Below are 60,948 nucleotides of genomic sequence, written 5' to 3' on the forward strand. Positions count from 1 at the left end.
TTCGCTCGCTCTGGAATTTTATCAATTAACGTTAATTGCCCACGTTCCATGCTGCACCTCAATTTCTTTTCACTCGCGTATTCTATCCTAATGAGCGGTAATACACTCGATATGACTGTTTTTACCTTTACACGTCAACATTGGTAGGGTACGACCCCACCTTCCACACCTCGCGCAAATCGGACTCTAAACACGTATTGTTGGGGCAAAAAGGACATCCTTTATAAAACATTTTAATTTTGTTTTATCATCCCGCAAATTTGACCCTAAATACGTAACTTTCCTAACGAAATAGATACCCCCTTTTCACTATTTTGTGTGTTTTTGACACCCTTATCTTGGAAAAGACATCCTTTATACGTTTTTTTTTTTGGGGGGGGTCCCGCATGGTAATGTAAGTGCCCCCCCCCCCCACTAATTGGATATCGTCGGTAAATCAGCGCTGCCGTCGGGAAATAAATGGGGGGGGGGGGGAGGCCTGGAGCGAGAAGGAAAAAAAGAAGGGAGACATATCCCTTATACTATACCAAAACTTTTATCTCTCGCTTTGCACTCACATTATGTTTATTGACATACACACCTTGTTCAATATTATGTAGAATTCATACAAAAACGTGTGAAAATGTTAAGTTTTCAAGACAGCTCGTATTTCTATACCGGCCTAGTGAACCATTTTCCTTCATGTTGGACAGTGCTGAAAAATGATGTTACCTTTCTGGTAAATCAATTTCAGCTCACCCTTCGCGCTTATTGTAATATTGATGAAGAAACTGACGGGTAAAATCTTTATATCAATTTCTGCCGTCACCTCTATAAAGTCAACTTCTCCCGCTTTTCGGCTCATTACTAAACAACCATCAGGATTTTGGGGGTAAACAGGTTCCTAATTTAAAAGGAGGAAGGTATAAAATTCGTGTCCTATTAAATAAAAAAGTACAATATTTTTTTTTTAAATCAAATTCTATTAAACTTCATGTCATTTCCCTGCACATTCATCTCCTGTCATGTTTTGCGCCCTCGGTTTGAAATTTTGAATGACTCGGACACTTATAAGTTTCTTTATAATTCAAAATGAAGCGCTTCAGGATAAGCAAAGGAAATTAGCATCCCTTTTTTATATATAATTTCAATAAATCACAGAAGTTTAAACTTTTTGCGTACTATTTTCTTCGTAATGAAGTTCAATAATCTTAGAAAATCAATTGAATTAGGTAAGAGCCAATGGAGTATTTGAGATACCTGCATTTGATGAAACGTCAGCCCTTTGAAATTTCAGAGTTCAATCGCTCTGCGCGGGGAGGAATATCTTCCTTCCGGCATCTGGGCATATACACTTCTCTGTTTTGCGAGTATAAGATATGCACTGTCGCTATATATATTGTTTGTAATCAAATCTGATCTTTCCAAGGGAAGTATCCAATATATCTTTGAGAAATCCCTTTTCTCGGGACCCTTTTCATGGCAAAGAAAATTGATAAAACGCTTTAGCTTGAAGCGCGGGGTTATTATTATTCTAATTTCCTCCACTGTATTCCTTTTTTGTGCGTTCACAATCACTTTTGAAAACAAGGTTCAAAATGACATAGTCAACTGAATTGGAGCTGATATAGGTATAGAAACAAGAGAGGCGTCTCCTTTTTATTTTAATTTAACACCAAAAGCTCCCCTCCCTGCGCCCACCCCCTAGGGAGCGCGCTCTGTAAGTATATTGGCCATGGTATTTAGGGTTTTGAATAATATCTTATTTTCTTCCTCCTTAAATCCGATATAAGGTAATAAAATCACAATTCATACAAATAAATATTCTTTGCATGTATACAATAAGTAAACAAACAAATAAATATAACTTTCACCATAAATACACAATTATCTACAAAATGTAAAAATTTTGCCGAAATTGTTTCTCTTTTTTTACGATATTAGTTTCCAATCGGACCCCTCTTCGCATGTGAAATATTTTGGTCACTTGAAAAAGGTATTATATTACCGAACGTGTGTTTCCTATGGGAAAATTGAGAAAAAAACAAAATCAACGATGAAATATTTTGACAATATTTTTGTATTATTATTACACTTTGAAAGAGTGTTTTTTTAATGCCATTTTAATCAGGCGCGCCGGAACACTTTCATTTTTTTTTTTGGGGGGGGGCAAAATCCCGAAGGGGGCACAATATTTTTGACAGCGTGAGATACCGAAGCGATAAAGCGGGAGAGGGTGTGGGACCCCACGGTAAAGACTTTGTGTAAAAATGGAATATAAAAGTTGCGTTTCTAAGAGCATTCAAAAATAAATTTCTTGAGAATTAAACAGTCTTGGAGTTCTTTTTGCTCCTTCTGTTTCCTCCCTTCTGACCCAGACTGGTGTTTCTTCATGATCAGGGTCGCAGTTCCAGCAAATTACGAGCCTTATTGCAAACGAAATTGTTTCAAACCAATGTAATATAGCCCTTTTAAAGACTTTAAGATGACAAACATGGCCGGTACGCAGCCGGGGGCCGCCGATCGAGAGGGCAAAATTCACCAAAAGTGTGCACGAAATCCTTCAATTTTATTCTGGAAAATGCAAAAGCTCCCCCATCACCATAGGCGAAAATCCCAGGGGGACGCGTCCCCCCTACCACTTTGGAAAGGGGGACCCCCTACTATTTGTGCTCTTTTATCATGGAAAAATGCATAGTTCAAAAACGAAATTATACACATGTATCCTCGAATCAGAAATCAGAAATATATATAAACAGATATATATAAACCGGCCCAACTATTCTCGAACTCGCATGAATGATGGAAGGGAGGGGAATAATTGGATAAAAGAAAACTTTCAGGTCATAGTATAGAAATAAAAAAATCGCTCGCGCTTTGCATAAACACACAGCCATCTCTTTATTTCAAAACGTGCTTGATTTTGTTTTCACTTTTTAGATCGAAATATATAAAAACAATCATTTATCTAAGAAGATATCCATCTTTTTCATAATTTGTAGGTTTAGATATAAAAAAAATAGCTTGCCATTCGGTTTTAGTCTGAAATGTATTCATTAAAAGGTTAAACGTTATCACACTGTAAAAAGATGGAATTATCAAAGGTATGTTTCACAGAGGAACTGTTCGTCAAAAGACGCGAGGCTTACTATGATAATGCTATTGTCCCGTCAGGGGCAAATTTTTTTTCATTTTTGACAATGGAAATGACGATTTTCAGGCAGAAAAGTGCCTTCATCCTTTACTTTTGTCCTTAAATAATCAATTTTTCTACTTTCAGGGGGCACATGGGGGGGGGGCAAAATCTCGTTTTGCCCCCCCCCCAAAAAAAAATAAATTATTTTTTTTTTTGGGGGGGGGCAATTAAGTGCCCCCCCCGCTTCCGGCGCCCTTGATTTTAATCATCTATTCAAGTTCCCTTTGAATGATATTGCAAAGTTTTGAGCGTATGAAATTATTTCTGATGAGTATAATGCGCACGTTCGGTAATACAAGGCCGGTCGGTAATACAACCACTCACTATATACGTGCACGTAAATGACCCACCCCACCCCAATGTTTTATTTTATTTGTATGAAAAAAGAAAGAAAACAACTAGGTCTAGATTAGAGTCTTGAGGGGTATAGAAACAATATCTACCCCTATACAGTACATGTTTATTTATTTTCATGTATTTCCTCTTCAAGAAGAAAAAAAATAGTCACAGACAGTCTCTCCTGTACTACTACTCTGCGTGTTCTACTATGCACAAAACCATGTGTCTGTGTCCGCAGACTAACTCACTGGCGGATGCTGGCGATCGCCATTCAGCGATCGATTGTTCTGAATAGCTCTAAACTTGTTAATCCTCTGATCCTCGCTTCTATACACCATAGGCTAGCGCTACACACGTGATGGTCGTTATAAGTCGTTTGTTTACATGCACACACGTGCGTACGTACGCATCGGGTCATTGATCAACAACAAACTTTTGTACACAGTGTACGTACGTGCCTGAGCGATATCAAAACTTTCGAAACTAAAATAGGCCTAAACTAGAACTTAAAAGGCCTAGGCCCAAGATCTTTTCTACGGGTTACCATTTGTACTCTGATTTCAAATTCTCATGCAAATGGAATAGACCTTACTCTTTTAGTAATGTCGAAACGGAAGAGAACATATGATGGAGACGAAGCTAGGCAGCTTTTCCAAGCTCTTTATTTTAGTGAGGTCGACTCTGATCATGTCGAATCCGAACATCTTCAAGAAGTTCAACCTAAGGCAAAGGGTCTTTGCTTGCGGCTTAGCTCCAGTACTAGTTCCAGCGGTTCTGACTCTGACTCTGAAACCGGGCTGCACCCCCGGCTGCACATTGGCAAGGGTTTGTCTCCGAATTCAAGTGATGGCCATGAGTCGCAATATGACAGGATTGATGCTCAGAATAAGGTATGTATTAAATCCAGTTTGTCTTCAAAACAACATGACAAGTTGAAAGGAAAGTTCATCTTGCTGATGGGATCCGATGTACATGTAGACAGTAGAGTAGACACTTTTGTAGATCTAACTTGAGTTTAGAAAAGAAGATTTATTAATATTAATCATCTAGGCCTACATCATGATGTAGATCTAACTGTTGTTAGTAAATAGTAAAATACTAGGCCTACTACTTGTCTACTAGAACGTAGTCTAAGTCATGTAAGTCATGTCTTACTCTAGCTTAGATCTAGGCCTAGAAACTAATCACTCTCTACTCTACTAGTCTCAGGCTAAGCCTAAGCTAAAAAACGTTACTGTCGTTAGACCCGACTAACCTGAGTTAGACTCTCCTGCCTGGCCTAGATCAAGTTGGTTTAAAATTGAAAGTAGGGTCTAACATCAGATTTAATAGTTAATTTATAAGACTAACATTACAGAGTGCATTCTCGATGTTTGGATTGTCATGATTATAGTTTATACCGAAGTGGGGGTCAGATCGTGTGTTGTGGCTAGTATTACTATTAGTAAGTATTCATATTTTGTTGAAATTTTTGAGTAGTTTCTGTTGATGTTCGGTGATGTTTGAGGAAAAACGTTTTCCTTGATTTTCTGTTTCAAAACCACTTTTAATAGGCAGTTTTCATAAATTCCATGAAATTGTGGAAAAGCACTGTCCATTTATTGGCAACGAGAGATGGGTTATCAATATTGCTAAGTGATCAAAAAACAAGCGATTATCGACAAGACTAGCGATAAAGAAGTTATCAATAACAGACCTACAACATTTACTTTAAAAATTCTTAATCTTAGGTGATGATTTTTGAAATGTTAAATATTTTCTGCTAAATTTCAATGATATTTTTAATGAGAATGACTGTCAATTTCACAACATTGCCTTGAAAATTCATCAGTTATGTTTTTGAAAAAAAATCATGTAGACAAATTTCATGAACATTTTTGAAAAATTCAGAAAATTTTACATAAAAATTCCAACAAAAATTTTCCCGCTTCCAGTGTGTATCAATTTTACAACATTAACTTGAAAATTCAATTTTAATGATCTTTAATAAAATGTAAAAGCTTCAAATCAAATACCATCAAATTTTCCAAAAAATTTTGGCAAATGTCAAAGACATTGCACAATTATACAAGTATGTCACAGAAGGTACTTAGAAATTTGTTAGTCTATTGTGTATTTAGTAAAAATGAGCAAAAAGAAATCTGGGAACCCCGCAAAATACCCGAAAATTTTTTTGGAACCCATGAGCATTTCAATATCTTGGCATTTACATATTTATGTCTGATGTTTTACAATGTGAAAATGACCCCCAAAGAGTTCCGGCAAAATTACGTAAAAATATGTCCTACTTAAAAGTATGCAAAGCTTTAAATTTTCAGCAAGTATGTCCGATTAACTAATGAAAACCCAAAATTTCTAAAAAAAATTACGTCCAGAAAAAAATTGTAAAGACTTCAACAGGTTATAGCACACTGATGCTCTGGTCAAAAGTGAAAATTATTTGCAAGTTGTTTGTAGAGAGTTGCCTCAACTACATCATATAAAATTTCAGAGAATTCTAATAATAAGCAAGATATGGCCAAATGCATGAATAGTAATACTTTGACATATATTGTGAAAATATGTAAATTTGACTTCTAATGTCATTTTGACGTCATCAATGATATGTCCAAATAAAAAATCGACTAGACTCTATGCCCAAGTGTGAGGGAAGAAAGGGGGTCCGATGAGCTACAGTAAAGTTTATATAGCATTTTTTGTCCATTTATGACTTATTTTGAGATGACCTGAAACGTACCCAAACTCAACCATGGTCGACTCATTTTGGGGCATTCTAAAATGTTATTGCGCGAACTTGTGCCTCATTACCTTTGCATGTCCTGATGACCTCTCATCTAAACTTGATATGATGTAAATATAGATGAGTTTTTATGATTTGTTACAATGAAATGATCAATTATATAATTTTACAAAATAGCACTTGGATGTCGTCATCATCATTTAATGACCTTGAGCAGCTTCGCAGATCATGTCCATAATGATATCCATAGGCCTACATAACATGATAATCAAGGAAATTGCTATGCCTGATTTTGAGAGAAAGTGGGAACAAATTTGGCTATGAAAAGGAATAAAGAAAGAAAATTCTGATGAAATTAAAAGGCGATCTGTCATATTCATGACAGACCACCGAATGATAATGTGACTTATAAATCGCCAAATCCATTCTGCATGCATAGTGCTTAAGATGCTTGAAGAGTGAAGCTAAGAGTTAATTAAAAAAGCGTAAGAAACTGGTCTAAAAGCACTATATGAAAATTTCTCCTTCTCCGAGGGGCACCTTGCTCAATTATAACCCGTACTAGACAAGCGGGTCTCCATGCAAAGATCAGTACATACAAAACAAGTTGCCGTTTCCTGAGCAAGATGGCCTTCAGTACACAAGGCATGGGTAGGCTGCACATTCAGAGACCCTTAATTCACTCAAGGAAGGCTTCGCACAGCAGACTAGTGCAAATCATTCATTTGAGGAAAGTGGTCTGAATATGCAGCCTATATGTAAGGCTCCTGCCTATGACTTGTGTACAGAAGGTCCTTTTGTTCAACAGAAAGTTGTATTCGTGCTAGTCTTGAAGGCCCACTTGTGGATCAAAGTTCAATGAGGGTCTGTGCATGCAGACTGCATGTAAGGAGCAATGTTCTATTAACATGAATATGTAGTGGTAAAAGGAAGGCAGGTTCTTACATCTAAAACCCTTGCCATTTTGATAAGAAAAATGAAAAATAGTGTAATGCAAATTTTTTTCCTGTTGAATTGATAAAAAGCTCCATTTTATACATATAGGGTCTATGCTCCATCATGTTACTCGATACATACATGTACAGGTACATATTCATGTAAAGGCCACCGCACACCTTACGATTGGTCTGCAACCTGATTTCAGAATAAAATGTAGAATTTCATGCTAACATTGAGACCAGGAATATCTTACTGCGAAATGTTCTAAATCATCGTACGAATACCTATGTTGAAATCTGTGACTATGCTATCATCCTTAGAATAAAAGCGAATTTAATATCTAGTCGTAATGATGTCATAGCAGTCGTACGATTGGCTACGATTTGAAACTAATTTGGCCTTTACTCCGAAATAAAGGATTGCAATCTTTTGAAATGGTTATATCAGTATTCTTTCAATTAATTCAAACCTCAAATAAAATGATATGTCCCATTCACATTTTCAGCAAATGAGCAAAATGCGATTTGTTCCAAAATCAGATCGCAAGCAGTCAGGACGTGTGCAGTGGCCTTTAAATGTACATGTATACTGTATAATGTATTAGTTTGATTAATTATTTTATACCTTTGGCATTTGAAAAATGAAGTATAGTTTAAATACATGAGAAAAGTATATTTGAGGATATCAATTTATGATTTTGTATTTAAAACACAATTGATCTTTTTTTGTTAAAAACATTCAAATTCTTGAAAATTTACAAAATTCCTGGCAGCTGAAAATTCTTGAAACTTTCCATGATGGACATTTTTCAGAATTTCAGGAAGTTTTCCAACCCTTTGCACCCCTAGGTGTTTCTAATTTGCACTGAGTTCTGTTTATGGTTTATACGTGGAGCTAGCTCCATGGTTTATACTACAGAGCATGGCCTCTCTTTTTGGCCTTAGTCTACAAATGCTGCCTGTTCAGAGTCAACCGGGACTATCAATTAATGAAGTGCTTTTGGGATAACACCTTCCAAAGTTTTTGTCAAACCCTGACCTCCAACTTCAAATTTAATTTCAAATTAAAGCATTTTTTACTGTCATGTGATTGGAACTAAGTTTGTAAAGATAAGTTGTAAAGATATTTGTTCATTTAACTAGAAGCATGGGGTAGGCCAGGGAATGAGGGGTGCATAGTAGACATATTTCATTATTTTTAATATTACTTCTTTTGTTCTTTATAGGTGAAACATTTCAGTGAAACCAGCAATACACCAAAGGAGAACTCACATCCCCAAAGAGATGAGCACAAGTATGAAGCCAAACTGGAAGCAGGTATATTTTGTATTTCATTTCATAACCGTGTACTGTAGGCTACATGTGTGATAAACTTTGCCTACATTGGCTTGTTTAGGGCCCTGATATGCCCCCTTTATATGTGCAATATATATTTTTGACCCATGATTGATCATCCAGGTGTCAAATTACATGTACCCTTTAATGTCTCATTTAAATACATGTATTTCTTTCCATAAATCAACATAAAAATAGTGATATTAAAACTCCTGTATGTTTGGAAACCATGAGATTCGATCACCTGCCCTTCAAAATGCCAACTTCATGCTCTAGTTCAAGTAAGAAATAGTCTCCCTTCAAATATGGAATATTTCATGAGGTGCAAGCTATAAAGAGCTAGTAATTTCCATTACATTGGCAACAGTTTCCCTGCTTATTACCAGGGTCACTGCTTTATAGGGTCTACTTATATTTCATTACTTTCACGTTTTGTTTTTAGTCATTGTATTTTATTTTGTTTGGGGTTTCTTATATCGTTGCAAACATCTGTACCAACTTTTGTACATTAGTGTCTCATAATCCTTTTAAATATGTACTAATTTATATTTTAGATGGACACCAATTGGAAGATTGTTCATTCACAGAAGTAGATTTGTCTTTTAGTGAGTCAGAGTGCTACATTTCTGAAGTCTATGAGACCTCCGAAGCATCAGGTAATCCCATTGATATTGATATTTAGAAAAATCCCATACAACTAGGAGTGTGCTGTAAATGGATGATTTTTGGTTTTACTGTGGCAACAGTTTTTTTTTTATTCCTTTTACCTTATCTCAAAACGAAATGACCATATTTTTTGTCTCAGGTCTGAGAAAAAGTGTGCCGGGCCAAAATCCGAAATGGCCACCCAATTAACCCCCTCCCCCATCAAATTTTTGGCCACAATTTCTTTATTTGGCGGTCTTTTTCTCTGGTTTTGGCTGCTATTAATATGTTTTGGGGGCCGGCAATTTGTTTTTCCTAAAATTAATAATTTTAAACCATTATATGTAGAGTTAAACAGTGTTTTCACTTAAGGACGTTCCACAGTTTTGTTCTGCGAATCATGATCTGCACATATTTTACACTCAGCACACTGACGTCACAATGAATGAGTAGTTGATTAATCAGCTGTAAGTGTGAGCTGATTTTTCTCCTTATCTGCACTAACTGCAGATCCGATGTGTTATTTTATGTAGCTAATAAAAGTTGGAATTATTCCATGGACAATGTTTTTTTCTTTGATTCCTCTACAATTTCAAAATACTTTATTCTGAAGTGCTGCAAAGTAAGACGAACAATGACCCTGAGTTTGAATAAATGAATGGTAGAGTGGTTTGGAATTTTTCCTCTCATAGGTACAAAGCTTTTGACGCATTTTGGGGTGTTTAAAAAAAGTACATTTGCTCTATTAAAGTGCTGAAAACAAGCACATGAACCAATATATCTTTTGATATTTACACCTTTTAGGTATCCCATCCTCTACAACTATGCAAATTTTGGTGAAAATGACATGGGTTTTGAATAAAGTGCAGCATTTCTTGTACTTCTCAAGATTGTTATTGAAATTTCATATTTTTAGTTTGAGTTTTTGTTATCTTTTGCGCAATTTTTAAGAACTTAGAGTGCTGTTAGACTTAAAAATAGCAAACAATTTGTAGCCATATAAAAGATTATCCATCTTAAGGGTACAATATTAATCATATTGTGGAGGAGCCGTGGTGTAGTGGTTCTGACTCTCGCCTTGTAAACAGAGGGTCGTGTGTTTGAATCCCACCGCGGTCTGGCGTCCTTTGGCAAGGCGTTAATCCACCCTTTGCCACTCTCGACCCAGGTGCTAAATGGGTACCTGGTAGGATGTAAAAGTCATTGTAGCTTGTCCAGTACTGTGTGCGCCTCACAGGCGACTGACTGGAATACTCCCCAGGGAGTGGAGGATGTGCACACATTGTGTCCTGGAATGACTGATTGAATCCGATGACCAGGGTAATAATATATCTGTAAAGTGCTTAGACACCTCGTTCCGATGGATTAAGCGCAATATAAAAGCGGATTATTATTAATCATATTGTGAAATCTGATGAAATTTTCATGGATTTCGACTGAGTAATAGAGCTTCAAAGTCATTGTTGTGATCTTGTGAGGTCCAAAAAATTACAAATTCTTTTGAATGCACAATTCTTAAGAACATCCATTTGGGTAAACTTTGAAGCTCTATAGCAAAAAAAAGATCAAGCTCATGAACCAATTTTAATTTTTGGATATTTAGAATATTCAGGTGCTAAAGTATCTATGTGGAATACATGATGAAAATGACATGGATTTTCAATGTACAGTATGGGAGCAAGACTACAAACCCATTCACATTTTAAATAAGCACATGAACCACTATTATTTAAAATTTAGCTAGTGCACTATTCTATCAGTAACATCACAGGAGAGCAAACTTTCTTCATGGGCATTTTGTTTCTGTATCATAGCTTAAATTTGCTTGATCATGTACATGTAATACTATATGAACCAATCTGTGTAGATTTAATCTATGTATTTGAATTATTGACCTTTTACAATTTTTTTTAGCCAGGCTTTTAGATACATGTAGTGTTTCATGCAGAATGAAAAAAAAATTGTTGCTACTAGTACATGAATGTTAATATATTCCTGTTCACATGATTCTGTTAGACATAGATGGAACCCCTGATGACAGAGAAGATGTGGGAGTTACTGTTTCAGAGGTTGATTGGAATGGTGAAGGTAATAAATTCATTTTTATTGTCAAGCTACATGTAATGACATGCCATACACTAAATTCAGAATACTTTACGTTGTCACTGTGGCCTCCAATCTGCATGATTCCTAACAGACTACCTAGTAGATGCCTCATTTAATAGATAAGGGATGTGTTTTATTAATAGAATTCAAAGTGTTTTTTCATTACAAAATTTTAATTGAATTGAAATTGCCTTATCTTGAGTAGGTAGTGATTCTGAAACAGATGAACTGAGAGAAGAAGACGACGAAACACATATAGGAATTGTATCAGAGGTTGATGTACAGAATACTGCAGGTAATTTATAATAGTCACAACATTTATTATGTACCATCTATCTAGTAAACTATTCCAAGGCGCACAATTCAAAACAATTAGAATCAACAACTAGAATCCTGTACATGACTCAATACCACCACAAATTTTACGCTATGTAATTTCAATTTCATAAATCATTTAAAATGATAATTACATATATATACCTATGTTGGAATTGCTTGTGGTATTCCACTCATTTGAATTTGAAAATAAAATTTGAAAATAACTTCCTGGGTCAATCCATATCAATTCAACCAATGCTTGTCACCCGACACCTTATGATTTTCTTTAAACTCGCACCAAATGTGTCCCCAAATGTCTGACAGAAAATTCTGGAATAATTTGCTCCACGGTCAAATGGTTGCTAAGTTACGGCCTCCCTTAGCAACCAATGTGTGGCAAAACAACAGTTTAAATAAAATTAGCTATTTTGGATTGACTGCTGGCCAAGTTTGATGATGCAGTGTTCTAATTTTCTGTAAATTGGAAGAACTTTATAGTCGTAACACACAATATAATATGACCTGGATCTGACCGGCACCCGTGAGCTTTACTCACAGACTGAATGCCTGACCATATGGATATTTGCAGTAATCAATTTTGAAATATGTTGTAAAGCTCACATGTGTTGTGAATATGCTAATGTTAGGGCATGTTAATTTTATTGCCTGAAAGAAAAAAATACATGTAACGGTACATGTACAAGTATGTATGAAGAAAGATGACCTGAATACTTACATGTATTGTGATGAAATTGTGTTCTCCATTCAGATAGTGACATTGAGATGGATACAGTTAGTGAAGAATGTGACATTGGAGTAGGGTGCATGGATGATGATGATAAAGGTAATTATAAATTATTCCTAATTTGCAAGTCCTTGCTTACTCTTCACGGCCGTGATGTGGCGGAACTACGTATCTCCTTTTATGCGATTCCGAGATATTCGTGCTTAAAAATTCAAAATTGCTTCGTTAGCTTTCTTTGAAAAAATGAAGATTGATGTATCGGACTTATTAGTTTTCCTTTGTCCTGTGGATTATATAAAAGGAATTGGGACAAAAGAGAATTTGATTTCTACATTAAATCTTGTAATTTTCTTCAATTTCTAAAACTTACGTGCTTTTACCTGATTAAATCGATGACTACACCTAGATTTTGATCAGGCAAAACTATGTATGTCGTGCGCTTCGCAAAGTTATAGGGTAAAAGTGGGATGGGGCGCAATGGCACTCTTCAAAGTGTTTTGGGCAAGGAAACAAGTTTAAAAAGTATACAAATCAACTTCACTAGCTAAATTCCATGTGCTCCTCATGTTTCAGGTCAACTTTTATTCGCATAAGTATTTCTAAGTTCTGCGCAAATCATTTTTCACTAACATTTCAAAAGTAAATGATACTCAAGCGGAAATATTTTTAAATAGTTATATGATCATTTTCTTAAATTGATCTGTACCAATGTTAAAATGTCAAAAAATCTTGAGGATATTACAAATGTATAATTTTACAGGAATTTTTCTAAGTGTAAACTTTTTTTTTGGATACACACTATATAAGTCATACTTCTATCTTTTTGAAACACCCCCCCCCCCCCATCATCCACTGGATGAGTTGAGCTGAAGTTGTCAATGGGTACATACATGTACATTTTAAACCCCCACCAATGGTGTTGACTTCATACATTGATTGATGTAAATTTTAGGGCCCCAGGATCAAGGGTTAATAAAATTAACAGATAGGTGTGTAATATACAAGCATTTTTATCTGACAATGATCGCGGAGACATCAAAATTTATAATCTTCCTTATCATGTTGCATGTACTAGGTCTTTGAGCTTTAATAATCTGATTAAGAGTACTCAAATCTTGTCTATATAAATTATAATCTTAAAACATTGATACATGTACATATTAATGGATTGAAAATCCTTAACTTTGTACTTTTTTGCAGCTCTCCGAGGTAGAAAACGCACCCGTGTACATTTTGTTGATGGCAGTTCTGATTCATCTTGTGCAAGTATTCCTTCATTGAGTGTTAAGAAAAGAAGTGAGTTTCAATGCCTCCCCATATTGTAGGTGGTTGCCATAAGGCCACTGGTCTGGTTAGGATGAGAATATGTTTTGAATATATTTTTTTGTCTCACCTGCATAGCAGAGTGAGACTATAGGCACCGCTTTTCCAGCGGCATCAACACCAAATCTTAATCGAAGTTTTTGAAATGACAGCATTACTTAGAAAGTGTATAGACCTAGTTCATTAAACCTGGCCATAAGGTTAATCAGGTGTTACTGAACATCCTGTGCGTGTTTCAAGTCACATGACTAAGTCAAAGGTCATTTAGGGTCAATGAACTTTGGCCAAGTTGGGGGTATCTGTTGAATTACCATCATAACTTAAAATTTTATGGATTTTCTTCTTGAAACTTGGACATAAGAGTAATCAAGTATCACTGAACTTCCCGTGCAAGCTTCAGGTCACATGATCAAGGTCATTTTAGGTCAATGAATTTTGACCAAGATGGGGGATATTTGTTGAATTACCATCATAACTTTGAAAGTTTATTGGTCTACATGTAGATCATAAAACTTGGACATGAGAGTAATCGGGTATCACTGAACATCCTGTGAAAATTTCAGGTCACATGACTAAGGTCAAAAGTCAAGGAACTTTGGCCATGTTTGGGGTATATGTTGAACTACCATTACCATTATATGGATCTGATTCATGAAACTTGGACATAAGAGTAATCAAGTATCGATTTCTTTTGATATGCTTATGGCTGTAATATGGTATTTTCACATTGCAGAGAAAAACAAGTCCAGTCGAGAGTTAGCATCAATATTAAGAATGAAATGCTGCAAAAACTATTGTCTTCACAAAGTTTCCAGAAGAGAAGCAGCCGCCTGTAGGAATAAATTCCAAGAGAAGGCAAAATGGGAGCAGAGGAAATGGATTTTGGAATACCTCTTGGAACATCATGAGACATCTGGGAACCTGATCTTAATCAGATTCAGTATTGGAGTGACAGAAATTTGTCGGCGTGGATGGCGATTAGCCTTAGGAATCTCCAGGACAAGGCTTTGGCAGATAAATTCCCATTTCCAAGGTAATTAGTTTTGATATAGCAGTAATTGATTTCATAAAATGAATACTTAATGGTAAGTCAAATTTCACCAAATGCAACAATTTTTCCATTTGTAAAACCTAATACTTGTCTGAAGCAGATTGTATGTAGGAAAAACCTTGATCACATCAAGTGATGCAATCATCTAAGAAGAGAATTACCAAAGCATGTGACTAACAAGTAGGTATTTGTAACATCTGTCTAAGCCCTTCATTGTTGAAGTCAAGTTATGATATTAGTTATGATATTAGCAAATTTACCTTGTCACATTTAGCACAAGAGTATTTCGATGAAAAACACATCAATAGTGTGAAGCATCACAATACCCATAGCATGTACTTCTGCTTTGGGCAGGAATAAGCTCAATTTTTATCTCCTTTGTTACAGATGGACTAAAGGCATATCTTCCCCCAAACCAACACAGACGAGGCATGCAGTCAAGAGCAGTTGCTTCCTCTTTGATATGGTTAGACAGATTCTCCCGCAGATTCGGAGATAAACTGCCAGCTCAAGACAAGATTCACTTGCCGTCTTGCCTGACACGTGCCAGTGTGCATCAGATCATGAAAGAAGAGCTGGAGGACCTTGGAGAAGAAGTTTGCTGTAAAGAACATTTCTATCGAATATGGAAAAAAGAAATGTCACATTTGACTATCCCAAAGGTAATTTTCATTCAATAATTTTTCAAAGATTCAAGGTCTCAAGAGATAAATACCTCGTACTTGTGATAGTGATCAATTTTTAAGGTATCGACTTCAAAATTTGAAGATGTATGGTCACTGGTTTGACAATGATCTGATTAGTTCGGGAGAAAATAGATAAAAGTTTATAGGGTCATCATTTAAAGTTTCGCTTAATTTCACATAACAGTTGCATGGATATCCTGGTGGGTATGCAAATGAGGAGATTGATGATCTGATGTCATCCTCTCACTCTTTCTTTTGTATTTTATTTCATGAAATATTCTAATTTTCTACTCATTGGCAAGTGAAACAACTATTAATTCCACCCTGAACATTTGGAATTAGCACTACTTAATACTTTGATTCAGTCAACTTGGTCTTTTTTGTGAAATCTGTAAAAAATGAAATATTGTATAATTCAAACAATAAAACAAAAGAAATAGTGAGTGATGGACATCATCGACTGACTCATTCGCATGACACTGAGTTGTGCATGCAACTGTTTTGTGAAACATAAGCGAAACTTAAGAATGTCATAACTTTCTTATTTTGTGTCCGATTTTGATGAAAGTTTCAGCATTATACTTGTTTGATTTTTCTCTATTTATTCAAATCAACATTTTTCTGGGGTGGACTTGACCTTTAAAGTTGATCACCCCCCTCCCCCATTGAACATTCCAGCCAACCATAAAATTATACTCATGCTCATTCACCGGTAGCCCATTCACTTTGTTGTTGGAAATGCTTGTTTTCCAAATGATCCCACCAATGGATGGAAATCAGGCATGTTTCAGGCAACTCTTCTCGACAATGCGTCATTCATAATTTACGTACGAGGTCTCATATGAAAGATGGAGAAATTAATAGTAAAGTTATGAACTTTGTTTTCCAAATACAAAGCAGTAAGAGCCAGAAAACTTACTCAAATTCATAAATGCTCGTGCAAATGGAAGTTTGCTAGCACCAATGGCCTTCAAATGAAAGAGGGGAAGTGTATCTTTTCATTGATGTACATCCATGAAGCATATTTATAAATTTGAGGGTAAAATATACCCTGAGTTTTGGTTTTCTTTTTCTTACACATACTGTATAATTAAGAGAAACTAAACCAAGTTTAAAATGTTGAAAGATAATTTTGCAAGTGTAAGTCCCTAGTCCATAAAACTGTCATATAATGGTTATCAGGTATTAGCAAATGGAGAAATGTAATTTCAGGTCACTGGGCAAAGGTCAAAGGTAATTTTAGGTCAACAAACTTTGGATTTTATTATTTGAATATTATTAATGAATTTGTATTTTTTTCTTCCCTTTTTGAAAAATTATTCATTTTATATATGTATATATATTTTTTGCCACTGATGCTGAATAGCATAATTCAGGCTACATTGCCAGATGCGTTCCTCTTGTTAATCAAGACTGATTACTCATGATTTTTTTATTCTTTATAACAGGTGAACAGGTTTTCAAAATGTGATGTCTGTACTCAACTGAAGCAAAGCATCGAAAGAACCAATGACAAACAAGCAAGGAAAGCCCTCCAGCAACAAAGGGAGGATCATCTTACTCAACAAAAGTATGATATTTACTATTTCTTTCTGAATGATTGTTTTGCCTGCATAGCATAGCATGAAAAAAGGAGCTTCTTTACGGACAGTGACTATGGCGGCATTATGACATTGAAATCTTTGAAAGGCTTAGTTTGAATTTGGAGTTCACAGGTCATAGGTTAATGGTCACAGCTCATTAAATATGCGAGTTGGTTTCCTCATGGTAACTTGTGAAATATTCAACAGATTTTGTAAAAATGTTGGTGTGTAGGTAGATTACACTAAAGTACAAGCTAAGTTCGAATTCAGAGTCTGCAGGTCAAAGGTCACAGCTCATTAAATATGCAAGTTGGTTTCCGCATGATATCTTATGAAATATTCAACAGATTTAAAAAAAAGAATTGGGTACCGTAGGAAGATGACACCAAAATACAGGCTGAGCTCGAATTAGAAGTCTGCAGGTCAAAGGTCACAGCTCATTAGATATGCAAGTTGGTTTCCGCATGATAACTTGTGAAATATTCAACAGATTTTAAAAATTTTTGGTGTGTAGGTAGATTACAAAAGCCAATTGAAACAACTTTTAGATGAAAATTACAATTATGATATAAATGGGAAAGAAAATAAATTATTCTAAAATTGAGTATGCTGAAGCATTACATGTATAATTCATATAATTATTCTACTTTTGAAAGCTTTCATTTATTGTAAATAAAACTGCCCCTTGGAGCAAAAAAATGGGGAAAAATAATATGAGATCAGATATATTGTATAGAACCAAAGATCAATCTGCTTGACAATATCACAGTGAAATATGAAAGATTTTATTTACTAAGTTGTGTCATATTTTTCAATAGCTACTATTTGCAATGTTAAGTTCTTGCCTGAAAAATTGTGCTTCATTTAAGCATTTCTTCCTTATTATTTCTACAGAACTGAAAGAATGAAGTATTACAAGCATGCACAAAAAGCAAAACAACATCCAGAGAAGTACATCAGCATTATCATCGATGGAATGGATCAGCAATCCACCAGCATTCCGAAATTTTACCGAACGGCCAAATCAATTTCATCAGCATGGAGACTCCCATCGCATGTAACTGGGACAATAGTTCATGGGCGGGGACAACACATGTTTGTCGACAACAAAGAGTATCCCCATGACTCCAACCTTACTGCGAACATTCTTCTTCAAGTTTTAAATAAATATGCTAATTCTCTTCCTGACACACTATACCTCCAAATGGATAACTGCGGGAGGGAGAACAAAAATCAATGTCTCCTTGCTTTGTGTGCCCTTCTTGTGGAACTCAACGTGTTCAAAAAGGTAACTGTCAAAATGAGTAGAAGAATAAAATTAACAGTTTGTAGTCAAAAGTACATGTATAGACATGCATTGACCGTTGAAAAATGGTATGTGAAAAACTGAAAACTAATCGTACAGTATATTACATTTTGCACATAGAGGAAGATAGACAGGTGCTACTACTTTTTGGTGGCAATGTCAACATTAGACTTGTATATGGGTAGGAAGAGGTTCCTACACATTGATATAGAGTGGTACTGTATGTAGATAGCAGTAGTGCCAAATATAATAACTATTACCACATGAAATACTCCTTGTAGTTACATTGTTTACATTGCTTCTCTTGTTTATGTCTTTACAGATCAAATTGTGCTTCCTAATGAAAGGGCACACCCATGAGGACATTGATCAGCTGTTCAGTAGAATATCTACACATACATCAAAACATAACATTCCAACACTTTCATCTTTACTACATCACATCCCACTTTCATACAAGAAGCCAAACACAACAGCAGAAAGGATACACATCATATATAACATTAGGGACTGGCTTGAAACACACATAAATAAACCATCACATCATAGCCTGCCACATCAATTTAAAATAACAAAAATTCAAGGACATGCGGTCATAAACACAAAAAAATGGAGCAGTAGTCCAGTCTGGACCGCAACAACAGGTGCCAGTTACATACTGAAAGAGCATCCCCCTGGATTGCCAGAAATTGTTTCAAGGAGAATTGAAGAACTTCATCTTGATCGTCTACGTAGAGACATGGTGAAGTATCGTCCCTACCTTAATGACTCCGAGCATCAAGAGTGGGTGCAACTGCTTCATTCTTTTGGTGCAGAGGATGGTAAGCAATAATAATAATGCGAACAAATTTTTGGCATTACTCCTATGTGTTTAAGATCGCATGCTTTATATAATGAAAACCATGAGTCAGAAAAAATTGGAACCAGTGGGATTCGAACCTGTCATCTACTGCCCGACAAGCAGTTGACGAGAGATTGGTACAAGTATCTATTTTCTCCCCAAACTGGCCGATTTGATCTATAAACTTGTCTGAGATAATAAAATATTTCTGACAGAGAACAAAAATTACTCAGAAGGTGAAAGACAAAAATTCCTTTCTAACTTAACCAGGCTTATTGCACATGTGTTGTTTGGTGGATGGCTGTTGATAAAGGCAATCAATTTATTTAAAAGCGTTAAAGAAAATCACAATGTTTCAACTTACCTCGCGTCCAACGTTCCCCAATCTCCCCTATATACTTATGTGTAAGTTGGTATGAAAGATCTCATGCAAAGTCGTGTCTTCACATATTTGTGGTTAACAGCGTCACATGCGACATAGAAGCTTAGTAATGGACTTATTCTAAATTGTTCAGTGTTTTTTTTCTTTTTTTTTCTTTTAATCTGTACAGAAGGCTCACTCCAAACTTGGATACTGCTAGACATTTTGATGTCTAAGGATGCCATTGCTGCTGATGAACAGAATGCTATCAACTCAGACATCTATTTGTCCAATGATGAGCAGGACCCCATCCCTCCAGTAAGTTCAGTACAGCAATATATTACCAGTTATACTTAACTTGTATTTTACATGTCTTGACTTTTTATAGATTGGAAATCAAGGCTCTTGATCTATATCTGTCTTTGGTCCAAAGAAATTTGTTGTTGCTATTGTGACCTGTCCCCTTAATTAGAAGGAAAAAGTGCATAAAAAACTTGTGGGAAGCAAGAATGGTAAGACTGCATTTTGCACAAATAAAATATTCAAGTTTCATGTCTACTTAATATAGAAGTGTTCAAAATTCCACCACTAATGGTTACATGTGCATTATGACTTTATGTTTTAAAAGCTGGAAAACTAGTGCTGATGCTTTAATGCATGTATACCTGTTTGTCTTGTCTAAAAAGTTTTTTTTCTTCAAATGATAGGTCAATCTTGGACGAAAGACTTCACAGAAGAAACAACCTATGGTTCCTGATATTGGGCAGATGATGTGCGTCTTCCTTGAAGAATATCGCAATGAATGGCCGCAAGTTGGCAAAATAACAGCACTTCATGAAGATTCTGCAACTCTGCATTGGTTTACAGGCACAACAACATCGAATTGGATAGCATTAGATACACCTAGCAGGGGACTAAATGGAGGAAGTGAACCATATATTTCCACTGTTTTGAAATCTTCGTTTATTACAGGTTCATTCACCTTAACACCTCAAGGCAAATTACCACAGGATATCCAGCGCCAATTACGTGAGAAAAGAGAAGAATTGTACAGTTAGCTATATAAAATCTATTGTCATTTCTGGGTCATTCTCAAGAAAATGTCACAGATAACTACTCAATCACTAATACATTTGAGTGAAAAATGCCTTCGTTTTGATTAAACCCCACTAAATGAAATTTGAAGGGGGTACAGGAATCAGCATACTATCAGAATGGCTGTTGGTCTGTATAACTGCATCCTCAGTTTTTGGCCAATTATCATGGAATTTGGCTCACACGTTTCTTTTTTTTTGTAAAGATGCACAAAACATAAATAAAGAGGCTTTAATAGGAGGAAATTATAGTTTGTAAACAAAGTTTTGGCATTACTCCTATGTGCTTAAGATTGCATGCTCGATCTGTAATGAAAATCATAAGTCAGAAAACATTGGACCCAGTGGGATTCGAACCTGCCATCTACTGCCTGGAAAGCACAAAACACTCGCTTGTGACAGAAATGTGCTCCCATGCTAGCAGCATATTATTGAATGATTGTGTAAAAATCCTGCCAGTGAAACTAACTTGTCAGTTTTCGATTTATGCATATTAAATTAAACACATTGGCCTTGAGGTATACATGTACATTTGCAAGACATGTTTTCCCATGTGTTGGAAGCTGCATTGCATTGGTGATGTGTCATTACAGCTATAAATGTGTAGAAATCCTGTTGATTACCCAAGCTCATTAAATGTTTTGAGATAAAGATATGCCAAACACATTTTAGCATAGTTTGGATATTGTGTTGCTTTAGCGACAGCGTACTATGGCTAAACCCCTGGAAACTTTACTGCAGTTAACTAATTCCTCATTTTTGTCTCGCCTGCAAAGCAGATTGAGAACTTCAGGCATCATCAAATCTTAACCAAAGCTTAAGGTTTTGAATGACATCGTAACCTAGAAAGTATACAGGCCTAGTTAATGAAACTTGTACATAAAGGCTATTAATTATTACTAAACATCCTGTCTGAGTTGAGGTTACACGACCAGGGTCAAAGGTCATTTTGCGTCAATGAACAAAATCTTAACCAAGGTGAAGTTTATTAAGTATCTTAACTATCAAAGTATATGGATTGAGTTCATGACACTTGGACATTAGGCTAATCAAGCATCAGTGAACATCCTTCATGAGTGTCAGGTCACATGACCAAGGTCAATGGAATTTGGCCGTGTTGGGGGTATTTGTTGAGTTACCATCATAACTTTGAAAGTTTTTGGATCTAGTTCATGAAATGTGGACATATGAGTACTGGTAGTCAAGTATCACTGAATATCCTGTGTGGGTTTCAGGTCACATGATTAACCCTATCTAGGCCGGGGGGGGGCTCGGAGGCCCCCCCCTCAACGAATCGCACAATATTTTTGCCGCGCAAATGTTTTTGACCGCGCCGCTCGCTGACTTTTTACTTTCAAGTCTTGCGCAACTTTTGAGACCAATTTTGCGTCACCCGGGTACATGGTTCTGAAATTATGCAACATTATGTAAGTGCATGTCAGACCAAAAATTGCTCAAAAACATGATTTCGTGTACAAAGTCAATGCAAATTGTGTTTTCAACCAAAATTCATAAATGCATGATTATTTTTAGTTTTGCTGGTCTAAATGTATTCATTTTATGCTTTTTATGATCACAGAAGAGTCCCCAACAAATTTCATTGAAAAAACAATGAAAAACAAAAGGTCAAAAAACAAAGAAATACATAAGAAATTGCAAAAAACAATATAATACATAAGAAAATGATTTGATATTGCAATTTTTTTCATGTACACTTGCTAAGAACACCACAAAGAATTTCTATACCAAAAATTAGTACATTGGGAGCTTTATTTAGGGAGTTAGAGGAAAAAGAATGATTTTGCATACTAATTACGCATAAATTAGCATAATCACTCAATAGCAATTCGCATGAAAAAAATTACTATACAATCTTGTAGATTATGTCCCAGGCAACCCGCGTGCCAATTTTCGGCGCGATCGCGCGGTCGACGGCCGAGATCTTAAGGGGGGCCTGGGAGGTCCCCCCCCCGGCCATATGAACTCCCAAAATACCCCGGCCTAGATAGGGTTAAGGTCAAATGTCATTTAGGGTCAATGAACATTCGTTATATATGAAAGGTTTATTTATAAATGATTATTCTATTGTTGTTTTCAAAGTCAGCACTGCTGCTTATTATTAGGGGCTATCTTTTTTTTCAAATTGGGACGATTACAGAATTTTGGGGGCTATTTCTTTTATTTCAAAGGCTACTTTTAGGTGTAACAAGCAATTATACCGGAAAGCATCATTTTTCTCCTATGTAGTTAGAATTTTGAATATTTTATGTGACAGATCTTGGGGCGACTCTACAAAGAATGGGTGCCACAAAACATGCATTTTGGGGGAATCTTAGGGGCTATTTGGGTTGCCATGAGGGCTAAATCGCTCAGTGCCCTCATGTATTTCCTTCGCTGGAACATAGTATTTTATCATCATATAAATGGTTTATTTGTAAATGATAAGTCTACTGTTGTTTTCAAAGTTAGCACTGCTGCTATATTGAATCATGTAATGCAAGCGAGACTGTGTTAACCTTTGGATAATATCTGAAGCTGTGTTTTCATTCGATAAATTTATCCGATACTGCAATTAACCTTTGTTTGATATTTTCCGAAGCACGTTTCCATTTCGATATTATCCAAAGCCTGTTTCCACTCAAATGATATTATCCGATGATGTGTTACCCTGTGGATAAACTCCTCAGAAAAAAGTTTGGAAATCTGATTTTGATCGATAATACCTCCTTGGTTTCAGTGAATATTAATGTGGGATTGATACCAATGAATAGATCATTAATTCTCTTTAAAATGATACCCTACATTATGTGATTATCGTTCACATGGAGGTGCATTGCCTTGAAATGTGGGGCAAAGTCAAAATTAAGAAGTTGCAAAATGACACGATATTGAAAGTCACTGTTCTTTTTTTATTTAGTTTCTTGGCGGTTTCTTTCATTTTCATGCACCTTAACATCAACATTAACATTCACAAGCAAACAAACAAACATGCATGGGTATTTCAAACCATGACTCAAACCATGTTATCTCACAGAACCACTACATAAAACAATAACAAAACATCAAAAATGAAGAAGCAGGTGTTTGATTTGAATGGATTTTCATCACTATTGACACAGACAAAAGAATCATGTTCTGTATTGACCCTTTCTGACTATTTCTGCTTTTTTTATAGCTTTTCAATTCAGACCTCATCCACCACCTATCAATCCTGGTCTTTTCATGATAACATGATCGCAAAAAGCATGATATTTTAAAGAGAATTACATGATCTTTTGAATGGTATCAAATATGCATTGTGTAAAATTGAGAATTGGGAGAAATTAATTGTCAAACTCAGAAGACAATCTTATTTGGAGGGGCTGATTATCCGATGCTGATTATCCGAAGGTGATTCTATTTGGATAATTTTATCAGAAGCTGTGTTTCTATTCAGACAATTTTATCCTAAGCTGTGTTAATTTTATCAAAGAATATTGTTCAGAGCCATGTTTCCATTCAGATAATATCTGAAGCTGTGTTTTCGTAATATTTTCTGAAACCGTGTTTCTATTTGTATAATTTTATTCTAAGCTGTGCTTCCATTCAGATATTATTCAAAGCCGTGTTTCCATTCAGATAATGTTATCCGAATCTGTGTTTCTATTCATGTAATGTTATTTGAAGCTGTGTTTCTATTCGGATAATATTATCCAAAGCTGTGCTTCGATTCGGACAATTTTATCCGAAGCTGTGTTTCTATTCGGATAATCTTAGCTATGTTTCTATTCAGACAATAATCTGAAGCCATTTTCCTATTCGGATAGTCTAATCCGAAGCCTGTGTCTATTTGGATAATGTTATCCGAATCAGTGTTTCTATTCGGATAATATTGTCTGAAGCTGTGTTTCTATTCAGATAATGTTATCCGAATCAGTGTTTCTATTCGGATAATAGTGTCTGAAGCTGTGTTTTTATTCGGATGTTATCCAAAGCTGTGTTTCTATTCGGATGATATTATCTGAATCTGTGTTTCTATTCGGACAATACTATCTGAAGCTGTGTAACCTTTGGATAATGTTATCCAAATCTGTGTTTCTATTTGGACAATATTATCTGAAGCTGTGTAACCTTTGGATAATATTATCTGAATCTGTGTTTCCATTCGGACAATATTGTCTGAAGCTGTGTTTCTATTCAGATAATAATATCCGAAGCAGTGTTCCTATTCTGATAGTGTTGTCCGAAGCTTTGTTTATATTCGCATAATATCTGAAGCTGTTTTATTTTTCATTCAGAAAAAACTATCTGAAGCTGTGTTCCCATTTGGATAATGTTATCCAAAGCTGTGTTTCTATTCGGATGATATTGACATAAGCTGTGTTTCTATTCAGATAATGTTATCCAAATCAGTGTTTCTATTCGGATGATATTATCTGAAGCTGTGTTTCCATTGGATAGTATCTGAATCTGTGTTTCTATTCGGACAATATTGTCTGAAGCTGTGTTTCTATTCAGATAATATCCGAAGCAGTGCTCCTATTCGGATAGTGTTGTCCGAAGCTGTGTTTATATTCGCATAATATCTAAAGCCCTTTTTTATTTTCATTCAGAAAATATCTGAAGCTGTGTTCCCATTCAGATAATGTTATTCGAAGCTGTGTTCCCATTCAGATAATGTTATCCAAAGCTGTGTTTCTATTGGATAATATCTGAATCTGTGTTTCTATTCGGATGATATTATCCGAAGCTGTGTTTCCTTTGGATAATATTGTCTGAATCTGTGTTTCTAATTGGACAATATTATCTGAAGCTGTGTAACCCTTGGACAATATTATCTGAATCTGTGTTTCTATTTGGACAATATTATCTGAAGCTGTGTAACCTTTGGATAATATCATCTGAATCTGTGTTTCCATTCGGATGATATTATCCGAAGCTGTGTTTCCTTTGGATAATATTATCTGAATCTGTGTTCTATTCAGACAATACTATCTGAAGCTGTGTAACCCTTGGATAATATCATCTGAATCTGTTTTTGTTCGGACAATATTATCTGAAGCTGTGTTCCCATTCAGATAATGTTATTCTAAGCTGTGTTCCCATTCAGATAATGTTATCCAAAGCTGTGTTTCTATTGGATAATATTATCTGAATCTGTGTTTCTACTCGGATGATATTATCCGAAGCTGTGTTTCCTTTGGATAATATTGTCTGAATCTGTGTTTCTATTTGGACAATATTATCTGAAGCTGTGTAACCTTTGGATAATATCTGAATCTGTGTTTCCATTCGGATGATATTATCCGAAGCTGTGTTTCCTTTGGATAATATTGTCTGAATCTGTGTTTCTATTTGGACAATATTATCTGAAGCTGTGTAACCTTTGGATAATATTATCTGAATCTGTGTTATATTCAGACAATACTATCTGAAGCTGTGTAACCCTTGGATAATATCATCTGAATCTGTTTTTGTGCGGACAATATTATCTGAAGCTGTGTGACCCTTGGATAATATTATCTGAATTTGTGTTTCCATTCAGAAAATATTGTTCGAAGCTGTGTTTTTATTGAGACAATAATATCTGAAGCCGTGTTCATCTGAAGCTGTGTTTCTATTCGGATAATGTTATTCGAAGCTGTGTTCCCATTCAGATAATGTTATCCAAAGCTGTGTTTCTATTGGATAATATTATCTGAATCTGTGTTTCTATTCGGATGATATTATCCGAAGCTGTGTTTCCATTGGATAATATCATCTGAATCTGTTTTTGTTCGGACAATATTATCTGAAGCTGTGTGACCTTTGGATACTATTATCTGAATTTGTGTTTCCATTCAGAAAATATTGTCCGAAGCTGTGTTTTTATTGAGACAATAATATCTGAAGCCGTGTTCATCTGAAGCTGTGTTTCTATTCAGACAATGTTATCCGAAGCTATGTTCCTATTCGCATATTATCTGAAACCGTTTTTTTTTTTCAGAAAATAATATCTGAAGCTGTGTTCCCATTTGGATAATGTTATTCAAAGCTGTTTTTCAATTCACATAATATTGTCTGAAGCTGTGTTTCTATTGGATAATGTTATCCAAAGCTGTGTTTCTATTCGGATGATATTATCCGAAGCTGTGTTTCCATTGGATAATATTCTCTGAATCTTTGTTTCTATTCGGACAATATTATCTGAAGCTGTGTAACCCTTGGACAATATTATCTGAATCTGTGTTTCTATTTGGACAATATTATCTGAAGCTGTGTAACCCTTGGATAATATCTGAATCTGTGTTTCCATTCGGATAATATTGTCCGAAGCTGTGTTTCTATTCAGATAATAATATCCAACGCCGAGTTCCTATTCGGATATTATTATCCGAAGCTGTGTTTCTATTTGGATAACCTTATTTGGAGCTATGTTCCTATTCAGATGTTTTTTAGCTGTGTTACCATTCAGACAATAGTGTCCGAAGCTGTGTTTTATCTGTAGATAATATCATCCGAATGAAAATACTTTTATGATATTATTCAAAGGTCAACCACTTTGTACTATGTGTCAGTTTATTTTTACATTGTGATGCTTTGCAATGATGTTATTAAATAATCCGTTACCTTCTATATCACATGCCTAAATTTCTTATTATTTTTCCAGTGTGAAAGTTGTTTGAAGTGTGTTTGGATGCCTTGTTGTATTCAGATGTGAACAGGTATGAAAGGATATAATTAGAATATAAAAGAGCAGAAAACGGTGAAAGAATATAGATTGTGAGGTAAATGGTACAAAATCATGAAAGATGGATTTAGAAGTTAACACTGGCATAGTAGTGAAAAAATAAGAAAATAGTGAGGTTGAATAGAAGGAATTGTTGGTCATGTGCTTGATAAAATAAGCCCTTTTTAAGGGAAAATGCTGTTGTAAATTGATAATGATGATGATGATAATGAATAATGCACAGAATTGTCACATCGATTCTATGCATTTATTTTTGCTATGGAAATTGTCATGTTTTTTACGAAGAAATTGACACGGTCAGAAAAACTTCGATTTTGGGCAAAAATGAACAAAAAATTGTCCATTTTGAAAAGATATACTGTTAGTATTAGTAGTAGAAGTACATTATAGTGCATGTAGTAGTATATTATTATAGTTTTTACTGCTATTTTTACAATTATAAACTTTGTGTCAAGGTGAACTTCCTCTTTTACGAATTAATTAATACTTCACTCAAAGTGTGCTAAACATTTGGATATAATTAGAAGAGCGAATTGACATAAGAAGGCCGGGGAAAAACTAACCCAAGGGTTATCAATTTGGTGAAGACGATCTATCTATGATTTATGAAAATATGACCCTTTTTATTACTAGTAGTGCCACATTATAACTGAAATGCTGTCTTTTTTTTCAATCTTAACTAGCCATCTATATGTGGGGGATTCATACTCTGACATTTTTATTGCAAGGGGTGATAAGACCGGCACTTCGTTTTTTTAATTCTGCCACTTATACCTTTGATATGTTTGCCTCTGACAAATTTGCCCTTTCCATTTTTACCTTCCTCTGTCATTTTTCTTCCTGACATCATGATTGTCTCTGCTATTTTACCTCTACCATATTTACTTCTGCCATTTTCGCCTTTGCCTTTTCACCACTGTTATTTCAACCTTTGCCATATTTACCTTGGCCATTTTAAACTCTGACATGTTTGCCTCTGTCAGTTTTGCTTCTGTCATTTTTGCCACGGCCATTTTTACCTTTGACATGTTTGCCTCTTCCAATTTTACCTTTCTCTGCCAATTTTACCTCTGACATGTTTTCCTCTGCCATTTTTACCTTTGCCATTTTACCTTTGCCATATTTACCTTTGCCTTTTCACCACTGTTATTTCTACCTTTGCCATCTTTACCTTGGCCATTTTAAACTCTGACATGTTTGCTTCTGTCAGTTTTGCCACTGTCATTTTTGCCTCAGCCATTTTTACTTTTGCCATTTTACCTTTGACATGTTTGCCTCTTCCATTTTTTCCTTTCTCTGCCATTCTTACCTCTGACATGTTTGCCTCTGTCATTTTTACCTCTGAAAAGTCTGCCTCTGCCATCTTTACCTCTGCCATTTTTGCCGCTGCCATTTCATTACCTCTCTTATTATTGTTTCTGTAATATTTTCCTTGACCATTTTTACCTCTGCCATTTTTACCTCTGCCTTTTTTGCCTCTGCTATTTTACCACTGACATGTTTGCCTCTGCCATTTTTGCCTCTGCCATTATTACCTCTGCCAATTTTACCCCGTACCATCCTCATATATATCATTGTGTTTGTGGAATCATCAAGTTATTTTTACGGATTAGTAAAGTGTCAACGTTCAATGTTCTCTAATCAGCCTCCTATGAATAATACATCACGTGTTTTTATTTGTAAAGATAAAGAATGCAAATAGAATTATGAGAAACCCATCTCGTTATGTAGATATACAGCACGGGGTAATATCATTGTACCGTCGCGTTGTATTCGAAAACCTGTTGTAAAGACCTCCATGACAGGAACATATTATTAATTTGAAATCAATTATTTTCCAATTAGGTAAGTAGACTATTAGTAAACTACATACGAAGTATTTAGAATTAATCTATTAATCTGCAGGAACTCTTTATTATTTGGTTTTTGTCATAAATTTCCGGAATTGCCTATTTTTCGTTATGCATCTCCGCTTCTTTCCACTATGTGTGTATTATTTATGTTGATGCAACCGATGATATTTACATTTATTTGTTTAGAGCCTTTCCGGTGTATTTTGAAATTAATCAACGTGTTCTCTCGTATGCTTTGTCTTGTTTCAGTTTGTTTGCTTTAACACTATATTAAAGTTTAGGAGGTTGATTCTAAAGGAAATTAATCAAAATAAGTCTTTGGTAAAAAAAAATGGTGTTTCACCCCCCCCCCCCCCGGCTTGTGAAATGCGATAGGTTGTGGTATTTAAATTGCGTGTTCTTATTTTTTTCTGAAAATAAATGACCTAGTCCATCATAGCTTCCTTTTTTTTCTTAAAGGGGAATCCAACCCAAATAAAAAAACTTATTTTTAGAGAAAAAGAACACACAAAAAATTGATAGGTGAAAGTTTGAACAGTATCGGACAAACAATAAGAAAGTTAGGAATTTTTTTAAAGTTGTAAACATTGGTAATCACTATACGCTATACGATACTTAAAACTACATTTTCTTTCCATTAGGACGTAAACAATATACTACCTTGGTTATATTTAGAATACTGCCCCATGAAATTGATAATTAGGAGAAACCACAAATCCCTGATAATTAAGTCCATAGACGATGGAAAAATTGTCCTTGCCCCCTGTCATAATTTACTTACCCAGTTACCAATTTAAAATCTACATAGTCTTAGGAATCTCAATTTTTAAAGCAGCCATCACTTTCTTGTTGCTTTTCCATTTTTTTTTAAACTGTCTCCATTCTGTTTTATTTATTTTTCTCCTTTCCAACACATCATTTTATGACCAAGGCTGGATTTCCCTTTAAGGTGTAAATACAACCTTTACGGTGAATTGCGGTAGATTGTGCGAAGAGGAAAGTTATAGCATTTTCAAATGTCATATTGGTTACTAAACAGTGAAGAATTTCTATAGCATGGTCATACCGTATAATTCAGTGGGGAAGTGATGCTGCAGCGGGTCCAGAATAGGCCATCATAGTGGCGCCTACAAGTTCTTTTTTCCCTATTATGAAAATAAATTATTACATACCTAGCTTGCATCCTTTATAGTGTCTTTAAACGAATAATTTTACCATTCTATTTGTACGCTACTCACTGTGATAGCCTTCTTCAATATTTTATTTCACATATACATGTATACAATCTCCTCAAGGGATGCCAATCCCCTGAGGAGATTTTCAAATCTGTTTATTTCCTTGAATTGTTTTGTTCTTGTTTCTTTTGAATATGTTCTCTTTTAGCTTTGAATATTCCTTCTTTTAAGCAATTTAAACAAAAATTTTCCAACCTAGTATGGGAAAGCTTGTATGTTTTTTCCCAAATCCTTTCATTGTGTGCTACACAGGTTATGGTGCCTTTGATTAGTAGTACAGATGGGTGGGGGCTCGGGATGTTCCCCCGTAATAAAAAGTGGAAAGGGAAAAAAGGAAAGATTGAAGATTTTCTGAATATTATGTCTAAGTCTATCACACAATGGGATGTTTTAATTAAAAAGTGGAATTTTTTGCTTGTTCTCTTCGCTTACTTACAACTTCTTCATACATTTTATCCGATCTGCCATATCTTGCTCCTTCAAAATTGACTAAATGCACCATTGCCATTGAAAGACAAAAAAAGGATGGAAAAGGTAGGGAAAATAATATATGTATTCTATTTTGTTTCTTTACAATTTCACCAGTCAAAAAAGTCCCCATAAAGGGGACACGTACCCCTTTTGCCCCCCCCCCCCCTCTGTACCTCCCCATGCGTGTACATGTAGTATAGGCTTCTCATGTAGAGATGTTTAGTAGGTTATGGTGTCGTTCAGTGTAGATATGGTGCGGTGTCGAATTGTAGTAAATGGACTGTTGGTGTTTGTCAGAACACTGTACTGAAAGAATTAAAGACATTAATGTTGCTTTATCGTCCATTTTTTAAAATTCCCCTCAATCTCTCAATTACACGCCTCGTGAAAATACACATCCATAAATAAAATCAACATTCATAAACAAACATAATGACATATAGACAAAAACATGGACATATATCGAACACAAGTTGTGAGAAATTGTTGAATTAAGAAATTGCAAAACTGAAGTGCGTTTGTACATGTATGTCAATCGTCATCGTATGAATATTACATGTATTTCATAGGTTTTATCATTATTTTCATTAGCATCTTCATTTGAGTTGTAATTACTGTTGTCCTAAATATCACTATTCTTTTAGCAGTGAGGCACAATAAACCATGATAATACGCATGCTCTTTACTTTGCGGGTAATGTTCGTACATTGCTTCCCTTAACTACTACAGCCAAATCATAAGGACAAAGTCTACCTTCTTTCATTAACTAATGATTATTACACGGAAAGGTATCAACATTATCACAGATTATAGTCATAATGCTAAACAGATGAAGCGTGATAAAGCGGTCGCAATGCCTATATACAAATAATATTATCACATGTGGATTTGAAGAATAAATGAGAGCTACTGTCTGAATTCATCGCCTGGATCTTTGTCAAATGTTTGTGACGTTAACATGGGTAGGTATATTTTGTGTGATTGTTGAAACACACAAAAAAGCTATTATCATGGAGCTTTAGTCTGCTAGATACAACAAGGTGTCACATGAAATTTCCAGTGTCTTAGTTGACATTTCGAACACACTGTAGACACACTTTGAACTCACTGTGAACACAGTGTGGACACACTTTGAACTCACTGTGAACACAGTGAGGACACACTTTGAACTCACTGTGAACACAGTGAGGACACACTTTGAACTCACTGTGAACACAGTGTGGACACACTTTGAACTCACTGTGAACACAGTGAGGACACACTTTGAACTCACTGTGAACACAGTGAGGACACACTTTGAACTCACTGTGAACACAGTGTGGACACACTTTGAACTCACTGTGAACACAGTGTGGACACACTTTGAACTCACTGTGAACACAGTGTGGACACACTTTGAACTCACTGTGAACACAGTGAGGACACACTTTGAACTCACTGTGAGCACACTGAGAACACACTGTGAACATGTTCACAGTGTGTTATCACACTGTGAACATATTGTGAATACTCTTGAACTTTATATGAACACCATTTTCACTCAATTTGAACTCACAGTGAACACACTTGTAACTCACTGTAAACACAGTAACTCACTTTAAACGCACTGTCAACACACTGTGGACAGGAACTTTGAACTCAGTTTGATCGATTAGTGTGTGGAATTTCTAATGGAGCACTTGATGAAATAGGACGAAATCGGACAAAAGACGGATCTTTCAAAATATGCAGTGGCTGACTACCTGTGTCTGCAATAAAATAATAGTCGTCAATGTAAAACAGTGATTAACTCTACAAGTATCAGTTTGAGGATCAATTAAAATTTACTTATGTACGTGCATCTTTAATAAGAGTTGCTGCGGTGGCGATTAATGAGGTTTTATAAGGAGATGTGTAATTATGACTGCGAGGATTTGCCAAGATATAGACATGTTTCATTCTTCCGTCTATTATTTTTCTTTCTTCTTTTTTAAAGTCATTTATATTTCCGTAATAGATCAATATATTTGATTTTTCTCTCGCTATAATGAGTGTTTTTGAGATAAGCTTGTCACCTTTATAGTCTCATTTGTTATAAGCTACAGAAAATTATACATATGTGATTGGTTGAGATGCAATTAATTGAAATAAATTCTTGAAACACGAATTAGGAATTAACATGTATTTTTTACCAATCCGATAAACAAATTAAACGTATATTACAAAAAATAGGCCTTTTGAAAGCTATACAACACCTTGGTGAAACAATGAATTTGCTGCACTGCAAAGATTGTGATGTTTACCGTCGTACAAACATGAACACACCAGTAATTTCAATCCGGTGTTAAATTCGGTGTTAGTTCAATAGAGTACCGACATGACCGAAGTGTGAGTCATCAATTTTCACTCTTTTGCATTTCAGCATTTTTGATATCATATATTTGGTAAAGCATGATGAAAAACCCCACACAACCCAAATTTGGTGGGAATCGGTCCGTAAGGCCCCCAAGATATGACCATATGAATAGATAATTAGCCCCATTGAAGTCAGTGATTATTGACCTGGTGGGTGTTCCATAAAGCTGTTCGTAAGTTAATAGCGACTTTAAGAACGACTGGTGATCCTTTCTTGTTCGCTTAACCATCGTCAATAAATATACCAAATTCCCCCGCATTTTCCACAGGTCGTTCTTAAAGTCGCTCTTAACTTACGAACAGCTTCATGAATCATACATTGACAGTCAACAAGCGTTATCCAATCTATAGGTGGTAATTGCATAGTTCACCAGACAAAGTGTAATTTCGTCCGTCTGCATCACTAATTACATGTATCTTGATTATCGTTTTTCTTATATCTCTAGTCATGTTGAGCCACTTATAAACTCTTATAACCGAATGCCTCACGGGCTTGAGTTTCAATAAGTGTTTTTCATCGGATGTCGACTTAGAAAAGAACAGCTATTCAGCTTTTTTACAGCATCAATGTTCCTGATTGCAAATATTCTTCTTTTTCGTGAAATGAAAAATCATAATGATTTACCATTGTCTACTTAACAATTGAAATAATCTTTTTTTTCTACGGGTGGTGCAGATGAGACAAACACAAACTCAATATTAGAATTAAAAAAAGATCTTCCAAGCGTCACAGTGTTGTTAATGGCGCTTTACCTTGGCAGATAATGGTAAATTTTCTAAAGCGGCAGAGAGTGGTTAAATGAGCACAATATTCCATCGAGAAAATCGCTCTAAAGCTTATGAATACTTATTTGCGTAATCACAAGGTTGACCTTTGCTAATAAGACTTTCTTTTCGTGAAGCCAATTATAAGACAAGCACGCCCTTTCGAGTATATCATACAAGTTACATCGAAGAAATGCCTCTATAATCATGATAATGGTAGGCTTATAATAACTTTGTCCTCACTGTTATCATGATTGTCTCGTTTGCTCCTGTATATTTTTTTTTAAATCTCTAGATGGGAACGATTTTGTTTAAAGAAAAACACGCTCTTAAAAAGAGAAATCAATTGATTCTCTGTATCAGTCGTTTTATGTAAATTATGCTGAATATACAAAACAGTTTTTAAAAACAAAAATGAAAATAGATGGAAGGGGAGCAGGAGGTAACTATCACCTATAATGGGGGCAGTGGCATACCTGGAAAACCTATTTGGCCGGGAGGGACAAATGGTTTCTGACCCCCCCCCAAAAAAAAAAAGCGGTGAATATTCACCGCAATTTTCCTTAAGTATATTTTTCAATCCCAAATTTTCGGATGAATGAAAAAAAGAGCGATGAAAGGTCTTCGCCATTTTCAGAAGCACTTTTCCGTCCTAAATAAATGGAAAGCAAAAAATAAAATCACCGAACGGTCATCTTTTTTCAGTTATAGAGAGCCCCCCCCCCATACGCGGCGGAAACGGGGGGGGGCGTGTCCCCCCTAATTTTTTTTAAGAACCTTTTTTTTTTTTGGCTTGTCAACTTTTTTTCCTGCGTCCCCCCTAAGTTCACGTGGACCCCCCCCCCCCTGAAACTTGTGTTGTCCCCCCTAAAATTTAGGTTGATGACCTTTTCTTTTCTTTTTTTTGCTTGTAAAAAATTTTTGGGGCGCTTGTCCAATTTTTTACATGTGTCCATCCCAAAATTTCAGGTGGACACCCCTAAATTTTGGGGCTTCCGCCGCCAATGCCCCCCCCCCCTTAAGACCCACCCCCTCCCCTCCTCTTTCCTGGTCGCGTTTTTTTTCCTTTTGTTAAAAAAAGAGTTTTCGCAATTACAACGCGGGGACGAATTTCTAGAACTTAGTAAATGAATTGAAAATGCTAGTCAAGTGACATGAACAGGAGGGAGGTATTGATCTTGTTGGTGATCTGAACAGCAAATAAATGTCGTTTGTCCAATCTCACAGACGAAACGGCTGTTCGGATTCACCGATTTCGACAAAGACTGCTTTGTCATTAAGGGCTTTTGTCAATAGATCGTTATGTTCTTTGGCGTCATCATATATGATGCATGTTGGAAGCGAAGGTTCGTACTGGTTGCACGGGCCTAATCACAACTGGCAGGCAAATTAAAGATATTCATTCGAGCCAACCCTTTTTAAATTTGATATTGCTGATTGGCAAAAATTAATGAATATGACTGACAATCTAACACTGATTCTAGGGAGGGTACCTACTGAACTTCCTTTTTCCAAATTGGAAAGATATATCACCACTATGGAACTATATTTTTTACTGGCGGAAGAATTAGGGACATTATACCCTCTAAAGTGATGAATTTGATCCCGTCCACTAGCGTACCTACGGGGGGGCAGGGGGGACAGACTGCCCCCGATGAGTCACAACCCATGCAACGGACCTATCCCTGCCCCCCCCCCCCCCCGACGAGAAGTTGAAGACCTATTTTATGCACAAAATCCTTTATTTGTGGTTGAAGACCTTTTTTGGGGGGTCAATTTTTTTTGCGAACGATTTTGTCCCCCCCCCTGTGGAAAATCCTAGGTACGCTATTGATCCCGTCAGGTGTAGTCTACGTACATAAATGCGGATTTGTTTTTACAATGAGCCGATCCCTTTTGTGGTCAGATATGGAATGTCAGACATTTATCCTCTATCCACTGGTAGTAAACATTCAACCCTCGAATTTCCTCTTTATTTTTTATGAATTCTTTTTAAGTGCCACTTTAACACACGAGTCTATGGGAAATGAATTAGGCCTGCGAGCCCTGCTCATAGCGACGCCAAAGCCAATCGACAAATACACTTCTCGTCCATGTTGGCACAGGTTTGATAACAAGCTCGTATACATCGTATAGATCCGGCTCATCTCTCAGCGAAAGGTTTCGGAAGAAATATGGTTTCTTCAGCTGCACAGCTTATGAATAAGCTATGAAAAAATGATGAAACGTATAAAAGGAATCCTTACTATAGGCTCAGACAAGCCCCAATCACGCACACCGTAGCATAATTAATATTCATAAAGCTGAAGCCGGTCTAATCGACTCAGGCGAGGTGCTCTCACCACATAGGCCAACTGAGCAGTGTGCCTGGAAAACCTCTTCAGACGGGACAAAACATTTCTGACAAACAATATTTAAAAAAAAAGTTAGAGGTACGGAAGCGTTGAAGTGCTGAAATAATGATTAGACCTAGTCGTTAGTGACAGCAGAACATTGGGTCTATATCATTGGCGGCGGAAGCCCAAAAATTTAGGGGAGCCACCTGAAATTTTGGGCTGGACACAGGTAAAAAAAATTGACAAGCCAAAAAAAAAAGGTTATCAACCTAAATTTTAGGAGTGGATCAACAACATTTTTTGACAAGCAAAAAAAAAAAGGTTATCAACCTAAATCTTAGGTTGTTGGTGCAAAGATAGGGGGAACACAAACATTTCAGGTGGGTCCACGTGAATTTTGTGGGGACGCAGGGAAAAAAAGGTTATCAACAAAAAATTCAGGGTGGACCGTCCCCCCCCCACCTCAAATTTAGGGGGGACTCCCCCCCCCCCCCCGCTTTCGCCGCCTATGATCGTTACATGTATATATACCTTTCACCCTTAAAAGTTTGAATTTAAAGCTCACATATTTGAATTCAAAGTCCTTTGAGTTATATAATGATCTAATTACAATTCTAAGTAAGACCTGGTGGGTGTTTCATAAAGCTGTTCGTAAAGTTACGAACGACTTTACGCACGACTGGAACATGTTCTTAGGTCATAACTCAATTACACAGGGATATCACATAGCACAAGAAAGGATCACCAGTTGTGCGTAAAGTCATTCGTATCTTACGAACAGCTTTATGAAACACCCACCTGGTGGGTGTTTCATAAAGCTGTTCGTAAGTTAAGAGCGACTTTAAGATCGACTGGTGAACCTTTCTTTCGCGCGTACCCATCTCCAATGAATATACCATTTACCACAAGAGAGAATCACCAGTCGTTCTTAAAGTCGCTCTTAACTTACGAACAGCTTTATGAAATGGCCACCAGACTATGTTGTAATGGAAGGAATGAATCACATTCCCGATTTCCAGTGAATTACAATAACTGTGTGAATACTCCATGTGAGCTAAATGATCATTGACAATAGTTTAGGCCAAAAATGAAATGCTGAAAATTTATGCATGTATAATGAAATACAAAACGAAAAGTTATGTTTTGATATCATCAGTTCATTTACTCCACACTGTGCCGTCTGTTATGATGCGGAAAAAATCTAACGAAATTGTAGAAAGTTTAGAACGAAATTACCTTTTCTTACAGGCAATTATGACGATATTGTTTTCTGTTTTAAACACACATCTTGTTTATTTCCTAACCGCCTAAACCACCCCTAGTTTGAAATTGTCAACATGGTCAATGGTTCGCCTTTTTATTACCTATATAGGCAAGCGAAGATGAAAGCCACGACTATTTTTCTTCTGCTGCTGTCATGGGTTGCATTCGGTTCAGCTCAGACTACTTCGACAGTCGGTTCAACTCCCGGTTTTTCAAGTGATGCGAATACGGTAACTTCGGTTACCGGTTCAACTGGTATGACTACGGCTAACGTCACGGAGCTCGAGACCACCGCTGGCCTTAACTCAACAACAACGCTACAGCCGACTTCTACCACCACTCCAGGTATGTCATGAAACAAAGTGCGTTTATTTCGCTTTCAACCACGTCTGAGTCGTATGGGCAACCCCAACCGCCCCCTTTCCCTTTCTCTCTCTCTTTCTGGTATAGACGGTGCTATTACACTCAAATGTAGTCTACTATGCAAGCACTTAGTGAGAGTGGTTGAAATGTGCAGTTTAAGGTCCCTGAATGACTTATACAGTATATACAGATGAAGGCCCCTTCTCGTTCAGCAAGTTGTATTTGTGCTAGTCTTGTATGCAGACGCGCTTCTTGAACAAAGTTTCAATCAGGGTCTGTGTCGCCGGCAGACTAGTACTCAACCGTCACTGACCGAGCAACGGTTCTGTGTCGGATCATGACAGTTGATAAAGGTTACCGGTAGGTAACCGTCTTGGCCGTTGCGGAGCGTAATGATACAATTTTGTTTGAAACTTCCCTTCTAACCTAAATGTTGGCCATACGCTCATTCAAGACCTTGGTCAGAATCGGTCAATGACGGTTGCATAAAATGTTCCAATTGAACCCGACTCCGAACATGAGACACAATGTCATTTTCTACCGTTTATTCTTGTTAGATGCGATTACAAATGCAATCAAGTTTTTATTAGAAACTAAAGAGAAAGTTAATAATTTTATTGACAAATTAAATTGTTAATGAATTGATATAAAGAATTAACGACTGAAAAATATAATTTTGGACTTTAAAAAGCCATCGACGCGTAGTCTGCTGTGTAAACTCTTCACTCGATTTAAGGGCTTGAATTGCAGCCTACTAAAGGCCATTGAAACAGCAAGTTTTGTATGTGCTAGTCTTTGCGCTGAGACACACTTGTTGATCAAATTTTCAATCAGGGTCTGTGCCTGCAGACTAATCAACTCATATCAGAACTACACCAATATGTGTTCGAAAAAAATACCGCTGATTAAACTTTTAGGCAATACTGAAAAAGCTCATCACTTTTACAAAATTACTATTGTATATTTTTTTGCACGATTGTTTAACCCTTAAACAATTGTTTAACCTTTTAACCAATTATTAAAACTTTTTAAAATCGACTTGTTTAAAGTTAAACAATAGTAGTTAAAGTAATGGGCTTAAACATCCTTGCTTAATATTTCAATAAACATTTTTAGCGGGTTATTTAACTCAGCAACAACCCTGGGGCAACAACAAATGGCATCCGTTACTTGCATTGGGAGTTCCGCATGGGACTGTAAGGGGGTCATTCGTGCTCAATGTTTAGGTCATTCGCAAATTATAAATTGCACCGCTGCTCTACTGTTTGAAGTGTATGTGTTCACAGTAAAAACGCTGTTTAAGATTTGATACAACGTTGTTTACTATATGAACTTTACAGTATTTGTTTAACCGTTTAAACAAACATGTTTAATTCATTAAAAAATTAGATATTGAAAATAAAACTTTGTTGCTTAAGATTTAAACACTTGTTTAAACTGTTTAAACAATTGATGTATGGTTCATATAGTAAACAGCGTTGTATAATTTTTACTGTGTTTTAACTGTGTTCTCTTTTCTTTCCTGTAATACATGCATGTACGCATATAATAAGTCGACTATAATTTCTTCATTTCCAAGGGGGATCCACACTTTACAAGCTTTGCTTTTTAGTGGACCCCCCTCATTTCCATTTATGCTCTATATAATACTGGGGGTTTTTTGTCTGTTTTACGAAGTAAGAATGCCCTTCTGTAAAATTGTACTTGATTTGTATTGCTTTATATTACTTTATATTATGTTTTGAATGGGAATGACATAAAAGATTTGTCACTGAATTGAAGAAGCTCCAAATGGATCTAGATCGCATCTGTCAGTGGATCTCCAAGAAGTAATGTAGCCCCCAGTCCCCCCATTCATCGTGAGAACGCCCTAAGAGCATAAATTGATGATCTCTCATAGAAACTCATTATCAGCCTGGTGGCAGTATAACAAAAGAAATTATCAGTCCTAATATCAAAGCAATAGTGACGACATCTGTTCTGCCATAGCCAGAGGGTAATTAAAAATGTAATGTTGAATTGTGTTCAAAGCTTTGTGAGAGTGTGTGGTAATGATGATGGCGGTGGTGATGATGATAATGATGCTGATTATGGTAATGATGATGATGATAATGATGGTTATGGCAATGACGATAATGATGATGATGATGGTGATGATGAAGATGAAGATGATGATGATATGTTTTTTTTAATCCATAATTTATTGTTCGAAATAGACATGAAATGAAATACTCCGATTTTTTCTTGCCCAATTGATCGTGGGCCCGGCAGCCTCTGTGGAGCGCCAGATCCCTTTTTTAATCGTTGAACGCCAAACAGGGCAGCAGCAATTCCCGTCTTTTAACGTATTTTGGTCTGAAGTGGCCGGGGTTTGAACCTCGACCTCCCGGTTGTGAGACGGACGCTCTACCCACTGAGCCAACACACCAGTGTTTATGTTGATGATGATAATGATGATGTTGATGATAATGACGACGACGATGATGATGGTGGTGGTGGTGGTCGTGATGATGATGGCGATTGCTTCATGCAATTTTTCTGCAGCAGGCTCAAATGGAACTATAGACATGGTGGCATAGCCCACGTGACCATAAACCAGTCATATTCCAATGTTGAAACGACATCAATATCATTTCAAATACATGAGTAACATTATTATTATTATACCATGTATTGTTCATGTTTTAATGGCGGTCATTATTATTGATTTCAGAACCAACTGCTTGTACTTTAGCTACATGGACTGTTTATGATAATGGAAGTGTTTGCATGAAAATGTCCTTCGGTGGAACTATTACATATGAATACAGCGAAAATGTAAGTTTTTTCTCTATAGAGGGAGCTTTCATCGATTTTCCGATTCAATTATCTCATTTTTCTTTCTAAGAATAAATAAATTCATTTATAAGATGTTTGAGATTTATTCCTTCAGTGTTTGTTATTTTCACCAATTTCATGTGCTTTTTGGTTGTATATTTCGTATATGCTCTAAATTTTAGGGACATTAACGTTAGTTAAGGCTTCTTGCTACTTTGTGTTGGTCCCTTATTGTGTTGTGTATGTTTTATACGAGTACTGGGGTGTGTTTTTTTTTTGGGGGGGTGAATCATGAAAAAGGAAATAAAATTGAATTCAAAATGGAGTGCAGATAGTAAACCAAAACTGTTTATAACTTTCCGTTAGCCAATCTGGTAATAAATTAGTCTTCATTCCACTGGCGTAAATCCGTGTTGATGGGTGGGGGATGACTGAAATATTTTGGCATTTTTTTGCAGTCATATTTTTAGATATGCAAGGAATTGTCATTGATATGTCCACACTGGCGTTCCGTGGGTCACGGCATTGTGGGGGCACCAGCAAATTTTTTTAATCACTGAGTGAGCGCGCGAAGCGCGAGCTGTATTTTTTTATATTCACACCTAAAAAGGGACATTATGATCAAATTTATGTAATCATGATAGGTACCTGTCTTGCTAAACAATGCGAGCGCGAAGCGCGAGCTGAAATTTTCGTATATTTTGACCCCAAACAGCGAGATTTTAAGGAATATATTTTAGGAATCCATTAAGAGTATGCATATCTCACCATAGTCATCTAATGCGAGTGCCAAGCGCTTGCTGATTTTATTAGAATTACATCTGAACACATGGAACACTTTTTGAAGTCTTTGCAACCATGAATATCATACGCATCTCACCAATCAAATATTGCGAGCGCGAAGCGCGAGCTGAAAATTTAGGCAATTCAGACCTAAAGTGGGGCATTTTAAGGTTTCTTTGTAGGAATTAACTAGGACCATATAGTGTATTTCATTAACCAAATGATGCGAGCGCGAAGCGCGAGCTGAACATTTTTGATATTCAGATCAGAAGAAGGGACATTTTAAGGACTGATTTTAAGAATTCATGAAGAGCAGACATATCTCACCAATCCACTAATGCGAACGTAATCACGGACATGAAATGTTTATATACGAAGACCTTAACATGAGGCAATCACTTTTTGAGTCATGTAAAAGAAGCATATGTCATTTATGATAACTCAAGTTCTAGGAAATATATTTGGTTTATATTGACTTAAAAATGTGATGTTTTAGTACAACAGGATTATATATCTTGTTAAACAGACAATGCGAGCACCAGGAACAATGAAGACGTAGGCCCTGGGCAAATTATGTTTCATAAAGTTATGATAAAAATGTTTCTTATGTAATTTAACATAAATAATTATAATACATTATAGTGAATAATATTTTCTTCTTTCCCACTACGTTTCTCTTCCTTTCTCCCTCATTTCTCCTTTTCTCCGTCTTTTTTTTTTTTTTTGGGGGGGGGGGCATGTGCCCCCATGCCCCCCCGGTAGTTACGCCACTGTATGTCCATATGGCAAATACCCCTCCGATATTGTTATCTTTTTTACCCCATGATGGTTTGATGGTTTTATTAGAGATTACTTCAAAATGTTTTGAAATTCCATCTTAATCCCTCCCCCCAAAACCCCAACATTGATGAATTGGAAGAAACGGGGGTTTCTCTTCAACGTTATAATAAGGACAGAAGTATTTCGTTTTCAAATGGTGAACTGGCTCTTTATTTGCATTTTATGATCCAATAATATTGTTTTATTTGTTAAGCGGTATTTTAGGAAGAATTTTCACCAACAAAACAATTATCTCTTGTGATTTTTTTTCATTTCTTTCGTAAAAAGTGGGGGGATGTTTGTACAGGCCATTCCCCCCCCTTATCGAAAAATGGGGGGATATATCCCCCCATCCCCCCGGGATTTACGCCAGTGCTTCATTCCAGTCGGAGTGGGAGAAAAAAAGGAATATATTCCATCTAGCGACCCACCTGTTGCTGTGATCCGATCGCTAATTAGATTTAAAGGACAAGTCCACCCCAACAAATACTTGATTTGAATAAAAAGAGCAAAATTCAACAAGCATAACACTGTAAATTTTTAAAGTTTCGCTTATTTTCAACAAAATAGTTATATGAACGAGCCAGTTACATCCAAATGAGAGAGTAGATGACATCACTCACTCACTATTTCTTTTGTATTTTATTATATTAAATATGAAATATTTTTATTTTCTCATCATTGTCATGTGAAATGAAGTTTCATTCCTCCCTGAACACGTGGAATTCCATTATTTGAATATTTTGTGGTTCAGGCAAGGAGGTCCTAATCGTTAAATTCGTAAAAATTGAAATATTGTATAATTCAAACAATAAAAAACAAAAGAAATAGTGAGTGAGTGACATCATCGACTCTCTCATTTGGATGTAACTGGCTCGTTCATATAACTATTTTGTTGAAAATAGGCGAAACTTTGAAATGTCATAACTTTCTTATTTTACATCCGATTTTGATGAAATTTTCAGCATTGTGCTTGTCTGATTTTTCTCTATTGATTTAAATCAACATTTTCCTGAGGTGGACTTGACCTTTAAACTGCATTCATTGAGGGTTCAGTATTTTAATGGTTTGTTGCTCTTGCTAGGGGAACCAATCAATCAAACAACCAAAAAAAAAACAATCATTCAACCAACCATTCAATCAATATAACAACCAATCAATCATTTAACCAACCATTCAATCAATTTAACAACCAGCCAACAAACCAAACAATCAATCAATCAACCAATCAACTAATCAATCAATCAGTCAATGAATCAACCAACCAATCAATCAACCAAACAACCAACCAACCAATCAATCAATCAATCAACCAACCAATCAAACAATCAATCAGTCAGTCAATTAACCAACTAAAAATCAATCAATCAACCAATCAACCATTCAACTAACCAATCAATCAGTCAATGAATCAAGCAACCAATCAATCAACCAAACAACCAACCAATCAATCAACCAACCAATAAACCAAACAATTAATCAGTCAGTCAGTCAATTAACCAACCAACCAATCAATCAATCAAACAACCAATCAATCAATTAACGATTCAACCAACCAGTCAAACAATCAACCAATAAATCAATCAAACAATCACAATCAATCGACCAATCTTGAAGATTTACAAAGTTATGGCTTGGTGAAGAACGCCTGACATGCAAGTTGTGTTTATTAAATGAGCCATACTAAAGGTTAACTTTTTTGAGCAATTTCATTTCATAAACGATAATTCTCCAGCTCACGTTGCCATACATTTTCCTTTGAAAATAATGCATTGCAACGTGATGCCATAATCATATTTTTTAAATCTGTTTTTGATGAGATTGTCACTGTTATGCACATGTGAAGACATGATAAACCAAGCAGTTATCCAGATATTATGAAAGCCCATGAAGGTGACCACGATATATATATTTGTTTAAATTCAGTTTAGAGTAAGTATTGTAATAGATTGATTGTCATGATTGTTGCTGAAGATGATTTCCACCTGCGCTCACCCATGTTCCGACATTTCACTTAGATTAGGTAAAATTTCGTGCTAAAATAACCTTAAAGGGGTAGTCGCGGATGAAAATATTTATATCTTAATACATACATGTAGAGTAGAATTCACTGAGCAAAATGCCTAACATTTCATCAAAATTGGATAACAAAATAAAGTTATTGAAGTTTAAAGTTTAGCAATATTTTGTGAAAACAGTCGTCATGAATATTCTTTAGGTGGGCTGATGATGTCACATCTCAAATTTCCGTTTTCTTATGTTATTACAGAAAAATCATATTATTTCATTATTTCATACTTGTGTGAATAATATGTCTCCCTTATGATGAAATAAGTTGCAGCAATAAATATCTAATGCACTAAATCAAATTTTTCTAGTTCTTGGAGGAAAAAAATGACTAAACCTATTTTCATATAATAAAATAAAAAAAAACAAGTGGAGATGTTTATTTATTTTATTTATTTATTTATTTCACATCTTTATACAGGGTGACCAATTCAGCTATACACGATAAAAAACATTAACAAAGATAAAAAGCTGGTTTGCAATTGGGCCCTGTTAATCAAAATACATACAAATTGTAAAATACATAATATGCAAAATATACAAGAAATAAACCTTTAAAAGTCCCAATCCTCATCAGAAACACACAAACACACAGAAGCACCCAAACCCACACACACACACCCCCCATTACACTCTGCAGACTTACTTGTAACATAAATTCAACATTATGATTACATTTGACATAAGCGATGTGACATCATCAGCCCACGCAATGAATATTCATGACGACTGTTTTCACAAAATATTGCTAAACTTTAAAATTCAATAACTTTGTTGTTTGTTATCCGATTTTGCTCAGCGAATTCTACTCTATTTATACAAGTATAAATACTTTCAGCCCGGATCATCCTTTAATACGCTTCCGCCCTTGGCCCCAGGCTGTAAAAGGCTTCTTTATGCAACGCAAGAAATGCGTTATTATAAGTATCATCATTATAGTTGTTATAGTACTAATAGTAGTATTGGTAATATTATTACTATTGTTATCATTATTATCATCATTGTTTATAATTATTGTTATTATCATTATTATCATTATCATTATTATTGTCATTATTATTCTTCTCATTATTATTTTCATTATTATTATTATCATTATTATTACTATCATCATCATGATAATCATTATTATTATTATCATCATCATTTTCATTGTTTTTGTCATTACTATCGACGGTTGTTGATTAAACTGCATAATGTTATGAAAGTTACACCATTTTTATACTTCACTTGCTCAGTAATTATACATTGTAATGCAAGGAGCCCACTGTTGGCGCCAATGCAAAGCTGCTGCACATGACGCCTGCAGTGTTGCCAATAAGATGCCTAAATACAGGCATGCAGTGCATGACTCAAACGGTTTATTCCAACTCGTCTAATGCCAATTCGTCCAATTGCAAACTCGTCTACTACCATTTGGTCTATCATCAGTACGTCTACTCATCATATGGTCTACTTGAATTTAGTCTAATGCCATTCCGTCTAATAACCAGTTGGTCCTATAGCCATTTAGTCCATATACCATTTGGTCTAATTAACTTCAGTGTTGATTGTGCAAAATGAATGAAAAGAAAGGGTTTATTAGACCAACTGGTTATTAGACGAAATGGTAATAGACAACATGGTGATTAGACGAAGGGATGCTTCGACCAAATGGTTTCTAGACGAAATGTTGATGGACGGAATGGCACTGGACTAAATGAAGGTAGACCGTGTGGTGAGTGGACGAATTGGCAATTTACAGACTCAAACTGGCTCCAAACTGGTGCATGGTGGCGCGTGACGGCGCCAAAAAAAAAAGGATTTTGCTTGACGAAAATTTCAAAATGTTTGAAATTTTTGTGGGCCAAATCCACTTGGTCTACTATCAGTTTTGTCTAAATTACATTTTTCTACACTATACGTGGTCTAATACTCAGATAGTCTAATTATCAGTTAGTCTAATGCCCAGTTAATTGGGTTTTTTGTTTTTTTTTTACTTCGTCACACGAAAATTTGGTTCATACATTCATCTACTCATATAGACAAGGTCAAGGTAGTGTTAGACCAACTGGACTAGACGTAATGGCACATGTTATGGATGGGTTATTAGATCCGATGGTTTTAATAGTCGAACTGGTTGTAGACGAACCAGGAGTAGACCGAGTGGAGTAAGATGAAACGGACAGTAGACGTAGCGGGTGTGTATAGACCAAGTGGCAATTTACCGGATGATGAGAGAGCTGATAATTGTTTCTCTTCTTTTTCTTTGTGATTTTGTATAAACAATTTCTTATTTTTATCGATATAAATGTACAGAAACCAAAAACGCCATTCTTATCTTTAACATGTTCGAGAATGAAACGAGAGCAGATAGGCCTATATTTCAAATTGTATCACAATGTAGGTCGAGTATGTTTGCGCAAACTGAATTCGGAGAAGACTAACTTTTGAATTCTCCTTTTTGGGGGGATAAAATCCTTTACATCCTTCAAGACAATGATTAGCAGGGATTTTCCTTAGTAAGAGTGTTTTATCTTTACCGCTGCAGTTGGCTAAGTAGCTAAAGTGGCCATTAACGACTACGAAGCCTTGTAGAAAATGAGTATGCTTGTTTTAATGCGTTTTTAAAAAACTATTTTCATCTCTCTTGATGACAAGGTTTACACTTCACTTTAAAAGGTTTTCAATTAAAAACACATACCTAAATGTACTTGATCTTCGAGTCTATCTGTTTGACCTGCAAATGCGTAAATGTTTTAAGAAAATAATATGTAGGCCTACATAAATCCGCACGTGCTGCACGTTTTATCAGTCGTGCGGTCGCGTAGAGACGATATAGGGGGAAAGATTGATGACCTATTTATAATTATGATTTTATATTTTCGGTTGAATAAAAAGTTAAACATAGGGTATATCTCGATTTTATACCTTTTTTGCTTCTTTGTGCCCGCACCCCCCCCCCCCCACCGGTGAGCCGTGGCGCCGCGTTCCGGTATACACGGATGACTGTGTAACGAAAATATAAAAAATTGTATTTTTTTCAGTAGTATATAGGCCTATGCTTGAAAAAAAATGATGATAATAATGATAATCTGCTGGGTTTAACGGTTAATCTGGGCTGGTAGAAAGGATGAGCACCACACCGACACCCCCCCCCCCCCGACGGTCACTACTGCTGAAAAATCTCACCTCTTGGTTTTGATCAAGAAATGGAGGTGATCTGATATACTTCCGATGTACACACTTAAGAAAAGGTTGAACTTTGCACTTAACGCGTACTGGCTGCACATTTTTGTATACAAGATAAACAAGATAGTTATCTTACATCATAAAAGGTGCAAAATACACGGGGAAAATGCCTGTTTGCACCCTAAAAGATATACTTCGAATCTGCACCTTTCAGACCGAATTCCTTTTTTTTTCTCTCATTTGTGGTGCGAATTCCTAAAGGGTAAAACACTGCATCCAAGTGTCTTAATATGGTTTGAATAATAAACCTTATGGCATCCCTAAGGTGCAGAAAGCTTTTAGGATGAAAATTGTCCCGAAAAGAAGAGGTCTAAGTATTTCATTTGAAGGCTGATTTCAAATACTCTTGATCACTGTCGGTGTCTTTTGTTAGGTTTTATTCGTGGTTCGTAACTAAATGTTATTGAATACCATGTACTTTTTCTTTCAAAATAAACTTTTTCCCCTCTCCCTCTGTTTTATCCAACAACATAGAATGAAACGACAGTGGACATACCAAAAGTAGCAACATCTCGCAATTCAATTTGCACTGAGAATAGTTCTATATTCGTGATGTCTTTTCCTTCTGATGATGATATCTGGCAGCTCCAACTTCACTTCGACATAGAGGGCAGCAAATATCATTTAGATAAAGTCGTGTTTGATTTGATGACAACGGAAGGTGGTAGGTAACAGAGAACTAATTATTAGTACAGTCAAACCGGGTGGATGTTTCACCAATCTATATCCGTATTAAGTAAAAGCTCGGTCACAAATGCCATCACGATCTGCTACGAACATCGTACGAACGATTTTTAGTAAGATCTTCTCAAGGAGGCCGTACGAAGCCAGCGTTCGCAGACCGTTCGTGACCGGGGTTCGTAAGTTTGCAGTTTGGTCGATGGCCTTGTCCAAGATTTTTTTTTTTAATCTTGTACGAAGCCCTTTCTTCGTAAGGTGGCCGTACAAACGTCGTTAAACATCGTAAGAACTAGATTTTTTTTTGGGGGGGGTCAATAAACAGTTCTAGAAGCCTTTAATTTCTTACGATGGTCGTAAGGAGGCATTAAGTTGTTCGTAGAGTGTTCTTACGGTGTTGGTAAGAACGCCTTACGAACGGATATTCGTACGGCACACTTACGGACGACTCGTGGAGTTTGCAAGGCATTCGTAAGGGCTACTGTGGAGTTTTAGGGGATGTGAAGCCAAACCCACACAGTTCAATCTTCACTCTGCTCGTGGTGATCAACTAAGAAGCATCTCCTGTCGAAGAAATATGCGGCCAAAAGGGAAATCTCTCAAAGGGAAAAGGGCGATGGGGAAGAAAAAAAATAGGAGGAAGGAGCGAAAGGAGGAGAGCTGCAGCAACAGCCACTTGATGGACATTGGAAATTACCAGGAGGTGTAGTGGCCATGACGAGGACGAGCAAGACGAGGGAGAACCATCAAGACGACATAGTGATAGTGAGAAAGATGAGGTAACGGGAAAACCAAAGAAAGAGAAATATGATTTTGATGCCACCACAGAACACAATCTCGATGATTTTTTTTTCGGTGACAATGATTGTTTTTACAATAAATGGATTAAGAGGTATGCTAGCACCAAGTACAAGAAACATCTAATGGAAACCTGCAAAAGACTTTAATCAAGCGTATTCCTTACAATCCGACAAAATATACACAAATTCGTAAAATCTTCGAACGAATAACTTGAGAGTGCCGTGAGTTGCACGTACGAATATCTTGCGAAAACGGAAATCTGATTAAAGAATAACTCAAGGCATTCTTACGAATAACGTATGAATTCTAGGGCAAGAAAATTGCCGAAAATAATTTCGTTTCCCAAGAAGGTTTTGAGATGTTCTTAGGAATTAAACAGCGTTCATACGGAATTTCGAGGGCCGTAAGAATCGATGGTCCATCTACGAATGTCTACGAATTCCATGCAGAATTCGTACGAACGGTGAGATTCGTACGAACGCTGATTGACTAAGTTACATGTCCGAATGACTGGTCATCATTTCACTGTAAAAATACCGGTGTTAATTTAACACCAAACATAAAGGAAATCACCAGAGAAGTGTTGAAGCAACACCAGTTCGGCTTTAGGCTAACACCAGATACACATAATTTCAGCACAACACGGATCAGTGTTGAACCAATATTCATGATATCGGTTTGATTTTTACCAGGTGTTGCTTCAACACTTCCCTGGTGCTTTCCGATATAGATACCGGGCTGATGTTAAGTCAGCACCGGTGATTTTGCAGTGAATATTACGAACCACATTAACACCAATGAAAACACCACAAGATCAGCATGATTACCAGTCGTTCGTAAAGTCGCTCGTAACTTACGAACAGCTTATTAAACACCCACAGGACCAAACTACCAAAGCACTGGTGTTGATTTAACACCAGCCCGATTTATGTATTGGTAAATACCTGGGAAGTGTTGAAACAACACCAGTTAAGAATCAAACCGATAGTGGTTTAACACTGATTACACTGTATAAAATATTGGGTAAAATTTTTACCAACACGAGAGAAATTATGAAATTATGTCCGAACAATTTTGGGCAGTATTTTACTCAATGCGGGAAGCATTCTCCAGTAAGGTAAACAAAAAAGACTTTAAAATGGGCAAAATTTTCATCACACTGGATAAATAAAAATGCCCTAAAGAAATGCCTAGTGCTGTTTTGACACATAATTACCCACATGGAGCATTTTTACCAAATATTTTTTTAGAGTGTAGTGTTGTTTAAATGCCTATCAGGTGTTCGCCTAAAGCCGGAGTCATGACTGTTTCAACACGTCTCTGGTGTTTTCAGATAAAGATACCGAGCTTGTGTTAAATCAACACCAGTATTTTTGTAGTGCGCCTGTCCATAAAGACTACAATTTTGGTTTCCATTTAATAATTTATTCCATTGAAACCTAAATTACATTACCAACTGCTCATATATAGACCAATTTTGTTGTCTCGTTTGGGTGGTCCTTGAGGTATCATCGATGTAAAGAAAGGAGTATATACATGTACACTCTTCAAAGTGATGCTCCAGGCAGAAGGAATTAATGTTTAATAAATATAGTAAAATTCAAAGAGCAAAGTGCTGAAAATTCGATCAAAATCGGGTAACGAATAACAAAGTTCGTGAATGCTAACGATTTGCATTATTCCTGTGTAACAGTTTCTAGGTATGTCTTCATGAATATTCATTACTTGTGCTGATGATGTCATATCCCCACTTGTTCTTTCGTTTTTGTTTTCTTTTTTTCTTTTAGATTGTTCTTTTAGCCTGATGTTGCCATCATAAAATGATGAAAAGTGGTACATGACTACCACGTAAAAACCATGATTGAATTCAAAGTACAAGGTTTTACATCAAGCTAACTAAACATTTTATTACATGAAACTAGTTTCATTTATTATTCATTTTTTCTACCTTATTTCATCATATTGGAGACACATCATTTACACATGTATGATAAGATATAACAATTATGATTTTATGTAATAACATAATGTGAGGATGTGACATCATCAGTCCTCCTAATGAATATTCATGACGACGTGCATATAAATTCTTTCATAAAATATTGATACAATTTAAAATTCAATAACTTTGTTATTTGTTATGCGATTTTGATGAATTTTTCAGCATTTTGCTTTGTGAATTTTAATCTATTTATTAAGATATAAAAATACTCAGCACGGAGCATCCCTTTAATAGGAAAAAAAGTTCAATTACAACACAGTAAAATATACAAGTACAAAGCTGTGAACCTTGCAGTTGTTGTTTAATCGGATATATTAAGTTGACAGTGGAGTCATGAGAAGTCAACAGGTCTCGAGTCAACGACATTTATTCAGATGTTAGGATTACATTTTATTTGTATTATTCTTTTACTTTGTACAATGAAGATTCCGGAGCTCACATATCTCCATACCTACTTCAATTAAGTTCATTGAAAATGTTTTTATTTAGTCATTTCTGGATCAAATTTGCTCAAATAAACGGTGAGCAAATATATATTCTGAATTATTAATAAGTAATGCAGGATCGTATTTTGAGCTCGGATTAATTCCATCTGAATTACCAAACACCCTCTCCCGTGATGACTTCCTCTTAAAATGTGCTTGACTTTTTTTCCAAATCGTTTTATTTTCAATAGATATCATCGATACTCTGAATGTTACAGGGAAATTTTTCTCTGTTCCTCTTGGGGAGCATTATGTGTGTGATAGGTTATCATTTGATCTCGGCACTGCTATGATAGAGCTATCTTCGCCCCTCTTCCAACCATTAGTAGAACATACTACGGATGGCTGCGGTCACGGTAAGCAATTTAACAAATACTCTCCAAAAAACAAGAGAAAGTGGAACAACATTTTCAACAAAAGATATTGTTTTCAATTATAATTATAATAATAATAATAATAGGCATTTTATAGCGCCATCTATCTAGAAATATTATATTCCGAGGCGCATTGTTTTTATTGTTATTACCCCGGCTTTAGCTCGAGCTGCCTTTCAGCGCTCATGCTTTCAAGAAATTCATCCTGCCGGGTACCCATTCACCTCACCTGGGTCGAGTGCAGCACAATGTGGATAAATTTATTGCTGAAGGAAATTCCGCCATGGCTGGGATTCGAACCCACGACCCTGTTTCAAAGTCAGAAGACTTATCCACTGGGCCACAACGCTCCACGCTAAAATCCTTATTGTCATGATGCATTGATTTTTTATAATATGCGCCAACCGTTCATGCAATCAGACCCCTGTTACACCCACAAATGTAATAATCGCCCACAAATGTAATAACGCCCACAAATGTAATAACACTTTACCCACAAATGTAATAACGCCCACAAATGTAATAACACTTTACCCACAAATGTAATAATTTCACCCACAAATGTAATAACGCACTTTACCCACAAATGTAATAATTTTTGATCGCCCACAAATGTAATAATGACTTTACCCACAAATGTAATAAATTTGAAGAGATTTTTGGCAAATACGGTTCTAAGCTAAAATTGTATAGTAATGCGTTCATTTAGCACAAACGTGCAAAGTCTCATTTCCTGACCCGGTTAATTAACAAATTATAATATAAGTCCAAAGTCTTTATTCAAAACCCGGTTTTTTCAAAAATTATAATATAAATCCAAAGTCTTTATTCCAGATCCGGTTGTTTCATAAATAATAATATGAGCCCAAAGTCTTTATTCCAGACCCGGTTGTTTCAAAAATAATAATATGAGCCCAAAGTCTCTATTCCAGACCCGGTTGTTTAAAACATTATAATATAAATCCAAAGTCTTTTTCCAGACCCTGTTGTTTCAAACATTATAATATAAATCAAAAGTCTTTATTCCAGACCCGGTTGTTTCAAAAATTATAATATAAATCAAAAGTCTTTATTCCAGACCCTGTTGTTTCAAAAATTATAATATAAATCCAAAGTCTTTATTCCAGACCCGGTTGTTTCAAAAATAATAATATGAGCCCAAAGTCTTTATTCCAGACCTGGTTGTTTCAAAAATAATAATATGAGCCCAAAGTCTTTATTCCAGACCCGGTTGTTTCAAAAATTATAATATAAATCGAAAGTCTTTATTCCAGACCTGGTTGTTTAAAAATTATAATATAAATCCAAAGTCTTTATTCCAGACCCGGTTGTTTAAAAAATAATAATATGAGCCCAAAGTCTTTATTCCAGACCCGGGTGTTTAGAAAATAATATAAGTCCAAAGTCTTTATTCCAGACCCGTTTGTTTCAAAAATAATAATATAAATACAAAGTCTTTTTCCAGACCCTGTTGTTTCAAAAATTATAATATAAATCAAAAGTCTTTATTCCAGACCCGGTTGTTTAGAAAATAATAATATAAGTCCAAAGTCTTTATTCCAGACCCGGTTGTTTAAAAAATAATCATATGATCCAGAAGTCTTTTTTCTAGACCCGATTGTTTCAAAAATGATAATATAAGTCCAAAGTCTTTTCTCCAGACCCGGTTGTTTAAAAAATTATAATATAAATCCAAAGTCTTTTTCCAGACCCTGTTGTTTCAAAAATTATAATATAAATCAAAAGTCTTTATTCCAGACCCGGTTGTTTAAAAGATAATAATATAAGTCCAAAGTCTTTATTCCAGACCCCGGTTGTTTAAATTGAAAATTTATTTCAAAAATTATAATAATTATAAAAAACAAAGACCCACGATCCTATTTATGTTGAATAACATGGAAATGTAGCGTAGTCTTTCTGTCAGACCCAGTTATAAAAGTCATTAATAACACAACAACAACAAAACAAAGACCCTGCAACCATTAAAGGTCAAGTCCTCTTCAGAAAAAATGTTGATTTGAATTAATAGAGAAAAATCAGACAAGCACAATGCTAAAAATTTCATCAAAATCGGATGTAAAATAAAAATGTTATGACATTTCAAAGTTTTGTTTATTTTTAACAAAATAGTTATATGAGCGAGCCAGCTACATCCAAATGAGAGAGTCGATGATGTTACTCACTCACTCTTTCTTTTGGTTTTCATTGTTTGAATTATACATTATTTCAATTTTTACGAATTTGACGATAAGGACCTCCTTGCCTAAAGCACAAAATGTTAAAATAATAAATTTCCACGTGTTGCAGGGAGGATTGAAACTTTATTTCACATGACAAGGACGAGAAAATAAAAATATTTCATATTTCATTTAAGAAAATACAAAAGAAATAATGAGTGAGTGATGTCATCAGTTCCTCATTTGCATACCGACCGAGATGTGCATATAACTGTTTTGTGAAATGAAGCCAAACATTAAAATGCCATAACTTTCTTATTTTACATCCGATTTTGATGAAATTTTCAGTGTTATGCTTGTTGAATTTTTCTCTTTTTATTCATATCAAGTTTTTGTTGGGGTGGACTTGTCTTTTAAAAAAAATAAATTCTTGTATATTCCTTCCTTTTTCCTTTGAAAACACCTAAATAACAAAACATTAAAATACATATGAAAAAAAAATGAGAAATAAGATATCAGTAAACAATAGGGGGATTACTTCCCGAAAACGATAATGTTGTTGATTGACGATCTATGATATATTATATAAAAGAAAAACATTCTAACAAGAGGGGATAACAATTCCATTCCATGTTTTTATTTGGCAATAAGTCATGATTGACTATTTTTGCCACCCACTGTATGAGAAGTAGGGTAACAATTTTATTTAGTATTATTTTTATTACTTCTTTTTGTCTCACCTCCATAGCAGAGTGAGACTATAGGCGCTGCTTTTCCGACGGCGACGGCGGCGGCGGCGTCAACATCAAATCTTAACCTAAGGTTAAGTTTTTGAAATGACATCATAACTTAGAAAGTATAAGAACCTAGTTCATGAAACTTGGCCATAAGGTTAATCAAGTATTACCTAACATCTTATTAGAGTTTCACGTCACATGACCACGGTCAAAGGTCATTTAGGGTCAATGAACTTAGACCATGTTGGGGGAATCAACATCAAAATCTTAACCTGAGGTTAAGATTTTGAAATATCATCATAACTTAAAAAATATATAGACCTAGTTCATTAAACTTGGACATAAGGTTAATCAAGTATCACCAAACATCCTGCATGAGTTTTACGTCACATGACCAAGGTCAAAGGTCATTTAGGGTCAATGAACTTTGGCCGATTCGTGGGTATCTGATGAATTACAATCAAAACTTAAAAAGGTTTTGGATCTGATTCATGAAACTTGGACATAATAGTAATCAAGTATCACTAAACATCCTGGGCAAGTTTAAGGTCACTTGGTCAAGGTCAGAGGTCATTTAGGGTCAATTAACTTTTACCGAATTGTTTTTTTGTTGTTGTTGAATTACCATCATAACTTTGAAAGTATGTTGGTCTAGTTCATAAAACTTGGACATAAGAGTAATCAAGTATCACTGAACATCCTGTGTGCATTTTAGGTCACATGACCAAGGTCAAAGGTCAATGAACTTTGGCCATAATGGGGGTATCTGTTAAATTACCATCATAACTTTGCAAGTTTATTGATCTGACTTTTGAAACTTGGACATAAGAGTAATAAAATATCACTGAATATCCTGTGCAAGTTTCAGGTCACATGATCAAGGTCAAAGGTCATGTGAGTTCAATGAATTTTGGCCACATTGGGGGGTATTTGTTGAATTACCATCCTATCTCTGTAAGTGTATTGGTCTTGTTCATAAAACGTGGAAATAAGAGTAACCAAGTATCACTTAACATCTTGTGCGAGTTATAGTAGTATTCAAAGTCAGCACTCTGCTATGTTGAATCGCGTGATGCAGGTGAGACGGTCAGAGGCATTCCACTTGTTTATTATTATTATTTCTTGTATATTCATTCCTTTTTTTTATGAAAAAAAAACCACAAAAACTTTTAATACATATAAAACAAAAAAATGAGGAATAAGATATCAGCACACATATGGGATTACTTCCCGTAAACGATATGGTTGTTTATATAAAAGAAAATCATTCTAGCAAGAGGGGATAAAGTTTTAACAAGTTCTTCGTTACTTTAAATTTTCAGTGTACCAAGCACCATTTGTAATATATTCAGCATTTCTTTTTATTAGTTACAATTCCAATAATCTCAGTGGCCTAAGATATATTTTCTGGGGTTATATTGACCCGTTAAGTAAAGAGAGAGAGGATTTATGTGATCAAGAAGTGATAAGATTGGAAAAAAACTGATTTGAAATGACTGAAAGAGAGACAGGCAAAGAAAGAAGAGCCCCCTCCCACACCCGTACCAGAGTTACGGAGTTAGGCTGTCCCGTCGGTGGATTCAGGTCCATCAACATCTTGAGGTTTAATCTTTCCAGGGGCAAACGTGTGTGTGTGTGTTTGAGTTTTGTCAGACGTGTCTCAAACAGATATGATTATTTACGTCTGGGACCGACCTTTAACGTCACCATCCGAAAGACGTGACCAGGGCTCGAACCTCGAACCTCTGCATCAATTTGTAACTTCCCCACATAGCTTGGATTACAGGCGCACAACGCCCAGTCTTTAAATATGGTGTAGTCTTTGCTCTAGACCCATGCAGTTATTTCAAAATAGGAAATTATTAGAAACGATAAAAACAGACAAACTATATTAACAAAGACGCCACAATATCATTCATGTAGAATAACGTTGTTGTTGTTATTTTGGGTTTTTAAGGCGCGTACCATTCAGATCTGAATATTTACACCTTTTATTAATTTGACGTTTTTGTGGTATTCAATTCAATTCAATTTTATTTATTTCACTTCCATTAAACAAAAACAAGTTGTATACCAACTTACGGTATGCCTTATCACAGGGTTTTATAGTTTGGGAGATGCTGGTGTCTAAGTTTTTAGATTAATCTTTTGCTTAATTTGTATTTTAAGAGAACTGGATGTGGGGTAAAGACAACTCTCTAACCCAAGCATTTTAACTGGGTTTAATTTTAAAGATTGGTCTCAGCTTTGATTTTTTTTTCAATATTTGTTTATCTTATAAATAGCTAGGTCTAGACGAAGGTCTAAGCATAATAATAATGTTATTCAACAGGAATAAGAATATGACAAAGTCTTATGTTTTTAAGATTGTTTGAATTAATTTGTAAATGACTGGGTCTGGAATAGAGACAACGCTCTAAACATGTGCTTTTGTACTTGGTCTTAATTTGGAGGATTGTTTGTTCTTAGATTCGTTGTTGGGGGTTGGGTTTTATTGTTTTTTTATTCTTGAAATAATTGTGTCTGGAGGAAAGTCTACAATCGATCTCCATGTTATTCCACAGTAGTTAGATTATTGGGTATTTGTTTTAGACAATTTTATTTTTAAATAATAACCAAGTCTGGAAAATGGACGTTCTCTTTGCAAATGTATAATTACAATGTTTTGTAGGGGTCTAAGCTTAGTATTATTATACAAAAGAATCCGGGTGTGGGGTACAGACATATTTTTTACTGGGTGTAAATTTTAAAAATTGGTTTTAGATTTGATTTTCTTTTTTAATTCATTTCTTAGATAACCTGGTCTGGAGGAAAGAGTACGTTTTACAACTCATGTTATTCCAAGAGAATATGATAGGGTCTTATGTTAGAAGATTTTTTTTTTCGTAATTTTTGTAATGATTAGGTCTGGAGTAAAGACAATATTCTAAACCTCTTTTTAAATACATGTTCTTAGGTTCAAGGATTGCTTGGTATTAGATTTGGAGTTATTTATATTTTTACTCTTAGCCTTATTTTGAAAAACAAATGACTGGGTCTGGCTGAAAGACTACGCTATATGTCCATATTATCCAGCATTAATAAGATTATGGGGGTCTTTATACGGTTTTTTGTTGTTGTTGTTGTTGTATTGTTATTTACAATTTTTGAATAACAGGGTTTTGAGAAAAGGCTAAGCTCGATTTTCTTTTTTTCCACTGGAATATCATTATGGTATCTTAGTTTGGACTTATATTATAATTTTTGAAATAACTGGGTCTGGAAAAAAGACTTTGGACTTACATTATAATTTTTGAAACTACTGCGTCTGGAAAAAGACTGGACTTTTGTGCTATATGAAGGCATTACTATATGGTTTTAGTTTTTAGTTTTAAATAACCGATCTGGAGGAAAGACTATGCTTGATTCTCAATTTACTCATAGCGCGTATATTCACAATACGTTCAGTAATTTAAAACAACAACAAAGACTTTGATTCCACCGGAACATCATTATCGTATCTTAGTTTGGACTTATATCATAATATTTGAAACAATCGGGTCTGGAATAAAGACTTTGGACTTATATTATTATTTTTTAAACAACCGGGTCTGGAATAAAAACTTTGGATTTATATTATAATTTTTGAAACAACAGGGTCTGGAAAAAGACTTTGGATTTATATTATAATTTTTGAAACAACCGGGTCTGGTGAAAAGACTTTGGACTTATATTATCATTTTTGAAACAATCGGGTCTGGAATAAAGACTTTAGGCTCATATGATTATTTTTTAAACAACCGGGTCTGGAATAAAGACTTTGGACTTATATTATTATTTTTTAAACAACCGGGTCTGGAATAAAGACTTTTGATTTATATTATAATTTTTGAAACCACAGGGTCTGGAAAAAGGCTTTGGATTTATATCATAATTTTTTAAACAACCGGGACTGGAGAAAAGACTTTGGACTTATATTATCATTTTTGAAACAATCGGGTCTGGAATAAAGACTTTGGATTTATGTTATAATTTTTGAAACAACAGGGTCTGGAAAAAGACTTTGGATTTATATTATAATTTTTGAAACAACCGGGTCTGGTGAAAAGACTTTGAACTAATATTATCATTTTTGAAACAATCGGGTCTGGAATAAAGACTTTAGATTTATGTTATAATTTTTGAAACAACATGGTCTGGAAAAATACTTTGGATTTATTTCATAATTTAAAAAAAAGGGTCTGGTGAAAAGACTTTGGACTTATATTATCATTTTTGAAACAATCGGGTCTCGAATAAAGACATTAGGCTGATATGATTATTTTTTAAACAACTGGGTCTAGAATAAAGACTTTGGACTTATATTATCATTTTATAAACAATCGGGTCTGGAATAAAGACTTTGGACTTATATTATCATTTTTTAAACAACCGGGTCTGGAATTAAGACTTTGGATTTATATTATAATTTTTAAACAACAGGGTCTGGAATAAAGACTTTGGATTTATATTATAATTTTTTTAACAACTGGGTCTCGAGAAAAGACTTTGGACATATCATTTTTGAAAAAATCGGGTCTGGAATAAAGACTTTAGGCTCATATGATTATTTTTAAACAACCGGGGTTTGAATAAAAACTTTGTACTTATATTATAATTTTTGAAACAACAGGGTCTGGAATAAAGACTTTTGGCTCATATTATTATTTTTTAAACAACCGGGTCTGGAATAAAGACTTTGAATTTATATTATAATTTGTTAATTAACCGGGTCAGGAAAAGAGACTTTGCACTTTTGTGCTATATGAACGCATTACTATACGATTTTAGTTCAGAACGGATTTGCCAAAAATCCCTTCAAATTTATTACATTTGTGGGTAAAGTCATTATTACATTTGTGGGCGATCAAAAATTATTACATTTGTGGGTAAAGTGCATTATTACATTTGTGGGTGAAATTATTACATTTGTGGGTAAAGTGTTATTACATTTGTGGGCGTTATTACATTTGTGGGTAAAGTGTTATTACATTTGTGGGCGTTATTACATTTGTGGGCGTTATTACATTTGTGGGTGCAACAACCCCCCCCCCCCCCCAAAAAAAAAAAAATGTGTTCGCTATCGGTCTTTCGATTTGTAAAACGGATATTTTGTCTCGAATGTTGATATATTTGTCTACCGCAGATAGATTTATAACATTAATCTTAACAAGTAAAAACCATACATGATTAAAGTCATCGCTGGGCCTAGCTTGCCCCCTGTCTCTCGCAACTCGCCCCCCCCCCATCCCCCCATACCTCTCTCTATTTCATCTTTCCCCTCTCGTTTTCCATTCTCTCTCATTCTCCCACCGCTTTCTCTTGCTTTTTCTTTCTCCCCATTTATTCATGTTAATATAGAATTTGATTTAATCTCTATAACACACTCATGTATAATGTCACTCATTATATCTCTCTTAACCCCCCCCCCCCCCTCCCAACCCTCCCGATACGTACTACCTTCTAATTTCAGCTCATGAGTGTGATGATGATGATGATGATCCAAACGTTGGCCTCATCGTTGGTTGTTGTGTCGCGGGAGTTGCAGCTGTAGTTGCAGGGGGGTTCACCATCTATCTTATCAAGAACCGCAAGAAGGATAGCTACGATAACATATAAGTTTTATATTTCAGCTTTATTTCTGCTCTCGAAGATAAATACCAACAAATCAGTATGAGCAGTTGAACATTTGCAAATGTGATTTTAATGAACTTACCAAACAAGACAGAAATCAATGAAATCAACGTTTATATTTGAAAAAGAAACCTGAACTCTGGAAAACGTCAACATTGTCATCAGGAACGATCAACATTGAGATTAAATCGACTGTGCAGATCTTCAAGGAAGAAAAATGCGTTGAACTTTAAGTTGATAGACACGATATGATTCGAAGAGATGGGCTTGTTAACGAGGTGATTTACCTGGTATACAAATAGTGAATGTTCTTTCATTCGGGCAATGGACAGACCACTTATTGGGTGAAA

At 35.5% G+C, this 60,948-nt stretch overlaps 2 protein-coding genes across 2 annotated transcripts; both read left to right on the forward strand.

Annotated features, from left to right (window-relative positions):
• The first annotated feature begins 3,906 nt into the window (after nt 1–3,906).
• On the forward strand, nt 3,907–20,838 carry LOC121430045. Its single transcript, XM_041627316.1, has 14 exons — nt 3,907–4,404; nt 8,419–8,509; nt 9,082–9,183; nt 11,189–11,260; nt 11,484–11,573; nt 12,366–12,440; nt 13,542–13,637; nt 14,398–14,697; nt 15,103–15,377; nt 16,850–16,971; nt 17,879–18,272; nt 18,613–19,111; nt 19,683–19,810; nt 20,200–20,838. Exons 1-14 carry the CDS (start codon nt 4,117–4,119, stop codon nt 20,548–20,550), a joined length of 2,883 nt encoding a protein of 960 aa, XP_041483250.1. The 5' UTR covers nt 3,907–4,116; the 3' UTR covers nt 20,551–20,838.
• Nucleotides 20,839–29,025: 8,187 nt separating this feature from the next.
• LOC121429937 (lysosome-associated membrane glycoprotein 2-like) lies at nt 29,026–60,699 on the forward strand. Its single transcript, XM_041627197.1, has 6 exons — nt 29,026–29,140; nt 37,722–37,957; nt 40,689–40,792; nt 48,167–48,356; nt 51,850–52,014; nt 60,438–60,699. Exons 2-6 carry the CDS (start codon nt 37,732–37,734, stop codon nt 60,581–60,583), a joined length of 831 nt encoding a protein of 276 aa, XP_041483131.1. The 5' UTR covers nt 29,026–29,140; nt 37,722–37,731; the 3' UTR covers nt 60,584–60,699.
• Nucleotides 60,700–60,948: the final 249 nt, after the last annotated feature.

This window comes from Lytechinus variegatus, chromosome 16, assembly GCF_018143015.1.
Source record: "Lytechinus variegatus isolate NC3 chromosome 16, Lvar_3.0, whole genome shotgun sequence".
Taxonomy (NCBI): Eukaryota; Metazoa; Echinodermata; class Echinoidea; order Temnopleuroida; family Toxopneustidae; genus Lytechinus; species Lytechinus variegatus.

What these genes read in the sequence shown, in the direction of transcription:
- LOC121430045 (XM_041627316.1), top strand. Translation starts at nt 4,117, where the DNA reads ATGTCGAAACGGAAGAGAACATATGATGGAGACGAAGCTAGGCAGCTT. An exon ending in CATGGATGATGATGATAAAG is followed by an intron (nt 12,441 to 13,541) that starts GTAATTATAAAT and finishes ACTTTTTTGCAG; the next exon opens with CTCTCCGAGGTAGAAAACGC. An exon ending in GATCATCTTACTCAACAAAA is followed by an intron (nt 16,972 to 17,878) that starts GTATGATATTTA and finishes TTATTTCTACAG; the next exon opens with AACTGAAAGAATGAAGTATT.
- LOC121429937 (XM_041627197.1), top strand. Translation starts at nt 37,732, where the DNA reads ATGAAAGCCACGACTATTTTTCTTCTGCTGCTGTCATGGGTTGCATTC. An exon ending in CATATGAATACAGCGAAAAT is followed by an intron (nt 40,793 to 48,166) that starts GTAAGTTTTTTC and finishes CCAACAACATAG; the next exon opens with AATGAAACGACAGTGGACAT. An exon ending in TTTGATGACAACGGAAGGTG is followed by an intron (nt 48,357 to 51,849) that starts GTAGGTAACAGA and finishes TATTTTCAATAG; the next exon opens with ATATCATCGATACTCTGAAT.